Source organism: Miscanthus floridulus, chromosome 7, assembly GCF_019320115.1.
Source record: "Miscanthus floridulus cultivar M001 chromosome 7, ASM1932011v1, whole genome shotgun sequence".
Lineage (NCBI taxonomy): Eukaryota > Viridiplantae > Streptophyta > Magnoliopsida > Poales > Poaceae > Miscanthus > Miscanthus floridulus.
The window spans coordinates 101,568,505-101,638,903 of NC_089586.1; the positions used below are offsets into that span (position 1 = coordinate 101,568,505).

The 70,399-nt window shown below is 45.5% G+C and overlaps 5 protein-coding genes and 2 pseudogenes across 9 annotated transcripts; 6 read left to right on the top strand and 1 right to left on the bottom strand.

Moving 5' to 3' along the window:
- The first annotated feature begins 4,106 nt into the window (after positions 1-4,106).
- On the top strand, positions 4,107-6,682 carry LOC136464000 (FT-interacting protein 3-like). The gene is made up of 2 exons (XM_066462963.1): positions 4,107-5,073; positions 5,166-6,682. The coding sequence occupies exons 1-2, from the start codon at positions 4,157-4,159 to the stop codon at positions 6,580-6,582; spliced, it is 2,334 nt and encodes a 777-aa protein (XP_066319060.1). The 5' UTR covers positions 4,107-4,156; the 3' UTR covers positions 6,583-6,682.
- A 382-nt stretch (positions 6,683-7,064) lies between these two features.
- Positions 7,065-9,203, top strand: LOC136464001 (pentatricopeptide repeat-containing protein At5g39350-like). Its single transcript, XM_066462965.1, has one exon. The coding sequence runs from the start codon at positions 7,065-7,067 to the stop codon at positions 9,048-9,050; it is 1,986 nt and encodes a 661-aa protein (XP_066319062.1). The 3' UTR covers positions 9,051-9,203.
- Positions 9,204-9,689: 486 nt separating this feature from the next.
- Positions 9,690-11,752, top strand: LOC136464003 (actin-depolymerizing factor 1). Its single transcript, XM_066462966.1, has 3 exons — positions 9,690-9,847; positions 9,949-10,214; positions 11,338-11,752. Exons 1-3 carry the CDS (start codon positions 9,845-9,847, stop codon positions 11,486-11,488), a joined length of 420 nt encoding a protein of 139 aa, XP_066319063.1. The 5' UTR covers positions 9,690-9,844; the 3' UTR covers positions 11,489-11,752.
- Positions 11,753-18,836: 7,084 nt separating this feature from the next.
- LOC136467445 (BEACH domain-containing protein C2-like) lies at positions 18,837-37,760 on the top strand. 4 transcript variants are annotated; one of them, XM_066466155.1, is made up of 32 exons: positions 18,837-20,820; positions 21,221-22,008; positions 22,528-23,034; positions 23,134-23,202; positions 23,465-23,602; positions 24,163-24,267; positions 24,411-24,524; positions 24,697-24,773; positions 25,041-25,122; positions 26,048-26,380; positions 27,050-27,669; positions 28,293-28,377; positions 29,373-29,567; positions 30,134-30,682; positions 30,766-30,909; positions 31,120-31,575; positions 31,921-32,069; positions 32,273-32,342; positions 32,438-32,521; positions 32,599-32,655; positions 32,741-32,809; positions 32,895-32,981; positions 33,088-33,204; positions 33,416-33,565; positions 33,694-33,754; positions 33,833-33,953; positions 34,369-34,465; positions 34,542-34,655; positions 35,372-35,738; positions 36,031-36,836; positions 36,932-37,157; positions 37,241-37,760. In XM_066466155.1, the coding sequence occupies exons 1-31, from the start codon at positions 19,131-19,133 to the stop codon at positions 37,076-37,078; spliced, it is 8,448 nt and encodes a 2,815-aa protein (XP_066322252.1). In that variant the 5' UTR covers positions 18,837-19,130; the 3' UTR covers positions 37,079-37,157; positions 37,241-37,760. The 4 variants fall into 4 exon arrangements, with proteins under 4 accessions (XP_066322252.1, XP_066322250.1, XP_066322251.1 ...); XM_066466153.1 differs by having other exon boundaries at positions 22,528-23,202; XM_066466154.1 differs by having other exon boundaries at positions 22,528-23,202; positions 34,551-34,655.
- Positions 37,117-40,572, top strand: LOC136465964 (serine/threonine-protein kinase Aurora-2-like; annotated as a pseudogene).
- On the top strand, positions 38,140-43,644 carry LOC136464004 (putative glycerol-3-phosphate transporter 1). 2 transcript variants are annotated; one of them, XM_066462967.1, is made up of 3 exons: positions 38,140-38,368; positions 40,861-41,937; positions 42,516-43,644. In XM_066462967.1, exons 2-3 carry the CDS (start codon positions 40,980-40,982, stop codon positions 43,079-43,081), a joined length of 1,524 nt encoding a protein of 507 aa, XP_066319064.1. In that variant the 5' UTR covers positions 38,140-38,368; positions 40,861-40,979; the 3' UTR covers positions 43,082-43,644. The 2 variants fall into 2 exon arrangements, with proteins under 2 accessions (XP_066319064.1, XP_066319065.1); XM_066462968.1 differs by lacking the exon at positions 38,140-38,368 and adding an exon at positions 40,457-40,568.
- Positions 43,645-62,689: 19,045 nt separating this feature from the next.
- Positions 62,690-64,483, bottom strand: LOC136465965 (uncharacterized; annotated as a pseudogene).
- Between the last annotated feature and the right edge of the window lie 5,916 nt (positions 64,484-70,399).

Here is a 70,399-nt window from a genome sequence, read left to right on the forward strand (position 1 = left end):
TCCATAGGAGGGTCATCTTTGTTGTATGCAACTTGAGGCATGTTAGATGGCAATCTATCATTAACAATCTCATCTACCTCATCATCCATATCGAAGTCAGACATAGAATCAGATTTAGAGTTTGAACCTGAATCATAATCTTCACCCTTTTTGTCAGTTGTGTCAACATTTGCATGAGAAGCAGGTACTATGTCAAGGTATACACCCTCCTCATCAACCCCCACATGTTCATTCTCTGGTTCAGGATTCTTAAGATAAGTATCCTCAGCATCTACCATGTCATCATCTGGTTCTGTAGCAGTCCCAGTTTGGGTTGCTTTGCTAGGTTCTACATAGCTAGGGGCTGGCATTGATGGGGTGCATGGGATGTCAACATTGTCCCATAGTGGGATTTCTGGTGGATCAACATCAGGTTTATGATATGCAATTGACATGCAACAACACTTGGAGCTCATATGTTTCACGAACATATGCATTAACTCTTGGTCTGAATGAATTTGTATGTTGGACTTGCTATCAGCACAGAAATAGAACAGCTTCACTACATCACCATACCCGCAAGGAAACTGATCCAGAATTTCATCAACAAGGTCTTTAAAATTTGTGGTGTCTGAATCAACAACTTTATTAATGCCATACCATGGTCCTCGCATAGTTGGACTAATTATCCTGATTTCTAGATTGAAACTGGTCTCGATGTCATTCCTACACATGAACAAATACGATTTACTAACATCTATGCAGTTCAATTTAGTCCAAACAACACCAAAACATGGAACTAATGTATGCATTTGAGGAAGAAAAGGGACACTCACCCATCTGGAAGCCAAGCTGATCGTCCGTCCACCATCTTTTATGAATCCACAACAATTCCTCCCTCCTCTGCTCCTTTGGTCCTCAGGATGCGCCTCCACTGGTCCTCAGCTCCTCAGGGCCCGTGAGCCTGCCTGCCTGTGCACCTGAAGCAATGTGCAGTGGTTGCCACATAGTACCTTGAGTTGCTAATACAAGTCTATTAGGCAGTGGTTGCGATACATATGGTACACTAGAACATCACATCCAACAATCTTACGAGGTAGATCAGCGTACAACAAGAAGAAACTTGAAATAAGTACATGCACACATTATTCTACTTCAGCTCCCTCCAAATCTGCAGATCACTACGGCAATTCAACTACCCAAATTTTCAGATAATAAAATATTCCAACCTCCACATCACGGATACATACATCCATAATTCAACTTCACAGATGCAGATCGAAAGGCCCAAAATCAAAATTACGTCGTTTCCGTGTACCAGGCCGAAAAAACATGAACTTACGCCTTGTGGAAAAAAATTGTGTGAAACTTGTATCCCTGCATACATGGTTTTCTTACCTAACTGACAGCACGGCCGGGCCGGGCTGGAAGCACAGCTGGCCCAAATTAAAAGATGTCTCCAGCGGGGGCTGCTACGGTCCGGGTGTTCGGACCGTATAATCGCGCTGGCCAGCAAATTATTATTTTCGCATGCGCGGGATAGAAGCCGGCAGCAATCTCTCGTTCCTAAGCATTGGGCGCGTGAGAAAGGGGAGGCTTCACCTTCTTCGCGACGGGCGGCGTCGAACCGGCGGGGCTGGCGACGAGGACGAGGCCGAGGATTGCGATGATGGCGAGCGCCACCAAGTGCTTCCACTGGTCCTTTGCTCCTCAGGGCCCGTGAGCCTGCCTGCCTAGGCACCGTGCTCGCGCCTTGGGGCCGCGAGTGCCCCCGCTCGCGCCCGCCTGTCTCCGCTCTGCCGCTACGCCATCTCGCCCGCCCGCGCGAAGCCCTGCAGAAGCGCACCGCGCCGCGACTCGCTTCCCCGCGCGCAAGCCCGCGCCCGCACGGATCCTCCCCACACGCGCGAACCACCTGCAGCGGTCGCGCCTCACCCGTGAGCTCCCTCCCCTCCGACCTGAGTGGCTAGCCTGCTTAGGGTTTGGATAGGAGTGGGGAATGAACCAGAGAGTCCAACGAGAAGCCCATGGACGATGGGGAATTGACCGGACACAGTAATGGGCAAAGGAGTCATTTCGTGTCTAGTTGCCTGCCAGCTCTGTTAAAAACAAACGGTAAGGTGACGAGAGTGGCATTCAGGCGTAAGAAACTTTAGACAAGGGTGGTGAGGAACTTTTCAAAAATTCGATGGTACATATATTATTTGGATTTTTTTATAATGGCACACGGGTAAAAAGCCCATCTATATATGACCACACCCTACAGGTTACATTGACTAGCTTTGTCAAAGGTCATCACAGGTGCTCCTCTGGACTGTTTCATCATCATAAAGCCTAGCGGAGTTCAAGATGGTTGCATGTATTGCGTCTAATTTCTCTGTCCGCCAGTCATTTTCTTCTTATTACTCTTAGCTTGCTTTAGTGCACTTGGATTGATATTCTATAGAGCACTTGTTGGTTTGGATAGTTTCTCATGCCAGAAGTATATTTATTATATATCTAAACTATGATTCACAATTAAGCAATAGTCTTCTTTATTGATTTCTATTCTCATGTAAAAACCGACAAGTAATTCTTAACAAATTATCACAACAACGCGCAAGATATCACCTAGTTCTTCCTATGGGCGCGGCCAGTGGCGGGGCCAGGATTTTACGGCCGGGTATTCCAAGTACAAAAAATTTCTGATGCATATGCAATAGTAATAAGGAACAAAACCAGTACAAAATTGATTCTGGTGCACAGCTCAAGTAGTATATATATAATTTTCTTAAAATATATGCTAAGTAAATTATTTTTTTTACCCTGGTAACAAGGCACCAGGCAAAGTGAATCTGGTGTCACCCCTGGTAATAATCAAAGTATAAGTTCTTTATCTACGTTACAAGAAAAACAATGCAACATTTCTTAAAAAAAACACAATGCAACAAAAAAAAATAGAAAATGAAACCTTCAATCCGTATTATGAAGAATCAAGAATGGATATGGGGTCTTTTGTGTTTGTCGTGCTGTTGCTTCAAGCAGCAGATGAGAGAGGTGCCGAGGGGGAGGGTCGGACACCTGGACGCCGGAGCTGAGGGGGAGTCTGCAAAGACTACTGACCGTCGCCGCCGCCACCAGAGGAGTGCCAGGCACAAGGCGCTGCCGCGTTCCCGACTGCCAGAGGGCCGATGGGCGAGGGCTGAAGGGCCGAGGGGGAGAGCCGACCTGCCGTGCCGCTGCCCGCTGGTGCAGCCGCCGTCCTTCCGATCGATGCGAGTGACGGACGGGAGCAGGAGACAGGGACGGGAGTATGGTCGATGGGTTTCTGCCTTTCTAAGTTCGTGGGCTGCTGCTACTAGTTTTTCTACTGGGCTTATGGGCTACATATTTGCAACATTCAACAAACTAACATGCTGTATCATTATACATGTATACATATATTTGTGTTTGTCACAAAAATCATGGGTATTCCATGGAATACAGGGGCATACCCCTTGCGCCGCCCATGGGCGCGGCTGTAGCTGTTTTTGTGTATCATCTTTTGCTAGTTTGTTCTATATTACTCTCTTTGTCTCAGAATAAGTATCACCGTAGGATACGTGTTAGTCAAATTTAGAAAATATTAGTAACATTTGTATCTTCAAATAGGTTTGTTATGAAAATACATTTCATGATTCATCTAATAATATTAATTATGTATCATAAATATTAATATTTTATATTTGGTTAAAGTTAAAAATGTTTGGGACACATATTTGGGATGGAGGGAGTATTTTGCAGCAACATCAAAGAGCGCAACCGAGCCTACTCCTAACTGATCGACCAAGGTTTAGACATCCTAATAGGCCAAACGCTAGCTAACAAGGTAGGTCATCTTAGTTGATCTTCCCACTCACCCACCTTCAACTCTACGTTGCTGAAGACAAGTCCATGACATTGACATTAACATTATGACATATGCCTGTTTACGCAGAACACAGAACGTCACTCCAACTAAAGCCGGCAGATCACCAACGTCCCCCAGCAGACACACCAACTGTGTCGATTACCAACCCAAAAAGCCCGCCCATGCGTATCTCGGTGGCCAGAACGCAGAAGTGCGGAATGCACATAAGAGCACCTTCCTCACTTACGGAGACCAGGCTCGCTCTTCCAACCGGAGTTATCGTTTGCTGCAGCCTGCAGCTGCAGGGCGATGATGGCCGGCGTCCTGCCGAGGTTTGGCCCCTTCGGCCCTCTGCCGCCACGGGATGAGTTCGGGATCAAGGAGACGAGGCCCCGTCTCGCCGGCGGGCGGGCCGGCGGGTACGACCTCGTGGAGCGGATGGAGTACCTGTACGTGCGCATTGTCAAGGCACGGGACCTCAAGTGGAGTGGCGGCTTCGACCCGCTCGCCGAGGTGAAGCTCGGGAGCTACTCCTGCGCCACGCGGCACATCGAGAAGACGACGAGCCCAGAGTGGAACGACGTGTTCGCGTTCTCGCGGGAGAGGCTCCAGGCGTCGTTCCTGGACGTGGTGGTCAAGGGCAAGGGCTTCGCCAAGGACGACTTCGTCGGTCGCCTGCGCTTCGACCTGGCCGATGCCCCCTTCCGCGTGCCGCCTGACAGCGCGCTCGCGCCGCAGTGGTACCACGTCTTCGACAAGAAGGCGGAGCGCGGGGGCGAGGTGATGATGGCCATGTGGTTCGGCACGCAGGCCGACGAGTGCTTCCCGCTGGCGGTGCACGCGGACGCCGCATTCGCCGTGGACGCCAAGCTAGCCGCGCACATCCGCTGCAAGCAGTACACCGTGCCGCGGCTCTGGTACGTGCGCGTCAACGTCATCGAGGCCCGCGACATCGCCTTCGTGGACAAGGCCCGCGTCGGCGAGGTCTTCGTGCGCTCCAGGATCGCCGCGCAGGTGTACAAGACCAAGACGTGCGTCGCCCGGCTGCCGACGTGCGGCTGGAACGAGGACCACCTGTTCGTCGCCGCCGAGCCGTTCGAGGACCACCTCATCCTCTCCGTCGAGGACCGCGTCAAGGTCGACAAGGAGGAGGTCATTGGCCATGTCCACATTCCGTTCAAAGAATTCGAACGACGGTGGGACGCGCGCCCGATTCGCCCGAGATGGTACGTAGGTGCATTTATCTCAAGAAGAAAGAAAATTCGAAGATTCATATACTATATTTCACCAAAAATGCATCTTCATTGCGAATCGACAGGTTTAATTTGGTGCGGCCAGAAGGAGCCGCCAAAATCGACAAGTTCTCTGCCAAGATATGCGTCCGGCTCTGCCTGGAAGGCGGATACAGAGTGCTGACAGAGCCGGTCCACTACCTGAGCGACGTCCGGCCGGCGGCGAGGGAGCTGTGGCACCACCGGCCGCCCATTGGCCTCATCGAGCTCGGCATCCACAACGCGTTCGGCCTGAGCTCCATGCGCACGCGCGACGGGCGAGGCTCCTGCGACGCCTACTGCGTCGCCAAGTACGGCGTGAAGTGGTTCCGCACGCAGACCGTCATCCACAGCCTCGCGCCGCGGTTCCACCAGCAGTGCTTCTGGGACGTGCACGACCACTGCACCGTGCTCACCGTCGCCGTCTTCCACAACTGCCAGATTGGCGAGAAGGGTGGCCTCGTGTCCGGCGACCCCGTCAAGGACATCCTCCTCGGCAAGGTGCGCATCCGGCTCTCGACGCTCGAGACCGGCCGCATCTACACGCACGCGTACCCTCTCATCTCCCTCCACGGCGGCGGCATCAAGAAGATGGGCGAGCTCCAGCTCGCCGTGCGGTTCTCGAGCACGTCGACGCTGGGCCTGCTCCAGACGTACGCGCAGCCGCACCTGCCGCCGATGCACTACCACTGCCCGCTGTCCATCGTGCATCAGGAGACGCTGCGGCGGGAGGCGGTCGCGCTCATCGCGCACCGGCTGGGCCGGATGGACCCGCCGCTGCGGCGGGAGTGCATCGAGCACCTCTGCGAGGCGCACTCGCACCGGTGGAGCATGCGCCGTAGCAAGGCCCACTTCTTCCGCCTCATGGCGGCGCTGGCGCCCCTGTTCAAGGCGCTCAGGTGGTTCGTCGACGTCTGCCACTGGAAGAACCCGGCGACCACCGTCGCGATCCACATCATCTACGCCATGCTGGTGTGCTGCCCCAACCTCATCCTGCCTACCTTCTTCGTGTACAAGTTCGTGCTCGGTGTGTGGAACTACCGGTGCCGGGCGAGGCACCCGTGGCACGTCGACACCAAGGTGTCGCACGCCGAGATGGCGCACCTGGACGAGCTGGCCGAGGAGTTCGACGAGTTCCCGACGAAGTGTCCCCCCGAGGTGGTCCGCATGCGGTACGACAGGCTGAGGAGCCTCGGGGCGCGGATACAGGAGATGGCCGGCGACGTCGCGTCCCACGCCGAGCGAGCGCGGTGCGCGATGACGTGGCGCGACCCCCGCGCCACGGCCATGTACCTGCTGGCGTGCCTGTTCCTTGCGGTGACCACCTTCCTGGCGCCGTTCCAGGCGGTGGCGCTGCTGACGGGGTTCTACCTGATGCGGCACCCGACGCTCCGGCAGAGGCTGCCCGACGTGCCGGCGAACTTCTTCCGGCGACTGCCCTGCAAGGTCGATTGCCTGCTTTGATTGCGGATCAAACTTTGCCCTAGTTTGATATTTTAGTGCTGTTCCTGTTTGCCTCTTCAAATCTAATGGTTGATCTAGTACTACTACAATTTATAGAGGTTGCGACTTGCACAGCACACGATTTGCCGCTCGTGTAATACTATAAGTCAATACTACTAGTCATTAGTCAAACATCCCTTACCAGATTTTCAGTTTGCAACCCTTCGCGGGAAAAAAATGGCGTGCGGACCATCCTCACCCAGCAGCGTGCGGATGTCGAATGAAAATGCGCCACGTGGGAACAGAGCCAGGAGCCAACGCATGGTGCAGGTCAGATAAACAGGCCCACCAGTCGGAATTGGCTGGATGTCCGTACTGTGCCGCATGCGGACGGTCCACATGCCCCCATTTGCACTCCGAATTACTGCTCCCCCGAGGCCCCGACCGAAACACAAAACCGTCAGATCTCATCTAAATAAGCATCCTGTGTCCCTGACTTCAGAATGACAACCAGCACCCTTGTCCGGCAATGCCTCGCGCTCCTCCTCCGATCCAAAAGCTCCGCAACCCCGCTCGCTCCCACCACTGCCGCCCAGCTCCACGCGCTCCTCCTCACGTCCGGTCACCTCCACTGCGACAGCCTTCATGTCCTCTTATATTCTTACTGCGCGTGTGGACGTCCCTTCAACGCCCACAACCTGCTCGCTCAAATGCCCCAACCGCCCCCGGTTTCCGTCTCCAACACCCTCCTCCGCTCCTACACCGGCCTCAGCTTCCACCGACAGGCCCTCGCTCTCTACTCACAGATGCACACCTTCGACCACCTCACCTTCACCTTCGCCGCCAAGGCCTGTGCGGGCCTCCGCCTCAGGCGCCATGGGCGCGCCGTGCACGGCCGCGCCCTCGCCGCTGGCTTCGGCGGCGACGCCTACGTGCAGAACGCGCTCGTGTCCATGTATATGCGCTGCAGAGACGTGGTCGCGGCGGAGGCAGTGTTCGGTGCGCTGCGGAGCCGGACAACTGTGTCGTGGAACACGGTCATCAACGGGTGTGTCAAGGACGGCCGCGCGGAGAGGGCGTTGGAGGTGTTCGAGACCATGGTTGGCCGTGGCGTGTGCATTGACCGTGCCACGGTTGTGTCAGTGCTGCCAGCCTGTGCACAAGCCAGGGACTTGCACACGGGGAGAGCTGTGCACCGGTTGGCTGAGGTGAGAGGCTTTGCAAACTATGTTGCGGTGAAGAACGCTCTGATTGACATGTATGGGAAGTGCGGGAGCCTGGAGGATGCGAGAAGGGTGTTCGATGAAGACAGCTATGATAAGGATGTCATTTCTTGGACGGCGATGATTGGTGCATACGTGCTGAATGACCATGCAAGCAAGGCCTTCGCCCTTGGTTCTAAGATGCTGGTGACCAGTGAAGCACGGCCTAATGCTGTGACCATGGCGCATCTGCTCTCAGCTTGCGCCAGCTTGCTGTCAGGGAAGCATGCCAAGTGCACTCACGCATTGTGCATTGGACTTGGGCTTGGGTCAGATACTGTCGTTGAGACTGCACTTGTTGACTGTTACGCAAAATGTGGCTATATGAGGATGATAGACATGGTGGTTGAGAAAGGATCACGACGGACTGAAACATGGAATGCAGCAATCTCTGGCTATACTCACAGGGAACGGGGAAAGAAAGCTCTAGCAGTGTTTAAGCAAATGCTTGCAGAATCAGTGCGTCCAGATTCTGCAACAATGGCAAGTGTCATACCAGCTTACGCAGAATCGGCGGACCTGGTACAGGCGAAGAACATCCACTGCTGCTTACTGATTCGTGGATGTCTTGGGAGTACAGATATTGCCACGGGTCTGATCGATGTGTATGCCAAGGCTGGTGCCTTGGCCGTCGCGTGGGAGCTCTTCCAGTGTTTGCCTGAAAAGGACGTTGTTGCCTGGACAACTGTCATCGCCGGATACGGAATGCACGGGCATGCCCAAACTGCCATCCTGCTATATTCCAGGATGGTGGAGCTGGGGGTGATGCCGAACACCGTTACCATGGCCTCCTTGTTGTACTCTTGCAGCCACGCCGGCATGGTAGACGAAGGCCTCCGGCTGTTCAACGACATGCGCAGCGTCCATGGCCTGATGCCAAATGCAGAGCACTACTTGTGCCTGGTTGACATGCTTGGGCGTGCTGGGAGGATCGAGGAAGCCTACCGCCTCATCCAAGACATGCCATTCGAGCCGAGTGTGTTGGTGTGGAGCGCTCTGCTGGGTGCCTGTGTCCTCCACGAGAATGTTGAATTCGGAGAGGTTGCTGCTAAACATCTGTTTGAGCTTGAACCGGATAACGTTGGGAATTATGTGCTCCTTGGGAAGGTATATGCTGCTGCTGACAGATGGAGCGATGTTCAGGATCTGCGGAGATTGATGGAGGGAAGGGGTATTCCCAAAGATCCAGGATCTAGTGTAGTTGATGCAAAGTCTGAAGTGTGCTGAAGCTGAAGCACGATACAGAGTCGTGTGACAGATGGGAAGCAATGATTCTTAGATGTGTCAGTTCAAGAAAAAAAAATCGTATAACAAAGATGTAGTATGAGTTGCTCTACAGGCCTGCAGCTAGCAAGTACTCCCTCCATTCCAATTGCTCTACAGGCCTACAGCTAACGAGTACTCCCTCCATTCCAATTTCCAAATTATAAGATGTTTTGACTTTTTTAGATACATTTCTTTTGTTATACATCTAGATATGATGTATATGTAAGTGCATAGAAAAAACTATAGATTAAAGAAGTCAAAATGTCTTATAATTTGAAATGGATGGAGTACTGTCTCGTAACACAGGAGAAGCGAGTACCATTTTCTCTTGGAGGACTTTTAAACCAATGCAGAAGAAAAAGATCGAATGCAGGCCGTGTCGTTTTGATGCCACTAGAAAGTAGACACGATTCTGCCGAGGGGGGAGGGAGGAGAGGCTGCCAACGAATTATAGGGACGGGTGGTGGCGCGCATGTTGATTGCGCACAAACGCTTCTGGTTCTCACACACCAAGGAGGGGACGTGCTTGGTCAAACGCCCCTCCCCGGACGACGGACGTCGTGGCATATCGTGCAAGCCTCCATCCTGGTTGCCCACCCCCTCCCTCTCTATATCTGGCCTTCTCCTCCCCCTCTTTCAGGGCCTTGAAATCTCGCCCCTCGTTGCAGCCGCCCACATCCCTTTCTCTCCTCCTCGCCGGCCGAACCGCTGATTGTTTCTCAACCAGAGGAAGGGAGAGATCGAAAGCATCAGCCATGGTGAGTACATCTGATCCGTTTAATTTTTCTCTCTCAATCAATGTAGTTCAAGACATGTTCTCTGATGTGGTGGGTTGGGTTCTGTCCTCGTACGTTGTAAGTCGAACTCGGCGTCGGGAATGGCCGTGTGTGACGAATGCAAACTCAAGTTCCTGGAACTCAAGGCGAAGAGGAGCTTCCGTTTCATCGTGTTCAAGATCAACGAGAACGTGCAGCAGGTGGTGGTGGACAGGCTTGGGGAACCAGGTGAAAGCTACGATGCCTTCACCGCCTGCTTGCCCGCCGACGAGTGCCGCTACGCGGTGTTTGATTTTGACTTCGTCACTGATGAGAACTGCCAGAAGAGCAAGATCTTCTTCATCTCTTGGTAACTCTACAGCCTACGCATCTCTTTTGGTTTGATTTTGTTCTTCCTTGAAAACGTTCTATTTCCATTTTATCTGACTCAGTTTTGATAAGCGTTACTACGGTACAACTTTGATCGGTGATGATTGCTGCCCCGGATCCTGAGTTTACATGTGATTTTCCCCCCTAAGAGGATCATCTATAAATAGCTTATTGCAGTTTGGTCATTGGTATTTCTTTTTGCAGCATTATTTCAACCTTTGCGACTTGTTCTTGAACAAATTATCACATTAAGCACCAAAAACATTATAGAATGAAACTAAAGGCATCAATCAATATGTTTTCTGATGGACCATTATTGGATCTGTGGTTGCATAGACTAGCAATTTACTACAAGGAAAAAAACAGAAGCAAAAACCTGAGTTCCGCAACACAACTCTATTTGTCAAGACAAATATAACTATAATTTCTGTAACTACTAAAATTGTCCATGTTTTTCTAAATTGTCCATGTTCATGTGAATATGTAGTTTTTAATGGTAAAATATCATGTCCAAACACTAATTTTAATTATCCTTAATCCTTCACCAGTTAAGTGATTGCAGGAAATAAATTGATAGGAAATATTAATGCATGCAATAGAGATGTATCATAGACGATTGCCCAATTGCCCAATTGCCGTGTTCGAAACGCCGTGCATCTTAAGAAACTGAAACTTAGCATCTCAAGGAACTCATATGAAATGTTTTTTGAACATAAGAACTCATATGAAATCTCTAATGCACCTTTATGTGTTACAGATGCTAACATCCAGGCAGATGCTGCCATGACATTTTCCCCTCTGCTGAATTTTGTGGAGCCAGACAATTTAGCAGCGTGGATTCAGAACAAATATTTACAGGCTACAGGCAGTTCCATATATATCTTTATTTTCCATAAAGATAAACATAAATCTTTGATCGAATGCATTGCCCAACGGTCATTAGATTCTTAAGCATGATTAAGAAAAAAATTTAGACACGATACCTTTGTTGCTAATATGTAGTATGTTTCTGTGTGACACATGCACAGAAACGAGATTGAGTCTGCTAAAAACGAAACTTGAACACTGAATCGGTGTGCTTTTGCATGCAAACTCTCATGCAGGGCCCCAGATACATCGAGGGTGAGAAGCAAGATGCTGTACGCAAGCTCCAAGGACCGGTTCAAGAGGGAGCTCGACGGCATTCAGGTGGAGCTCCAAGCAACTGACCCGAGTGAAATGAGCATGGACATCATCAAGTCGCGAGCCCTCTGAAACAGCCCGGTCACTGCACGCTGCAGGGCCGGGGCGCATCAGCTCCTGCATGCCCGTCGATTCCTTCTGTGTTGGATCCGTTTTCGTGTCCTTGTTTTCTTGGAAGCAAAAGCCTTGCATTCTGTATGAGACTGTATGCCATTTTCCCTCTTTTTTCCCTATCTCTGCCGTAGTTCTGCTACTGCTGTAAACTAGAACTTATTTGGTGTTTTATCTCGTGGCATTGTTGAGTCTTTCATGTGTCTATGCAATGCTAGTTGTGAAGCCTAATGTACCCTAGTTTAATCACCGAATTGCTAACGTTTGATGTCTTATTTGTTGGTCTTACGCATGTGTATTGCTGCAAATAGTCCTTAATTAATTGTTGGTCTTAATCAACTAAAATATAATAATTAATTTTAATATTCATGAATGCAACATATATTAAAATAATCCTCACCGAATTGCTCGAGGAGTTCGCCGCCTCGCGCGTCGTCAGCCGGCCACCAGAAGCACCAGCGCCTGGGTGTCCGCCTACCATGACGACTGCTCCTCGGGATGAGGAAGCATCGCTGGTGGACACCAGTTCTCCGGTGAAGGCTTGGACGACGGGCTCGCCTCTGCTATCGTCGAAGCAGGGGCAGCCACCAGCCACGCCACAGCGGGCGGGACACGCCGTGGAGGCCGAGGCGTGCTCCGACAAACCCTCAGGTGGGGACGTGGCCATCCCCACCCGGCCATCGCGAGGGGTACAGCCCGCCGTCATGGATGACGAGGCGCGCCCACAAAGTCCCAGTGCCATCCCCCAGACACGAACACGACCACACCTACTGAGAAACGCGGGAGCTCCGCCACCAACGAGGTTAAAGCAGTTCACCGCAAAGATCCTGCGTAAGGTGTCGTCGCCGCTGCTGCCTCAGCCAGATGTGGAGGCACAACCAAAGTTGCCGACTCGCAGCAGGAGGATTGCCGCTCAGGCGCTTTCACGCGTCCCGGCTTTGAAGCGAGGAGAGGTGCTAGTGATAAAGCGGATGTGTTACCTCGACGGGCAGACGAGGCCTTCCACGGCGTCAAGGACGCCTACGACACTATCTTCGTCGACAAGCACAACCCCTCGCATGCTGAGGCAATACGACAGCTCTTCCCAGACCCACAAGGAGAGCGACCGAGGCGCCGCACGCGCCAGCGTGTCTAATCGCCGATCATGGCTACATAGTATGATTAGCGAGTAATAGCTCATGATCTTCTTACGCTAGGGAGGACAGAGCCGATTGCATAACATTAACACTCCCCACCCTAATGTGCCATATTCGTGGCGCGTCGTTGTAACTTTCACTAGTTCTCGATCTTAATATAAAGATACGCAAACCTTTTGCGTAATCGAGAAAAAAATATATATTAAAATGATTATTACATATATAGCATATCTCAAAGTGCAGTTTTCACGCTGGAAAATAAATATTAAAATTAAACGAATCAAGGTTAGTGCAAGTTCCATTGAGTTTCATTTGTTCCCTCTGTGTTCATAAATACCTTGCCAATAAGATTGACATTCTATTATTCACCCCCAATCCTCACGAAATGCTGAAAAAATACATATAAATTTGAACATGCTGCCTTAAATGATTTTCTAAAAGAATTAGACAACTACACAAAGTAAAGCCTTGCTAATTTGAACAATTTCATCACTCAAAAGCAAAAAAAAACACCAGGTTTAATTTGCTGGAGAATTTGTGCGGTATTCTTCTAGTTGTAGGGCCTCTTTGGCAGATCTGCGGAGGAGATAGAGGAGCCCTCTAAACACTTTAGGAGGACGAGTCCTACCCAAACATGCTCGTAGTCTTTCTATTTCCCACTTGTTTAGAAAGAAGACTCACACGTGCAGGCAAATGCGACAGCTATCACAGACACAAGTACTATTGTGTTTTTGCGTAACTTGATATCAATGCATGTGTGCAAATGGGTCAGCAGAATGGTGTCTTAACATGCAAGACTGAGTAGAATTTTGCATCACTCTTTGTTTTGCCGCATCGTGATTCATTAAAATTTGTAAATGTACAACACATTAAAATTTGACAAGCTTGAATTGCAAATACCTATACTGAAATTATTTCAAAAGGATCCATCAAATAACACCATATACATTTTCAAGTGCTTGTGTCTTTTTTGCCAAAATCTGTGATCAAATTTGAAACCTATTTGAGAAGTATCTTATTTTCACAATTATCTTCAACTTAAACCCAGCTTCCCTTCTCTTTCGCCCAGCCCAAATATCTCTCCCATTTTCCTTCATTTTTCTTCTCCTAAGCCTCCTTTTGGCCCACTCTGCTCATCCAACCTCTCTTCTCGATAACTTTTAAGAGTTTAAACTATAATCGAGGCATTGTTGACTCTCTTCGCCGAGCATCCAAGATTGTGGAGTGCCGCAGAACTAAAAGGATCTAGATGGTCAGAGGAGGGGGGGGGGTGAGTAGCCTATAAAAAATTCTCTATAAACTTACAAACACTAGAGCAAGGTAGTTAGTAAAATAACAAATGATAATAGTCACTACTTGCACTAGCTCTATCTCACCCAAGCAAGCCCCTACACAATCTTAGTAGCAATTGAATTCTATACTAATTCACTTCACCACACAAGAGCTACTAGCTCTAAACAAGGCTACTCTAACTAGCTAACTAAGTGAGCAACTAAACGAGCTACTCTCCTACTAAAGCTACAACTAACTAGAGGACTACTAAGCAAAGAAAGAATGTAAATACAAGTGGAGACCAATACCGAACCGGGCAAGAGATGAACACAATCAATTTATCCCCGTGGTCCGATTGCTTGCCGGCACCGGCAACCTACATCCATGTTGTGGCAAGTCTTAATGTGATGATTCAAGTGCTAATAACTAGCTGCTCAAGTTAGACCCACATCTTGGGTGCCTCAAGAATCAAGCACAAGAAACACTCCAACTAGCCATGAACATTCCACTAAAGTATCCCTTAGAAACTCCATGAAGTAGGATCAAAACCTCTCACAAATCACTTATCAGAGGTGGAGAACAATCACCAACACTCCCCTCAAGAATCACCGCTACTCCAAGCCGTCTAGTTGGAGGCAACCACCATGAGTAGCAAGAAAACCGCAGCCCCAAATGATGAAGTGTCACTAGATGCAAATCAACTAAGCAAATGCCTCTTCCAATCTCAATTTGGATCAATCAACAAACAAGAGATGAGTGGTAGGTGTTCTTGAAAGCTCGCACAAGCGTTGGAATGTTTAGAATGCCAAGAGAGCTCACTAGGAGCCGGGCAACTAATAGGATCTAGATGACTAAAGGGGGTGAATAGCATATAAAAAATTCTCTACGAAGAGCACAAGACTAGAGCAAGTTGTTAGTACAAAATATGATCCTAATAGCACTACTTGCACTAGCTCTAGTTCACCCAAGCAAGCTCCTACACAAATTCTAGTAGCAATTGAGTTCTACTCTTATGTCGCAACACCAACCAAGAGTTACTAGCTACACTAGAGAGCTAAACAAGCGAAACAACTAAAGCTATCTACTCAACTACAACTACTCTAGTGGACTACAACTACAAACAACTACTACACAACCACAAGATTTGAAAGTGATGCGAGTGAGTAGTAGCAAACCACCAAGGGCAAGAGATGTACACAAGATTTATCCCCATGGTTCGGTTGCTTGCCGGCAACCTACGTCCACGTTATGGCGAGTCTCAATGTGACGACCTGCGCGCAAACTAGCCACTCAAGCTAAACCCACAACTTGGCTACCACTAGGATTAATCAACAAGGAGCGCTTGAACTAGCCACAAGCATTACCCTAGAGTTGCTCTTCGTGATCTCCCACGGAGACGAGCACAAGAGCCCCTTATAATTGCTCGGTTGGAAGAGGAAACAATCACCAACAACACCTCAACGATCTCCACTCCACTGAGCCATCTAGATGACGGTAACCACCAAGAGTAACAAGAAAACCGAGGCTCAATCTATGAAATAGTGCCACTAGATGCAAATCAACAGAGCAAATGCACTAGATCTCCCTTAATCTCAATTTGGATAAATCACTAGCAAAGAGATGAGTGTGAGGTGTTCTTGGAGGCTCACACAAGTGTTGGAATGCTTAGAATGCCAAGAGGGCTCACCAAGACCTGACCAACAAATATATAGAAGCCCCAAGAAACTAGCCGTTGGGAGCATTCTAGTGGGTTTGTCTGCATAGGCACCAGATTAGTGTAGTGCCCACTGGACCAGCACCACCAAAAGATGCATTATGTGATCGAACAACCATGATTTAATCTTAGATTTAAACCGGGGACCGCACGCTTTGGTGCTTCATAAAGTACTATAGCATCAGATCAATCCGATAGCTCCCTCGCGTGTTACCTTAGGACCAAACTAGCCGTTGGAGCCCTCAACGGCTAGTAGAGCGCATGCTCCGGTGTGCACTGAACAGTGGACCACCGAACTAATTTGGTGTCCACCAGAGAGGTTCTAGAACCGATTTTTTCCATTGGATTAGTTCGGTGCCTAGCACCGGGATATCGAGTGAACCTATTGTGAAAACCCCCTCTATGAATAGTGTTTGGTATTATTCCGGTGTTGGTAGTGGCTGAGCACTGAACTTATAACCATAGCCTCAGTTAAGTTCAAACACAGCACTGCATACTCCGGTGACTTCCCCCATGGGCACTGGATTAATCTGGTGAGTGCGAAAACCCTGCACTCAGTCACAAACTTTGCAAGTGTTTCAAATTTGCTAACTCTAATATGTTCCAACATAAACGTCCCTTAAGCGTTGAATTGGCGTTTCCAAAAACATTTTTCACTTGCATTTCATAGCGTCACTAGGTCCAGTGCATATGCAAAGTTAGTTCACACCTAGTGACACTTAGATAACCGAATATGCATTAGAGTTCCCATCTTACTAGTGCAACTATCTATCCCTCAACGCGACCACGCACTCTATTCCATCCCGATCGGCGAAAACAAAACCCCAAACATATACCTTTGCCCTCGGCCTTATTTCCACCTCCTCATCTTCTCCACCCAGTGTGAGCTTCATCCATTTGGATTGATCATCCTTCATCCAACTCCTAGCTTAGCTTATCATCTTGGTGTGGACTTCCCCTAGCTTAATCAACACTTAGCAAACGGTTAACAGACTAGTTATCTCAATTACCGAAACCAAACATGAGGCTTTCACCAACACAAATATATAGAGCGCCACCAAAACTAGCCGTTGGAAAGCTTCCTGGTGGGCTGTCTGCGTAGGCACTGGATAAGTCCAGTGCTCGTCAGACAGGCACCATCGTAAACAAGCGATACGAACGACTCAGATTTTTATTCGGGTTTTAAACCTCGCAGCGCTTTCTCCGATGTTTTAATAATGCCCTTCACTGGATAATTCTGGTCACATCACTCGCGCTACACTCAAGTCAAACTAGTCGTTGGCCTGCAACGGCTAGTGGAGTGCATGCTTCGGTGACGGGCACCGGATCATTATGGTGACCCCCAAAACTTCTCGGGTGGTTACACTAAGAGCTCCTAGCCATCATCGGAAAAGTCCAGTGATGAGCATCAGGAGATCCGGTGGTCGTGTTTAAATCTCCGTCTGAGTGAACAATTCACCATATTAATTCGATGCTTTCAAATGGTAAACACCGGATAAATCATGTACTTAACCTTAGTCACAGTGAACTCCCAACATCGTAGTGCATTCTCTGGTAACCCTCCTTTAGGGGCACTCGAATTTTCGGTGAGTGTAGAAAATCTGCACGAAGTCCCAAACTTTGTAAGCATCTCAAATTTGCTAACTCCAATATGTTATAACATGATGAACATCTTCACCTTAGGCACTGAGTTAGCTTTTCAAAAAACATTTTTTTACTTGCATCTCACCGCGTCACTAGATCCAATGCATATGCAAAATTAGTTTGCACCTAGTGGCACTTAGATAATCGCTTAAGCATTAGAGTTCCCCTCTTAGTATGACTATATATATTAAACTCGATCGCGCACTCTATTGCATCTTGGCCAGTAAAAACAAAACCCTTAACATATTCCTTTGCCTTTAGGCTTGTTTTCACCTCTTCATCTTCTCTCCGAGTGTGAGCTTGCTCCATTTGGATTGATCACCCTTCATCCATCTTCTAGCCTTGCTCACCACCTTGGTGTGGACTTTACCTAGCTTAAACAACACTTAGGCAAAAGGTTAATCCACTAGTTGTCACTCAATTACTAAAACATCTTCAATATGTTTCTCCTCGCTTGATCGTGCCTTGACCATCTCATCTCCATCAACCCTTCATTAGTTGAGCATTTTCAACACATGTCATCTTTGCTCCATGGTCGCCACGTCATGTTCAACCTAACTTGTGGAGTAATCGCCTGATCATCTCACACGAAATCACTCAATTACTAAAACTAAATCGAGACTTTTAATAGACCTAACGGTATTGACTCATCATTTTTTAATGTGCATCAATTATCAAGGACAACATCAGAATTTTTTTTCTTCAAACACCACGCAATGCGAAAATTCTTCCTATCTTGGTTCATGAAAGCAGGGAGTCGGCTCATGCGGGTTCACTTGTGTTCTTCCACAAATCTAGCAGAATAATTGAATTATGTCTTTAAGTTAAGTTCTTTAGAAAAGAATTAAAATATATCAGTTTTGTTTTGTGCTAAAGTGAATGTGCCTTTTTACAGCTATACTTCAACTTAAAATTTCTTCTGAAGTCACCCGGCAAGGTTTAGGGAATTTTACTAGCTACTAACTAATCAAGAAAATATAGGCAAGCAACAGCATGCAAAGCAAGTTCAAGTCTTCTTATGGTGATAATTGGAGAGAATGTCATTTTTATATTACTATAGCATCTCCTAGTCTTTCTAAAATCTAGTCTCTAAATTATTTTTGTGAGAATCATTTGAGTAAAAAAATCATTTTTTATTCTCCAACAATTTTTTTTTATATCTTGTACAGAGTATAGAGAGTTATCCTCGCTCTCTGTTTTTGGCCAGCGAGGAATCTACTATATTCAAATATTCAATTGAAGAGGCAGTTGGAGGGTATTTTTTTTATCAAAATTTCTATTCTTATAAATTAGAAAAGATATAAAGAGTCTCCCAACATGGTTCTGATTTGTTTCGAAAAGGGAAAAAAAAGAGTACTTATCAGTCCGGTAGCACGGCCAATGCATTGTGGGCGGGGAGACAAACAACACAGAGGGGCGCAGTCCAAAATGCTCGCTAATCCTGCCACGTCAAGATTCAAGAAGCCACTGACAGGCAGGCCTAGCTAAAAAGCAGCCGCGACCAGTGAACCCGCACCCGCAGCGATGCCATTTCTTCGCCTTCCCCGCTCGGCCGCTTCCTCTTTCTCTCTTCCTCCGCCACTCCCACGCCATGCACCGCGCCACCACCATTATTCTCGGACGAGCATTTCCCCAAAACACCGACCGTTTCTCCCCTGCCTCATACCCGAATCGCAAATTTTTCGACCAAAAGAATCGCATAATTTCCCCCCAATTTCGTCGTCGTCTCCAGAACCCCAATTTTTTTTTGCCATTTTTTTTTTATCCTTCCTCATTTCTCCAGTGACTCTCCAATTCCTCACATTTTTTCTCAAACATTATGGAGTAAGCTTTTGAGATGGGGGAGGAGGACACCGGCGAGATGTCCGATGCCTCGCCGCCGGCGCCGTGGGAGCACGGCGTCGACGAGCGGTTCGCCGACGAATCGCTCGGCTCTTTCGACGACGAGGCGTACACCGTCGAAGAGGAGGAGGTGTCGGACACGGAGATGAGCGCCGGTTCCCCGGCAGCCCCCTCGGATCCCTCCCCGCCGCTGCGGAGGCGCCTGGCACCGGTAGTGCCGTCGGACGTGCCCGAGGAGGTGGTGCGCGCCGTGGACGCGGTGATCATGGGCGGCGGGGTCGACCGCCTCCGTGAGATGGTCTCTGAGGAGAATGGCGAGGTCTCGCATTTCATCGTGGACGTGCTGATGGTCACCATGGGCGGCGTGGATGGACTTGACGAGGGCGCTGGTGACGGCATCGGCGCGGCCACCGGATTTCCACCCAGCATCATGTCCAGTTCGCGAGCTGCAGCGATAGCGGCCGAGCTGGTGCCATACCTCCCCTTCGGCGTCGAGCCGTCGCCGCGCACCCGCATGACCCGTGGCCTCCTTGCCACTCTCAGTGCCTGCACCCGCAACCGAACCATGTGCGCCGCTTCGGGCCTCCTCGCAGTCCTCCTGGACGTCGCAGAGAAGCTGTTCGTCGGAATGGATCAGGGCAGCAAGTGGGACGGGACGCCGCTTGTGCAGTGCATTCAGGTGTTGGGTGGGCACTCTGTCAGTGTCAGGGACTTGCATTCCTGGCTCCTTTTGATCAAGAAGGCGCTCGGCACGCGGTGGGCCACGCCGCTGACTATTGCGTTGGAAAACGCCGTGGCTAGCAGTGAGGCTAAAGGGCCAGCGGTGACCTTCGAGTTTGACGGGGAGAGCTCCGGCTTGCTCGCCCCGGGGGAGAACCGGTGGCCATTCTCGAATGGTTTTGGGTTTGCCACATGGATATACGTAGAGTCCTTCTCAGCCTCACTTGACACAGCTACGGCCACTGCAGCCGTTGCAGCCGCTGCAGCATCTGCATCTGGGAAGTCATCACCTTCAGCAGCAGCGGCTGCTGCCTGCACGCTTGCAGGAGAAGGGACAAAGCACATGCCCAGGATTTTCAGTTTCCTTACTTCGGATAACCATGGTATTGAGGCCTATTTCAATGACCAGTTTCTAGTTGTGGAGAGTGGGGCTGGGAAGGGGAAGAAGGCTTCTCTCCATTTCACTTATGAATTCAAACCACGGTGCTGGTACTTTGTTGGTCTGGAGCACTCTAGCAAACAAGCTTTGCTTGGTAAGGCTGACAGTGAATTGCGGTTGTATGTGGATGGGGACCTTCATGAAAGCTGTCCATTTGAGCCCCCACGCATCGTGAAACCACTGGCTTTTTGTTGCATTGGGACCAATCCATCACCAACTATCGCCGGCCTTCAGCGGCGGCGGCGGCAGTGTCCATTGTTTGCAGAGATGGGACCTATTTATATATTTACAGAACCTATTGGGCCAGAGAGAATGAGTCGACTGGCTTCCAGGGGAGGAGATGCACTTCCCAGCTTCGGCAACGGCGCTGGTTTTCCTTGGAAAGCTACAAGTAACCACATTAGGGAAACTGCAGAGGATGGTTATACACTTGATATTGAGATCGGTGGAAGCTTACATCTTCTTTATCATCCCATCCTGCTCAATGGCCGGTTTTGTTCTGATGCTTCACCTTCTGGCTCAACAGGTCTGTGTTCAAGATGTTCCTTTTTTCTTTTCTTATGTTCACGTTGCTTTCATTGCCCATCCTGATAAATGATAATTGAGACTCATGAACTCTTTGATTTTTGGGGAGCTTCATTATTACTTGGTCATCCTGATGCAATGTTTCTGAAATTCTGAGCTTACCATAATATTTTTCTTGGGCTATTACCTATCACACTGTAAATAAAATTCTCTTCCACAGTCCTGCATTAATCATGCCCATGTTAATTAAAAGAAAAGGTGTTTTAATAACATGGTGTTAGCCCCCTTATGACCAGGGTATTCTAATGGGTGCCAAAACATATGTTGTGCAATGATAACAAACAAGTGCTTGGGCTGGTTTAGAAGTATTACTGCTGATGGTACCTTACGTTGAATCTTAGGTACTCACCGAAGACCTGCAGAAGTTCTTGGCATGGTTCATATTTCTAATCGTGAGCGACCAGCTGAATCTTTATGGGCATTGGCTTATGGGGGTCCAATGGCATTATTACCACTGATTGTGAGCAATGTCGAGATGGATAACCTGGAACCTATACTTGGTGATTTGTCATCGTCTCTTGCTACTGCGTCTCTTTCTGTTCCTATTTTCAGGATCATTTCTGTGGCCGTTCAACATCCTGGAAATAAAGAAGAGTTATGCCGTACTCATGGACCAGAGCTTCTATCTCAAGTTTTACATTACGTATTGGACACACTGTCCAAACTTGAAAGTGGGAAGAAAGAGATACTGAGTGATGAAGAGCTTGTTACTGCAATTGTATCTTTGTGTCAGTCTCAAAGAAACGATCATGGTCAAAAGGTGCAGCTCTTTAGCACTTTGCTGTTGGACCTGAAGATGTGGAGTTCATGCAACTATATTTTGCAGAAAAAGCTTCTCTCTTCACTTGCAGACATGGTTTTTGCAGAATCTACTTGCATGCGTGATGCAAATGCACTGCAAATGCTTCTTGATGGATGCAGAAGTTGTTACTGGGTAATTCATGAAGCAGATTCAATTGATACCTTCACACTTACTGGAAACGAGAGACCTTTAGGAAATGTGAATGCTCTGGTCGATGAGCTTTTGGTTGTTATTGAACTGTTGATAGGAGCAGCACCTTCTACATTGGCTTCTGATGATGTTCGTTGTTTGGTTGGATTTGTTGTTGACTGCCCACAACCTAACCAGGTAACTGCACTTGGAACTGACAGTCTAGCACAATATTACTTGCCACATGTAAGGTAGAAATTACTCTTACCCGAGAAAAAGGCAGAAACTACTCTTGTGAAAGTTTTGCCAACACCTTTTCATGTTCGTCTTGATGTTTACGCATGGAAATACTTTGTTCTCCCATACCCAAGTTTTGTATCTTCATAGTTTCATACACACATTTCATGTCTCAGACATTTGGAGTACGTCACACTCAGACGTGCTGTCTTAGTAAATAGTATAAAGTTCTAAGGAGGAATTTGTGGTGCCTTAATTGAACCTTTGCCTGATTTTGATCTACAATATGCCCTTCAGATGCAAAAATAATTTGTTTCTAAAGCCTTTTGATATTTATGGTTTGACAATATACAATGTGTTATCATTTAGTTTTTGAGATGTGCGCTGAGCCCATGCTCTTAATCACATTGTGTACATTCTTTAAGTATAAGTTAAGTAAGATATGGTTCTTATGATTTTAGTAATGTTCTACATTGGCAGGTTGCTAGGGTATTGCTTCTCATCTACAGATTGATTGTGCACCCGAACACTTCTAGAGCCAACACGTTTGCTCAGTCCTTCATTTCTCGTGGAGTAGTAGAAGCATTACTTGTTCTTTTGCAGAGGGAAGCTAAATCTGGTGATAACAATATTGTCCATAGCTGTAATGTGTCACATGATTCTGCTTCGTGGAATGAATCTTCTAAGCTTACCAATAAGGATTCAAAATTTAAAAATGCTAGTGGTGAAACAAACTGCCAGGATCATCAGATTCAATCAGTGCAGCATCATGAACCCACCTCTCATGGAACTGGAGTTGGACTTGAATCTACTAGCAAATGGTGCCTATTAAAGGGTCAGTTTCTAAAGAATTTGGGTGGCATAGATGTCCCAAATATCTCTGACAATGTGCAAAATATTGATAATGGTGATGGAGTTCTTGTTGGGATAGTCCATGTTTTGGGTGCTTTAGTTGCTTCAGGCCACCTGACTTCTACCTCGCTTGCTGTAAGACCGAAGTTACCAAGTGGTTTTCTGACTACCTCTAATGGAGAAGGAAATACCATGTTTGAAGACAGAGTATCTCTACTGCTCTTTGCATTGCAGAAAGCTTTCCAAGCAGCCCCAAGGAGGCTTATGACCAGAAATGTCTACAGGGCGTTAATTTCTTCAGTGGTATGGGTGTTTTTCAGGTGCATTATGTAGTTATGTGTAAAGGATATGTACGAGCACTGTAGTAGTGGGTCTGTATGATTGCCTTTTTTCCGTATCTTGGAAATATTTGAATAAGTAAAACATCCTAGAACCTTTTTTAAAAAGCATGACTTCCATATAAAAGTTATTCGAGTTTATTTAACTCCGATTCACGCTATGAATTTTAAGTGCAACTGCTTTTGCTCCGGACTTCCTAAATTTATGTTTGTGTTCTTGAATGCAGATCAATGTTTCTCCATCAAAAGATAACCTAAAAAATTTGCATGATTCTGGATACCATTTTAAGCACACTCCACTTTTGGTAGTCCTACTTCGTTCTCTTCCATATGCATCAAGGTCATTCCAAGCTCGTGTTATTCAGGTATATTTATTGATTTGTTAAGACTGTATTCTGTCTTAATATTTTTTCTCCATGTTTTTTTTTTGTGAATTTAATGTTTTATTGACATTAATAACTTGACTTTATTACATGTAATATGCTTGTATAGCTTTGTTTCTTTATTGCATTATAAACCAGATATCTTTATTTGGGTCACACTACACTAGACTAAGATCAATATCACAGCTACTCCGAACACATATGCCCCTTGATGAGAGTTATGCACAAAGTGCAACAGAAAAACCACGCATATGTTATTTCGCCTTCTGTTAATTAAAACTTCAACAACAACAACAACAACAACAACAACAACAACAAAGCCTATGGTGGGGCGCCTTTGGTGTCCCAGCATAGCAGGTCCCAAGCCCTGGTAAAGGAGGAGGGTTGTGTTAGGCGTGGTGAGCCAATGTAAAAACTTAGCCACTTTAATGGAGATGTTAATTAAAACTTGATGGAACTTTTTTTACATCAATATGTTTTTATGGCATCCCTTATTCCTCCTCCTGTTTGATCACTCATGGTGCCCTTCTACCTTATTTCAGGATCTTCTATATTTGGTTTGCAGTCACGCCAAGAACAGAAGTACAATGACTTCCATCAGCGAGTGGCCAGAATGTATGTTGGAAGTTTTGATTTCTAATCATGAGGTAATATTTTTCTTTGATGAAAAATTAAAGTTTTTTTTTTTTTTTGTAATGGTCATACTTTAAGAGCTCACAGATGTACTCTCTACTTTCTCCATTTTTGTCTGTTCACTTCTGTAGATTCTGATGTATAAACTGGTGTGCAGATGGGGGACAACAAGGATTCAGATGCTATAAGCATATGTGAGGTTGAAGATCTAGTACACAATTTTCTACTTGTTGTGTTGCAGCATTCAATGCGAAAAAAAGATGGGTGGAAGGTGAGATATTTTGATATCTTGTTTCTATTCAGAAGTAACATATTTTATAGATCCAAACTTCCTTTTTTGCGGTAGTCTTCTGCTTGGGATTGCTCATTCATTCGCCAGACTCTTATTTGAGATGGATACTTTGTTGTAGCCTTATACCTTTTGTAATGTGGCAATATTTCAGGATGTAGAGGCAACAATACATTGTGCAGAATGGCTTTCAATGGTTGGAGGAACTAGCACCGGTGACCAAAGAATTAGGTAAACAATAAGATGCTTACCAAGTTTTCCAGTTAATTATGTAGTTTCTGCATCCTGCGCTTTTTCTTTAATCTTCTAGGCATGTAGTTTTTGTGGTTCATTGGTTATCACATTCTTTTTGCTCCCCCAAGAGTACACATGTACTTTTCCCTGAGATCAAATTCAAGCTGATATCTTTTTTATTGATTTTCATATTCCTGTTCTGTTAAGAAATATGTAATGCTAATACCACCTTAGTGATATCTTGTGCTATTTGTTCTTTTTAAGGCGCGAAGAATCATTACCAATTTTCAAAAGGAGATTACTGGGTAGTCTGCTTAATTTTTCTGCCCAGGAGCTTCAAGTTAAGGTGTTACTTCTTTTGCGAATGTTATTGAATATTCATACATGCAATTGAAATTTATTATATTTTATATGTAGTGTTCCACCAAGGAATTTGTGTGGTTGTGGTGGTATATTTTGCTGTTGCTGGATCCTACCTTTTTGACTCTTCTTTTTTTTCATCTAATGAATCTGTATAGACTTATTGTTCCTTTTTTGGTAGGATCCTGTTAAAATTGGGAAATAATAAAGCATAGTCCTAGCCTCCTAGGTTTTATCTTGTTGGTGTATCTCATCCAGTTTGCTGTGCACATATGTGAAACAAGCTAACTCTTGAAGTTAGTACAAGAGGTTACACATTAGTTGAGCCTTGTAAGCCCTTGCAACCTTGTAGGCTGGCCCTTTTTTGTTATAAAATGGAAGGATCACTGCTTATGCAATTAAGATAAAAAGGTTAATTGTACCGGCTAGGATCAAGCAGCAGTTGCAGATGACACAACCTCTTAGACATTCTAAATCATCCTTCACTGGAGTAAGCTTCTGTTCACGATGGAGCCTGGGATTACCAAATTAGGCTGGACATAAGCATGGGCTTGTTACTAAATTGATATCATAAGACTAGCCTGAATTTTTCAGTTAACATGGACACTCTATTGAACATAGTAACAGCTGTATTGTTAACTCCTTTCAGCGCATGATTGTGTGTCAGCGCAGTAGTAATATATTGTTGTGGCATTTCCATCATCAACGATATTACTAGAGATTCCGCTAAAAAAAATGATATTACTATAGATCATGTTTGTTATATACTCCTAATGCAGTGGCCTACACTCTTCTTGATGTCTCACAGTTCAGTAGTATGACATAACAAATGGTGTATCATAAGTTAATTAAAATTATGAAATTAATAACTCAGTTCATCAATGATGTTTTTTTACTATTTGTCTTTACAGCAAACTGAAGGGATTGCTGCTGCTGCAGCTGGTGTTGCAGTGGAGGGTTTAGTGCCTAAAGAAACAAAAGTACATGCAGAGAAAGCTGCCAATGTCTCAGTAATTTTGGCTGAGAATGCAATTGTTCTGCTGATGCTTGTGGAAGATCATTTGAGGTCACGTAGTCAACAATTTTTCATGACCTGTTTAGTTGATAGTGCTGCCTCACCTGCTTCAATGGCTTCATCAGCTGTCAGTAGGTCAAATTCATTGAGTAGAACTGGCAGTGAGCATTTGGAAGCTGGGGGCTCAAGACAGTCTTTGTCCAGTGATGCTGGTGGTCTTCCAGTTGATGTATGTATATCTAGAATGGCTTTCCAATGTTTCAGCATGTTAAATCATTACATGTCAAACTTATTTCTATTTTCTGAGTATTGGTGAATTTGCAAGAAGAGATGGTGTCATTCTAAATATTTTTAGTTTGTAAGAAGCACTATGGTATTGGTTAGGGAATATATAATAGATGATTGAAGTCCAACTTCAAGGAACAACCTATCATGAAGCAATAAACAATACTATTTGTTTAACCTTGTAATCAGTAAGGCCCTTAGCCATTACGGGAACCAAACATGAATTTCTGAAGAGGCTGCATTATAATCGAAAACCCTGTTTGCAGCTTGTAGGTTCTTGATTAACATGAATGTCTGTAGCTAGTAGGTTATCTTATGATATGTTTATGGTAGTATACTGTTCTTAGTATCATTGATTTTTTTTGTTGTCTATATTTTTTTCTGTGTTGCCCATTGACTGCTCTGTTTCACTGAGTTTTGGAACTCAACAAGCATAAATGTAATCCAAAAGAATACTGTGTTTACTGCAGCAATGACTTTAATTAATAGATGGTAGCCATTCGCTCACTTTTGGTTACTCTTCGTATTCTCTCTTTTTTTTGAAATAATCTTCGTATTCTCTTTTGAAGGTTATCTTACTATATTGCTACTGTCTTTGTCAAAAAATATCCAGGTTCTTGCTTCTACGGTAGATACAAATGGGCAACTTTCTGCTGAAGTGATGGAACGTGTAACAGCAGCAGCAGCAGCTGAGCCTTATGGATCGGTCAGGCATGCATTTGTATCTTATGGGAGCTGTATTTCGGATCTTTCAGAAGGGTGGAAGTACAGAACCCGATTGTGGTATGGTGTATGCATCCCTCCCAAATCTAGTGTGTTTGGTGGTGGGGGGAGTGGTTGGGTGTCATGGAAGTCCGTTCTTGAGAAGGACTCCGATGGAAACTGGATTGAACTTCCATTAGTAAAGAAATCAGTTGCGATGCTGCAGGCACTTCTATTAGATTCTGGACTTGGTGGTTGCCTTGATAGTGGAGTTGGATTTGGGCCTGGCATGGGTGTTATGGGTGCCTTTAATCAGTTGTTAGATAGTGATCAGCCATTTTTTTGCATGCTCCGGTTGATCCTTGTTTCAATGAGGGAGGATGACAGTGGGGAAGATGACATTTTCATGAGAAACATTAGCATGAAGAATGTGATTTCAGAAGGATTAGGCTGTCAAACTAGAAGCATGCTGGGACTTGATGGTAACTCCAGTGCGTCTATGAGAAAACGTCCAGCTGCACTTTTGTGGAGGTACAATCTATTCGCTATCTTGTTGCCACAATAATCAATGTACATGAAAAGAGATATGATGTAGAGGTCGTAATTTGCTGCTGTTCATTCAAATTATCGAAATCCCTACTTCACAGGGTACTCTTATGAAAAAAAAACAATAAAGAGAGTTCAGTAACACCTCATAAAAATTGGAAAACAGAGTCCAGTGTGAAGCTGACAAGTGGTCCATGGGGACCTGTCTCCAATGCCATTTTCTATGTTGCATGATGTTTACGAATATTTAGGAAAAACGAGTTTTGGCAGTGGCGGAGCCTGGGCCAGGGCTAGTGGGCTACACTGGCTGCAGTGCTGGTCCAAGGCCAAAAACTCAATCGAATCCACTAAAAATTGTGCAAAAATCAAAGGTTAAAAAGGACTTGATCAGTTGAACATGTATCAATGCTGGATCAGCCCGGGGCCTAATCTATTCCTGGCCTCGCTCCTGAGCTTCGGTGCTAGTGCTGATACTTCTGTATACATCACAACCCACTCATTCTCAGTGTTTAGTCATATTCTGGAGTTACCTTTTATTAAATATTTTTTCTTTTTTCTGTAGCCATATATATATTCACTTATGTTTGGAGTACTTGCTCTTTTAACAGAGTGCTCGGCCCTATTCTTAATATGCCAGTTTCTGAATCTAAGAGACAACGAGTTCTGGTTGCTTCTTCTATTCTTTATTCAGAGGTAAGTTTATTTATCATTGTCGTAGAATAATAGATCTCCATCTGATGAGATATCAGTTTCCAGTGCTCTCATTCCATCTTGAATAATTTATTGAAGTCAGCACATGATGTCACATTTTTTTCTAATCATAATTATTTTCTTAAAGTGCCATGAATCATACTCCCTCCGTCCCGGAATGATAATCATATTTTATACAGGGAAAATTCAAATTTTACAAACTTTGACCAATTATTCAAATTATATACAAGTTTAGGCCATGAAACTTGTATCAATGGATTTCTATTCAAAGTGCCTCTGAGATGATATTGGTTCTTTAGCAAGTGTCAACATATAGTAAGACAAATTAATGGTCAAAATTTATGTTGTTTGACTTTTCTCTAATCAAAATACGTTTATCACTCCGGGATTGAGGGAGTATGTTATTAAGCTACTTTTCTGTTTTGGACGAATCTATAAAAGTGTTTTAATGCTTCAATGTGACCTGCATAAAAGCTGTTTGTTCATCTTTTTCTGTTAACCTTAGAATTATTTTCGTCTTGTATGAAACATAGAATATAAGGAACATCACTATCACTCGTAATCTCTCTTGTATTTTTTTTATTCTTGTTTGTTCTCTTTTGAATGAATCAAATTGTCCTGATACACAGCATGTACCATGGACTGTGTTTCTAAACTCTAAAAACATATGTTGTATATCTGAAATTGATGTTTAATGCTACTCTCTGTCACTATAGCTTCCTTTGATTTTAAGGAAGAATGTTTGTCTATGCTTATTCAGCGCCTCTATGATCTATGATAATCATATAGTGCACTGTAGGATATCAAAACATAGCTTGCATTTTAGAATGTCTAAGTAAGGTTCTCTGTGTTAGGCCTTTTAAACTCATGGAATTCTATTCTGCTACTATCTGTTTGTTGATATTGGTTGTTTATAGCAGTAATCGAACAAGTTTTCTTTAGCCCACATTGCTCATGAAATTTATGTATCATAACAGTTATGGCATGCTGTAAGCAGTGATAGAAAACCAGTGAGGAAAAAGTATGTTGGATTGATCATGCCACCATTTGTAGCTGTCCTGAAAAGATACCGTTCTGTTTTGGCTGGTATACATGAGCTTACATCTCCAGATGTGCAAAATCCACTAGTTGTTGATGATTGGGCTTCGGCAGCAGACACTTCACCTGTTGAGGTAAAAGTTAATACTTTATATTTCATGCAAGGGTGACAACTGAGCATTAGCGGAGCCAAGATGAGCACCTCGGGGGGGGGGGGGGGGGGGGGGCTAATCAATAGATATTTAGAACAAATGTCGAAGATTAATGGTGAAATCACGTTTTTTCTACAGTAAAAACAAAGGAAAATCACTCTCACGGGGGGGGGGGAGAATCGTTATTTTTGGATCATATAATTTTCTGAAAAAACTTAAAAAAGCTAATTTTGCAAAGGAAACTCTGAATCTGGTCAACTTGTTTATCTTGTATTTTCATGTTCTTGAAACTGTGTGTTTTATGGACTTATTACTTATCAGTTCTCACAGTATTGCTATTTGTATTTTATTTCTGAAATATTTCACAGGATGCTTGCCTAAGTCTTCATAAACATTTAAGTGGTGATACTATTACATGCTACTTTTAATAAAAACATTGGTTTTTATGTATAGTTTGTTTTTCTATTGGATAAAGATCTCACCACTGTTTTTCTTCAAAAGCCCATCTGTTCATGGTGATATTTTTGTTTCATGTTTTTTGATCTCAGGTTGGTGTTGCAATGATATCACCTGCCTGGGCTGCTGCTTTTGCCTCTCCACCAGTTGCAATGGCATTGGCCATGATTGCTGCTGGTGCCTCTGGGACAGAAACAATAGCACCACCAACCAATAAATTGCGCAGGCGTGACACCTCATTGCTTGAGCGTAGAGCAGCTAAATTGCACACTTTCTCAAGTTTTCAGATGCCTATAGATACTACACCAAGCTTGCCTACATCAGCACCAAAGGACAAAGCAGCGGCAAAAGCTGCAGCCTTGGCTGCTGCTCGTGACCTTGAGCGTACTTCGAAGATTGGTTCAAGAAGGGGTCTTAGTGCTGTAGCGATGGCTACTTCAGGACAGAGGAGGTCTGCTGGTGATATTGAGAGAGCTCAAAGGTGGAACATATCTGAAGCTATGGGTGCTGCGTGGATGGAGTGTCTGCAGTCTACTGACTCAAAGTCTGTTTCAGGAAGAGATTTTTCTGCCCTTTCATACAAATATGTTGCACTTCTTGTTTCCAGTTTCGCGTTAGCACGTAATTTGCAGCGAGTTGAGGTACGTTGTTATGGAATGGAACGCATCCACTCTTGATATTTAGAAATTGCTATGCATCATTGAGGCAACTTTTGGGCATGCAGATGGAGAGGCGAACACAAGTCGAAATATTAAACCGCAGTTGCATGTCTATTGGACTTCGGGCATGGCGACATCTTCTTCATTGCTTGATAGAGACAAGTAGACTCTACGGACCTTTTGGAGAACTCCTCTGTAGCCCTGATAGTGTATGGTCACAGTTCTGTGTTTCCTTTACACTTCCCTGTTATACTACATTATTATGAAAAACAATTCTCCTTGCTGACCGCTTTATGATGATGTTGAGCCAATTTTTTTCATTCAGGAAAAAATTGCATCATAGAGCTAAATGACATGCATGAATTCTGTTTTCTTATCTCTGACTTTTGTGCCTTTCCTTATTTTTTTCTGTCACACAGATTTTCTGGAAGTTAGACTTAACGGAAAGTTCGTTAAGAATGAGAAGATTTATGAAAAGGAACTACAATTGCTTGAATCACTTGGGTGCTTCTGTTAATTATGGGGAGCAGAGGTTTCTTTGTGATGGTGCAGATGCATGCCACTCAGAAGATGGAGACTCTTTACTTAGTGTTCTTCGAATAAGTTCTTTGATTACAGTAGATGAAGGACATGAACAACAGAGAGAAAGTGAGAATATCTGCAGCAGTGTGGATGATCAACTGACAGATTCATCAACACCTGATCAGGTTTTTACAGGATCAATAGATTCAAGAAGTTCTGACTTTTCTGGTGTTCGCAACTTGGTTCGATCCACAGTAGTTACACCTGGTTACAAGACTAATAATGAGCGAATTATTATTGAACTTCCTTCAACGATGATTCGGCCATTGAAGGTTGTACGAGGAACCTTCCAAGTAAGTGTGTTCTAATGTACGTGCTTTCACTGTATAGTTTACATGTATGTCAGTACTAAAACAAACTTCTGGTTGGTGTCATTACTACTCATCATTAATGATAATGACATCTAAATCTAATTAAAACTGAAGTTTAAATAAACACGAGCATATGACAACCAATCTCTTATGCATATATACAATTATTTTTATTTACCTTGACAGCATGATAATCAAATCTCACTAATGAGCTTAGCTACTATCACAAGTCTTTCTCTTGTGCTCTCTGTCCTACTAATCCATTTCATCTCCTAATTCAATATGCTAATGGATATCTTAAACCCTAGTTTGTAATCTTTTTCTCAGGTCACATCAAAGAGGATTAACTTCATAGTTGATGAGCATATGAGTGACAGTTACATGGATGATATTGTATCCACTAGTGGCCAATATGATCAGCAAGATAGAGATCGGAGCTGGTTCCTATCTTCACTTCATCAGATTTATAGTAGAAGGTAAATGGTTCTTTTTACCGTCTGGTACATATTGGAACTTGTTAGGTTATGATTTTCTAAGGAAAAGATTTAGTTAATGGAAATGTTTTTAGTTTTTAAATCATCTGTTACCTGCTCATATATTTCTACATTATAGAGTTAAGTAGTTAACACTAACTGCTTAGCTCTCTTTGTGCCACACTGATTTAAATGAATTACTGCAGATATCTACTACGTCAAAGCGCTTTGGAATTATTTATGGTAGACAGGTCAAACTTTTTATTTGATTTCGAGGTACATCCTTTATGAGACTCTAATCCAACTTGTTTGAACCTCATGCATGTTATAGGTGAATAACCTTTTTGGAATTGTATCTGAACTTTATCTAGGATATAGGATCACGTACACATGCTTATCGGGCCATTGTTCACACCAAACCTCCTTATTTGAACGACATTTTCCTTGCTACCCAAGTAAGTGCTCAGTGGAGTTCTGAAACCAGGAGGTTTCTTGTCCTTTCAAAGCCACTAATCTGATATGTTCTTTTTAGAGACCTGAGCAAATCTTCAAGCAGACACCTTTGATGGAGCGCTGGGCTAAATGGGAGGTACATGAACACAATAATTTCATTTCTGCAGCAGCACATCCCTTTGTGTTAGATATCAAGATCTGAGTATATTTTACTAGTGCAGATTAGCAATTTTGAATATTTGATGGAACTGAACACTCTCGCTGGCCGCACTTACAACGACATTACTCAGGCATCTTTTTTTTACTACATGATTCTCAGTCCAAAATGTAATAATTTTTGCTACTATTCTTTATGTTCAATACCTTTTTCTGCAGTATCCTGTTTTTCCATGGGTAATAGCAGATTACAAGTCCAAAACCTTGGATTTGGAAAGTCCGTCCACATACCGAGATCTTTCAAAGGTAAATCTTGTACCCCTTTCCTTGATAGTCTGGGTTCTCCATGTAATAATAGCATGTCCTGTGTTTCCATTTGCTTCACTGGTATACTTGATAATTTCCTATGCAGCCAATTGGTGCACTAAATCCTGCACGGTTGAAGAAATTCCAAGACCATTACTCTAGTCTCAAGGATCCAATCATCCCAAAATTTCACTACGGTTCACATTATTCCAATCCTGACACGGTACATCTTTCTTATATGTCTATGCTTTCGTGTTTGATTGTGGTTTGTTTGTGCCTTTTGTTCGGAGTTGGGACTAAGATATTGTTTAGCCTTTCACTGCTCTTCAGTAACAAACCATTCTTTAGTTGATTGGCATATCTTGTGTATATGATTCTTTTGAAGTATTGCTTCATTGTAAAGATATTGAAAATTAGTATTATAACTATTGCAGGTATTGTATTATCTTGCCAGGATAGAACCTTTTAGTATCCTCTATGCTCAGCTGCAAGGTGCCAAGTTTGATCATGATGATTGTGCATTCTCTGATATCGCTGGAACATGGAACAGTGTTCTTGAGGGCATGAATGATGTAAAAGAGCTAGTAAGTTTTGGTGAAACATGTGCTTCTTGGATGTATTTTCCACTGGTTACTGTGCATTCTGCATTGTTTGGTTCAGAAGTCTATTTGGAATCTTCTACAGGAATCTGATTATGTGGGTATCTTTCTAGGTTCCAGAGATGTTTTACCTTCCTGAGGTATTTACTAATGTAAACTCAAGTGGAAGACTAGGTGAGTCTCATTTCAGTCTGTATAGATACAGATAAGGCAGTGAAACTGAAACCCTTAATGTTTTGAGTATTATTGCAGGCTCTGTAGCACTGCCTCCTTGGGCTGAAAATGCTGTTGATTTTATACATATGCATCGGAAAGCTCTCGAGAGTGATCATGTCTCCACACGTTTGCATGAATGGATCGATCTAATATTTGGGTATGTTAGTTATTTATGAGTTATTATGTTTCCACATGTAATTATGCCTTCTACTCACTCATTTATCTAAATTTTAATTTTTGCAATATCATTCATATCCACTACCAGCCTGCCTTCTTTAAATCACTAATTCAATCATCGTGCCTGATGCTTTTTTACTAGGATTGGTCTAGATAATTTTACCATGTTTAAGGATAGTTTCCAAATTACCACTTAAGCTGCTTTAATGTCTGTCCTTTTACTTTCTATTATGATAAATAGATCCTTGGAATATGATTTCTATGTTTAGACTGTTCGCTTTATAAGAACTAACAGGAAGAACATATTCATTGACTGTCCTTTAAGAGGCTTGTGTTGATGTCATCTTTCTTCGCATCTATATGACACACCACTTTGTCATTGAGTACTTGTTCAGATATAAACAAAGAGGTAAAGAAGCAGTGGTAGCCAACAATATCTTCCCACATGTTACATATGATGGGATGGTGGACATTGATAAAATCACCGATCCAGTAAGTATTATGCATTTCGCCTTTTCAGATTTGGTGAAACTATACAAAATTTTCATCTTTTTTGAAAATGCTGAAGGTGCAACAGCGAGGTGTACAAAATCAAATATGTTATTTTGGACAGACACCATCTCAACTGCTGACAGTTCCACACATAAGAAGAAGGCCGTTAACAGAAATATTACAATTGCAGGTAAAAATTTCAAGTATCATTTCCATGTTTCGCAAGAAAAGAAGTCCATTATTTGGTAGACATACTTATGCATATACTATTACTATACCAGATAGATATGAAAAAATGGATCGTTTAGACTCATATTTGCTGATTTATTATTATTCCCTCCGTTTCAAATTATAGTTCACCTTAGATTTGTCCTAAGTCAAACTTCTCTGACTTTGACCAATTTTTAGAAAAATGTATTGACATCTACAAGTTCAAATAACTACTGTACCATGATATATTTCATGCAAAATTTAATGTAATTATTTTGCTAATGTATATTTTGATGCATTTTCCTATAGACTTGGTCAAAGTTAGAGAAGTTTGACTTTAGGACAAAGCCAAAGTGAATTGTAATTTGGAACAGAGGTAGTAATTTCTTATTCAAGGGACAGAATAGCACATTCAGAGTTCACTTTCATAGTAGGTTACATCCATCTCCATTTTTGCCTCCAGGGCATATGATAGGTTGACAGAACTTATTAGATGTTCTTTAGAATTCTAATTAAATGTGACTACTCCTAGTCCTTCATGCAATCTCAATAATAATGATGGTTGAATGACAAGGGTGACCTCTTAGCTCACAGGCACCATTGTATTTTTGCATTAAACAGCAACCAATTACTTTTTAGCACCATGGTATTTCATGGTGAACTTACTGCCTCTCCGTTTTTTCTTATTCTGTGTAGACAATATTCCGGAACCCAAGTGAAGTTAGACCTTATGTGCTTCCAAGTCCAGAGCACTGCAATGTTCCTGCTAGCACGATGCTTGTATCCAATGATTGTCTTGTAGTCATAGATTCTAATGTTCCCATAGCACATGTGGCATTGCACCATTGGCAGCCAAATACACCAGATGGCCTAGGGGCGCCTTTCCTCTTTCATCACGGAAAAAATGCCATAAATTCTAGTGGTGGTGCTATATTTCGCATATTTAAAGGATCTTCAGGTTCTGCAGAAGACTATCAGTTTCCACGAGCTGTAGCATTTGCTGCATCTGCAGTACAAAATTCATCAGCTGTTGCTGTTACATGTGACAAAGAAGTTATAACTGGTAATTATTTCATTGCACGTCAACTTTTTCCTTCAATGCTACTTGCTGAAAAACTGGCTTTTGTCATTCTCTTTGGTACATATTTTACTCTTTTTTTGTTTCCTATGGAACCCTCATAATTCTCTCAAGCTGAAACCTAATGTTATGGTTTCAAACAATTAGTTTTCTAATTGGTTCCTAAATAGGATGCTACATGATTTTGTCTTATTATATCGTTTTAGCTGTCTGTCCTACAATTCTAAGAACTATTGTGGTAAGCTGTTCCTGGTATCCTTATTTTCTTTTACTATAGGCAGGCATGCAGATAACTCTGTAAAGATGATCTCTCCGGATGGAGCAAGGACTATCGAAACTGCATTTGGGCATCTTGCTCCTGTGACCTGCCTTGCACTATCTGCAGACAGTAATTATCTTGTTACAGGGTCTCGTGACACAACAGTTATACTTTGGAGGATACGTCAGGTGGGTTCTGCACATAAGAAAAATGCCCCAGAACCTCCACCATCTACACCGACAACACCTACTAGTCCTCTAGCCACTGGTAGTAGCAGTGATAGTAGTCCAAGCAAAACTCTAGAAACCTACAGAAGGCGACGAATTGAAGGTCCTATGCATGTACTAAGAGGACATCTTGGAGAAGTAACCTGCTGTTCTGTTAGTTCTGATTTGGGGCTTGTTGGTTCATCTTCGAGTGTGTCTGGTGTCCTATTACATTCCTTGAGGACAGGTCGGCTAATAAAGAAGCTCGATGTGCCAGAAGCCAATTCCATATGCTTGTCTTCTCAAGGAATTGTATTGATTTGGAATGAATCTGAGAAAAGATTGTCCACCTTCACTGTTAACGGAATCCCTATTGCTACCGCGGCTGTGTCACCTTTATCTGCACGTGTCAGTTGCATTGAGATTTCTACAGATGGACAGTTTGCTGCAATGGGAACTTGTTCAGCTAGCACTGACGATCATGACTGCAGTAATGCTCTAGAAGATGATTGTGATCTTGACAAGCCCAATAGTGATGAGGATGTACAAGAATCAAATGAGACCAGGCTATCTGTTGACCCTCCCTCTATCTGCTTTCTTGATCTATACAAACTTGAGGTGAACACCGAGCACAACTTTTTTGCTTTTGCTATGTATTGTTACCTCTGATTTTACCAATGCAAAATTCTAAGCAGTTAGGTATATACTGCCAGGTAATCCATACGCTGAAGCTGGAAGGAGGACAGGACGTCACAGCACTCGCTCTAGACCAAGAAAACACCACCCTTCTGGTTTCGACAGCTGATAAGCAGCTAATAGTCTACACGGGTCCGGCTCCAAGTACCCCAAGTGCACTATAGGTTATCACTAGCTACCGGGTACCTGGTTGGAAAATGTAATGGAGATCAGCTCTAACTACCTTCATGGCCCAACTGACAGGTTTGGCACTGGCACTCAGGGTGACCATATATTTATTGTAATCTCTAACGTACGTTACCTGATTAGTCTCCTTGATGTTGCAGTGAGCTCGAAGACGACAGTTCATATGATGCACTTAGGCGACGGGCTTCTCTTGCCGTGAGCATGGCGCTGCTGTAAGTAGAGTCTCCAATGGATTCTGCTGTAATACGGACTGGAACCTGAAATGGGCAACATGTAGAAGAAAGGAGAAGAGCTGCAACGTTAACCCTGCTTTGCGTTGTGCTGCTGGTACAGAAGGAACTTAACTCTCCTGTACAGGGACATCCTTGACATCCTCCATGTAGTCGTAGTGAAACCTGCCACGCTGCGAACAGGATACGACCCGTCTGTGGAGCGGCCAAAAGATTTGTTAGATAGAAGCAGCAATCCGAATGTAATTATTGCTAGTGTCTCGTACAAGTCTCGTTAATTAGCTTGTTGTTAGCTGTGTGCAACAGCGAGCCGGCACGCAAAGGTTTGTTAGCTTGTTGTCACTGCATCTGTGTACAGAGTCTCGTCCAAGAAATTGTTTCGCTTTCGCATGCACACAACGTAAACACACAATCCATTGTTCAAATGTGGATTAGCCATGGGGTCATCAGCCAGAAAGGGCGCAGATAAAGCGCGCATGAATGCATGATTGCCCCTCGTCGCATACATCAATGATCATTTGTAAAGTGTCGCTCTATGAAGACCTTTGGCCGTGACTTCTCAATTCTGAGAAGGAACAATTCTCCCCAAAACCGAAAGTGCAAAAGGTGAGGCAGGTTTTTGCCATGATTCAGAGAGTACCCGTGTATAGAAGGGAGTACTATTCGAGTATTCGTGAATCTTTTCACACCGAAGCTTCCCTGTCAATCAGATCTACTCATGAGCCCATGACTGTGTTTTAGTGAAATTTGTCACTAAAACTGAAATTTTATCATGAGCTGCTAGAACAAACCGGTTGCCTCTAGAAAGGTGAAGGCGATGGCAGGGGCCCAGCAAGCAAAACCCTCGGAGGCCCAAGAAGGCGAGGAGAGAGTGAGACTGTGAGAGTACGGGCTTCAGGCTTCAGACCTCCTCGCCCAAATCTACTGGCCGCAGGAGGCCAGCAGCAGCCGCGGCGTTACGAAAAGCTGCGCCATTGCTGCCCGGTCTTCCCCTTTCGACCGGAGGCCTTCTCATCAATAGAATCGCATCTCGTCGAGGTAATTGATCGGGGTTATTCTCCTTCTCCCGTTGTAAGTGGTAGGTTTTGTTTACCTGTGTAGAGGTGGTGGTAGTTCTGATGAGATAATGAGACTAGTCCTGTCATTGGGTTTCAAGTACAGGGAAATTTGCCTTCTAAAAGGGCGATTCAAATTAATTGATTGATCTGCAATTCAAAACCACTTCGGGGTTCAACGTCCAAAAGTTTCCTCCCCACTAGGCTTTGCCCAGTGTCTATTCCATTCCAACTGCATACAGGCATAAGGCTGAACTGTACTGTACAAGGAGTTTTTTTAATCCTCAGAACTGGTAGTACAAGGAGTTGACAAGGTGCAAGCATTTCTCCGAGAGGTGCTCAGCAACTTACATTTCATCACACATCACTGGCTAGAGCTCTGATCTACCTTCATGGGAAACATGTTATCCATCGGGACACTAAACCAGAAAATCTTTTGGTTAGAGCCCAGGGCGAGATCCAAATTGCTGACTTTGGCTGGTCCGTGCACACCTTCAACAGAAGATGAGTTAGATGACTATGTGCTGAACTCTAGATTACCTGCCACCTGAAATGGTTGAAGACAGAACATTATCACCATGTTGACATATGGAGCTGGAGCATGGGTATTCTGTGTTATGAATTCCTTTATGAGGTCCCACCTTTTGAAGCTAGAGAATTTTGTCCACAGGACACTCATAAAGAGTGTATTTGTGTGTAGCACACTGTACTCATTGAATTAGTCACAAACACACTGCAAAAGCATTGTTTTTGTCCACAACACACCACACCCAGTTAAAGGACCATCTTGCCCTTGACTCTTTCCCCGTTCCTCCCCTTCCACTCATTTCTCAAGAATAGATTTCTTTTGATCCATCTACAACTGTGCTAGGTATTAAGTTAGTGGGCTGAGAAGTTTTGTTGATTAAACTTTATCAAAATTTTCTGTCACTTTCCTCTTTTTTTTTTTGTTAATCACGAATTGGTGTTATGTAGGAAACAAGCGCCTCAGGAAAATGATCACCTATGCACACCAATAGAACAGGCCACATCAAATCTTTAGATTGATAAATCTCTTTCATCCAAGTTGAGCTGTTGTCTTTATTTTTTAAGTGTAAATTAGACTATTATTTTCAAAGGTGACAAGCATTCCAGTCAAGAACAACTCGAAGCCTTGTAAAATTTGTGTGCTGCTCATACGTTTTATACTCTCCTTCTCCACTTATAAATACAAGCCGATGACGGATCTTTTGATGAAAAAAATAGAACAGTGACTTCTTGTTAATTCGGACTGCAGTAGCAACAGCATGCCGCCCTCAATTTTTTTTTTTTTTGATGCCTCAACTCTTCGAGTACAAGTCGTAGTATCCGAACTTACACACTAACACACACCACCACACACACAAACTCACACACACCCACACCTACACTAATGTGTAAGCTAGACCTACACCTACACGAAGAGGCTGCACGTGGCTGAGAGATATCCGAAGTCAACCTGGCTTCGCACGTGACGGGCACGTCACACTAACCATTATGGCATATCCACGCGTGAGGCTGCACAGCACCTGCAAATTTATTACCGGGGAAAAACCCCATGAGGCACGCTGCCGATCCCAGGGATCGAACACACGCCCGGCCGCTGGCACAACTAGCGAGCAACCAACCGAGCTACGCTCGGTCCTCTGCCGCCCTCAATTGGAATCAAGAGTTCTTGCTGACGTACTGTACTACTCAACAGTGAAAGAGAGATCACATGCCTGGTCGAAGTCAACACAATTGTTGGCTGCAGGAGGAGAAAAGAAGATTAGTAGAGGGAGAAATGCGAAGGAGATGGATAGTGGGCCCGTGGGCTAGCTGGTCATTTTATTTGCTTTGGTGTGTTGGAGGCAAAATGCACAAAATCACGATGTCCAGCGGACAAAATTGACGAATTGAGTGTGCTGCACATAAATCCACTCTTTATGAGTATCCCGTGGACAAAATTCTCTTGAAGCTAAGGAGTACTCAGAAACATACAGAAGGATAGAAAAGTCGACCTTGAAGTTCCCATTGAAATCGTTCGTTTTGCCTGCCGCAAAGGATTTGATTTCTCAGGTGCTCATAATTCGTAAAGAACTCGGCGCACCGGCTTCCTCTCCATAAAAAGTTCTTGAGCACCCGTGGATTGTTCAGAATGCCGACCCTTCCGGCGTGTACCGAGGGTAGAACCTTCCACCGGCTAAAGCCTGCTTTGCCTCCACTCTCCCCAATTCGAGGGGAGTGTGATTCTTTCCACTGTTATTCATGGCTTCGGCCCTACCAACTAAGCTTCTGTCGCCCGAAACGTCTGATTCATGTCACCATACAATTTACCTTGGCAAACTGTCTTCTTTTGCTGTATTATAAATTTGTAAATACGAAAGTTGCCTTTTGAATTGCTTCATGCACTTTCCTTACAAAATAGTACCAAATTACTACAGGAATTCTGATGTTTTGTGTCCTTGTTCTTTATAGATGGCATGTACTCAAGTATGGCAGTAGGATGTTACTGGCCAGGTCTCTTCCAGGCTATATCATTGCAGAGAAGCTGAGTTCTGCATCGCACATGCGTTCCAACTAAACAAAGTGGTACAATGCATAGAGCAAAGCCTCCTGGCATTCATCTTTTTGAGTGTGCCCAGGGGAGTTCTCTGTCCCTCAGGTCATGCCAGGCCCTTGTCTTGATATTGACATTCTTTTCTTACGCTAGCTACCATGCAGCAAGGAAAACCATGAGTGTTGCTAAGGGTGTTCTTGATCCTAAGCCATCAAATCTAGGCTTTTTGCACTGCCCTAGGTGCTTGGATGTTGATAAATTGTATACGCCTGAGAATTACATGGTGCTCTATGGTGGCTGGGCACCTTTTGATTCTAGAGATGGCACTGCATTGCTTGGGGATATTGATTTGGCATTTCTAGCAATTTATGCAATTGGGATGTTCTTTGTTGGCCATATTGGTGATCGAGTGGATCTGAGGGTTCTCCTGACCATTGGAATGATAGGAACTGGTTTTTTCACAGCTGCTTTTGGAGCTGGATACTGGCTCAATGTACACAGCTTCTACTATTTCTTGGGTATTCAGTTAATTGCTGGCCTTTTTCAGTCAACTGGGTGGCCCTCAGTGGTAGCAGTTGTTGGTAATTGGTTTGGCAAGAGAAAGAGAGGGCTAATCATGGGAATTTGGAATGCTCATACTTCTGTAGGGAACATATCAGGATCTCTGATAGCAGCTGCTTTCCTGAAGTTTGGGTGGGGCTGGTCATTTGTTATTCCTGGTGCTATTATTGCATTAGTTGGGCTTATAGTGTTTCTGTTCTTGCCTGCTAGCTCTGAGTCAATTGGAGCTGAGGATGATAATATCAAGGATTCAGGTAAGAATGAAATAGGGACCCCTTTATTGGAAGGACACACAGAAGTGGCAGAAAAGGCAGTGAGATTCATTGAGGCATTCAGAATTCCTGGAGTTGTGCCATTTGCTCTCTGTCTGTTTTTCTGCAAGCTAGTCGCCTACACATTTCTATACTGGCTTCCTTTCTATATTAGCCACACAGGTTCGCTAAACTAATCATGTATTTGTCTTTCATTTTCTTGTAACAAAGATCATGTGTGATATGATTAGTGATGCAGTAGGATTTTAGGGAACATTGGTCTTGATGTTTGAAGAGAGAGAATGGGACATGACATAGCACATAGCAGTGACCAAACTGATAGTAGGCATTATACAACATACATTTCATCACTCGTCTAGTGCTTGTTGACTGAAGCATTGATGTGGTACATTTTAGGCTTGGATCTGGCCAAAATCTAAACGACCCATTCCCATATTTATGTTTACAAATTGTTGTTCACTATGTAATTTTATTAATTGCATTGTCTCACTGGCACCATGACTGGTAGCGGTAGAAGTCCAAGGTTACTATGTTGCTCCTGGCAGAGTAAGGTGTCTGCGGAGTTTGTGGTTAGAAAGCTGTTAAAAGAAAAGGCAGTGTTACATGATCATCTTAGTATCCTAATCTGTGGTGATTGTGATTATTACTACCAGCACATTACAAGCGTTCAAATTCAACAACCAGATTCAATTTTGTTGATATATTAACTGACTGCTTACCATCCTTTTTCTTCCTCCCAGCTGTTGGTGGAGAATATTTGTCAGACTCAACTGCTGGAGTTCTATCAACGCTGTTTGATTTAGGCGGTGTTATAGGCGGCATTCTTGCTGGCCACATCTCAGACCGTCTGGATGCTCGGGCACTGACAGCAGCAAGTTTCACATTTTCTGGGATACCAGCGCTCTTCTTATACCGTGTATATGGGAGCATCTCGCTTTACTGGAACGTCACCCTAATGTTCATCACCGGCATGCTTGTGAATGGCCCTTACGCACTCATAACCACCGCGGTCTCTGCAGACCTCGGAACACATAGCTCCCTGAGAGGCAACTCCCGGGCCTTGGCCACTGTGACAGCGATCATAGATGGGACAGGCTCAGCTGGCGCGGCAATTGGCCCTCTTCTGACAGGCTACATCTCTGCTAAGAGCTGGACTGCAGTCTTCACAATGCTGATGGTTGCTGCGCTCATTGCAGGCCTGCTGTTGTCAAGGCTAGTCATGGCTGAGGTCTCTGCAAAACTAGAATCCTGGAGGTCAGCGGCAGTGCCAAATGTTCTGCCAGTGTCCTCCGTGGAGGGAGCTTAAGATGGAGTGGGTATAACAAATCTGCTTGTGCCTTTCTGGAGATTATTGTGTGAGGTGATGACACTGAAGAAATTGGTTAAGCCCTCAAATATCTGGTCCATGATTGTTCTGTATGAGACTCTTTTTTCAAGGTTTTCTGTGACAGGATTTGTGACTTTGCAAGCAACTGGCAGTTGTATCATTGTATGGATGATTGTTTGAAGAAAAAAGAAAACAAGATTGAAGTTGTACATGACAATATGGACGCAACAGTGATTGAAGCGGAATCTGGATGTTGGTAAATGTATCATAGTAGAGTTTTAAAACGTGGCTTTGGTTTTTGTTTTTCCATTTTTATTATACGGTTAAATGCGCAGAATTTGGTTACTATTTCGGAGCTGGTCACCGGTCACCGCACAGTACAGGAGACAGGAGGCGGTTCACCGGCAGATTTGCCATCTATCATGTTCTTTTTTCCCTTTTTTTTTTGGAAACTATGTGTAGTATTCATTTGCTACCGCGAGCGGCATCAGTCACAGGAACTCGCTGAAGCTCGCTCCCTTGAGCTGGTATCCGTATAATGTATGCTCGGATTTGGGTTTTTTTTGTTTCTATATTTTTAAATTTTGTTTTGCATAAATATTTATCAAAATAAAAAAATTGCAAAACTATACTACTACAGCCGATTGAACAAGTGGGAAGTACTTACCGCTGGCTGAATTGGCGGAATCTTCTTCTCTCTTTTAGCTCATCTAAAAAATCATAAATTTTACATATGAAATGGGATCAAGATAAATTTAATATGAAAGAGTTGTAGAAAAAAAAATAGATCTATAGCTTTATAGTCTATATAACCTCTTCATTTGAGATCATTTTAATACAAAATAATTGTTGTAGATCTAAACATTGTATCAATTTTGGTACCAAGATGGCTTCAAACGAAACGAGATTGATGTGAACTATACTTATAACTTCGTACATGGTATATAACTAAGAGATTTACAATTTTGTAGTTTACAATACTTTCATTTAAGGCCATCTTGATACGTAAACAATCAATTTAATGTTTCGTAGATCTACAAATAGACATCTGAGTATTATATTATTCTTTCATGTATCAAAATGATTTCAAAGAAAAAGGTTATAAGCTTCAGAGTTATAGATCTCTTTTGGCTCTATAACTTTCGTATAAAATTTATCTTCACCCGACTTATATGACTTTTTACGATAAATTTACAGACTTATATGACTTTTTACGATAAATTTACAGAAAAAGGTAAGTGACCCTACGGTAAGTCCTTCCTGCGGGACAAATATTTTTAAAAATAACGATTTTTCAACATAAAAAACAAAAAAAAACTCGGATTCGGACATGAAGATTCGGGCCCGTCAGACGGCTCATGGAGAAAAGGGAATTGGAGTTGTTGGACTTGCAGACCGTCTTCGCTAGTGGAACAGTAGATGGGCCGAAATGAATGGACAAAATTCTCCGGAATTAGACGGATTTCTCCTTCTCAGTGTGCATACTATGTTTGGTTCTCCTAATTTTTCAATTTCAAAAAGTTTCAAGAGAAGGGTGACATTATCCTCTCTTCTCGACAGAAAAAAAAGAAAGGTGAAAAGTAACGTGACTATCCATCGCGTATGTACTGACAACACATCTGTCGCTGACATGTTTTTGTTCCCATTTCTACAAGAACATTTAGCTGTTCCTGGCTAGGAAAAATGTCCCGGGCAAGTGAAAAAGAACAATCTACGTGAAGAAAAAAGTCGTTGTACCTTCAGAAAACACTGTTCGGCGACTCAAATCATCTCCGGCCGCTCAAATAAAGCGACGATGACTTGTTGGTCTATTGGCTCGATCAGTCTACACAAGCCTAGCTAACACCAGACTAAACTTTGAACCATGCACGAGCATTAAAGTAGAGTTCCAGAAGTATGCAAGGCATAGTCAAGTTCGGCGCAGCAATGTGTGTGGTGTAGAGCCTTGTTTAGTTACTATCTCATTAGGTGTTCGGACATATATATATATAGAATATTAAATATAGAATAAAAAAATAACTAATTGCATAGATTTTAACTAATTTGTGAGATGATTTTTTTAATCCTAATTAGTCTATAATTTGATAATATGGTGCTACAATAAAACTACAGTAATATATGTTAATAACGGATTAATTAGGCTTAATAAATTTATCTCGCGGAGTAGTGAGGACTTCTGTAATTTGTTTTATTATTACTATCCAAACACTCCCATATGATATCCCGATATGACATCTTAGCTTTATCTCTGATTAGCCGTCTTCCTACCAAAAGAAACGAAGAATATATTCCCTGCCTGCTGTATCGATCGCGTATACAGTCTGCGCTTTTAGAAAAGCAGTATAGTACAGTACATTATTCCAGGTAGATAGAGGCGGCCCCCAAAAAAAATCTTGAACTTTCCTGCGTGACAGTTCCCGATCGAAATTCCTCATCGCTGTCTTTTTAATGGAAGATAGCATATATACACAGAAGTGACATCCTGCTAGCTAGCTGCACGCGCGTTCCATCCTAAAAGGAACGAGACCGCGCGCGTCAACGAACCAGTGACATCTCCGGCCGGCCAGCCCCCCATCGTCCATGATCGATACACCTCACACTCACAGTCACAGCTCACAGCACAGTTCCACACACAGACAGACAGACAAGCGGCGGCTGCCTGCCTGAAGGTGCACGTCAGTTTCACCACCTCTCCTCTCGCCGTAACGACCAGAGGTAGAGGCGGGACTTGGACCGTGCCGGTACGCCCCTCTCGTGTTTCGTGCCGCTTCGGTCATGCCCTAGACACAAGAGGCACGTCTACCGTACCGATATAGCCCATTGAATCTTTTCTTCGGTCCAAGCACGGCCCGTAACACGTCGGCACGTCTTCGGATCGTGCCGGCCCAAGCACGGTCCTCAAAATATCATTGTTAGTTTTCTTTTTTCACTCATGATATGAAATATATATATCTTGTATGTACTATTTTGATGGAAGTTTAATGATTTTCATAATTTATTTAAAAATTAGATAAGAGTTAGTATAGTAAATGCTAGAAAATTGAATTTTATAGTTGTAGAAATATCTACGTGTCATTTTCGTGCCGTGCCGGTCCAAGCACGGTCCAAGATGCGGGCTAGGTCATGTAGCCTGCTGTGCCAAAATTTTAAGCACGACACGCCCTAAAATATTTCGTGCCGTGCCATGCTTTGGGTCGTGCCATAACCCGGCTTCAAATGGTAGGCTACCAGCTCTACTAACGACCATGCGATCCGCCGGCCAGGTGCATGCTGCTGGAGGCCTCGGTCCATGGACACATCGATCGGCCGACGCCGACCCCGTGTCCGCCCTTATCCGAAGCCCATGTATACCGCACATCGAGAAGGCTAGAACATGATGGATGGATGGATGGATGGATGGTGAGAGTCTGAGAACGAAATGGAGAGCGATGCGCGGCGAAACACGAATCACACTCGAGCAGCAATCTTTTCTGTTCTGCCGGAGACGATGAGAAGAGAATGAGCGAAAGGTCTCTCGTGCGTGTGCCCGGGTCCGCTGGAGGAGGTAGACTACGTAGCTAGCCAGGTTGCCACAAAAACCAATGACCAATCGATGTTTACTGATGTGGATGAGCTCGCATTGGAGGCGTGCGTGTGCGTACGTAGGAGTAGAGGAAACCCACTGGGCAGTGTGGCCTATCGCCTCCTGCTTTGAAGTTTGACCTGAGAAAGAAATGCACAGAGCAGATGACAGGAACATGCAGTGCAGGTAGAGAGGGAGAGGGAGATTGCGAGGGTGAGGGACGAGGACAGGCACTCGCCCACCGATCTCTGGTTTTGTTTGTTGCTGCCGTTCCGTTTCGGAAAACATCCGGTCCGGACGGCCGGACCGGAGCCAGAATCCGTCGCTGCCGACCAGTCGACCTCCCGCTCCGCGCGTGTATCAATTAGCATCCAGCTTGCCGATTCATTTTGTGGGCCGTTTCTTCTATTATTTCTTTTTTCCTGGCCCAGGTGGTGGTTGGCCCGTGCGCTCAGTTCACCACTGCTCAGGCCTGCCTTCATTTATTCTCCGGTTAACACGTGACTTTCTTTTATTTCCTTTCTCTATTTCTTTTTCATTTCTCGTTTTACTTTTTATTTATTCCTTTGTTACTTAGAATGAGTCGCTCTTTTTCCAGGATGAGTTGCTTTTTTTTCTTTCCGCGCCCGAGCAACTCATTTCACACCGTCAGTTTTTCTTTTTTTTCTATTTCTTAATTCCTCTTTCTTTTTCTTTTCTTTCTACTATTTATTTTCCCTTTTTCTTTTCACTTTTATTTTTTGTTTTCTTCTATCATTCTTTTCATATTTTATTCTTTTTTATTTTTCTTCTTTTCATCTTTTATTCTTTTTATTTTTCTTTCTTCTATTTCTTTTTTCCTTTTCTTTTTTCATTTCTTCTTCTTCGGTGGTCTTCTGTTATTCTTTTTCTCCTTTTTCTATTTTCATTTTTTATTATATATTTTTGTTTTCTTTTTTTCTTTCCTTTCATTCATTTATTTTTTTTTCTTTTTTCTATTTATAATTTTATGTTTTCCTTTTTTCATTTACAGATACACACGATGTTTATGTAGTATACATGTAATGTTCTATAATGTATTTTTTGATGTCCGCGAGTAGAAATGTGATGTTCTACGATGTATTTTATGATGTTCAGTAAGCATACATTCATGTTCTAGGACATATTTTGTGATATTGGTAGCATATTTTTTTTCTTTTTTATTTCACTCTAATTAATTACTTCACTAATTTCATTATTTTTATTTTACATTATGATGTTTACGTAGTATATATATGATGTTCTATGCTATATTTAGCGATGTTCATGTAGTATACATGTAATGTTCCATGATGTCTTTTTTAATGTCCGCGAGTACAAGTGTGATGTTATACGATATTTTTTTTTTGTTCAGTAAACATACATTGATGTTCTATGATATATTTTGTGATGTTCGGTAGCATTTTTTTTTCTTTTTATTTCACTCTAATTTATTACTTCACTAATTTCATTATTTCTATTTTATATTTTTAAGATATTTGTGATGTTCACGTAGTATACATATGATGTTCTATGCTATATTTAGTGATGTTCGTGTAGTGTTAATTTGATGTTCTATGATATATTTGTGATGTTCGGTAGTATTTTTTCTATTTATTTGACTATAATTAATTACTTCACTAATTTTATTTTTATTTTTTATATTTTATAATATACATGATGTTCGCGTAGTATATATATATGATGTTCTGTATAATTTTTCTACGATGTTGATGTAGTGTTAATGTGATGTTCGACGATTATCTTCAAATACAGGTTTATCATGAGATAAATGTTCGAATTATCAAAATATATTCATGTTGGATCTTATTTTGAAGAGTTTATTGCAAGGAACACGATGATGCAATTGGATTTTAGTTTGAATACTTCATTTACAAGATATGACTTTTTTACTCAAAAAGCATGGGACATGTGCTGATGTTAGTAATTTTGGCTTTACTTGCATGTTGTTGTGGTTGGCTTGCGTGTGTGGTGCGGGAGAACAGGGCCTAGACAGTTGAATTCAGCCCATTTTCTAAAGCTCACACGGCGTAGCGAATTATTTTTCCGCAGGAGGGAGGAGGGTTGATGGGTGGTTTCCTGCCACCCAGGTCGGCTCCTAGGGCCCCTCGGACCGGAGTCGTCCGTCGAATGATGCGCACGGGAACACAGCGCGCAGGCGCGGGAGGCAGTCCACGGACAAAGGTACGGAATGTTTCCTTTTCCTTTTCTTATTTTTTTCTTATATGCTATTTCTTTCCTTCTTTTTCTTTTCTTTTGTTTTTATTGTTTTTATTTCTTTGCTTCTATTTATTCTTCTTTTTCCTTTTCTTTTTAGTTTTCTATTTTATTTCCTTTCCTTTTCTTATTTATTTTTACCTTTTATTTTTTTTTCTTTTGATTTCTTTTTATTGTTTTCTAATTCTTTTTATTGTTTTTTTCTTGCTTCTATTTATTCTCATCGATGCGTTCATTATGGCCATGTTTTATTTTATTTTCCTTTTCTTTTCTTTTTTTCTTTTCTTTCCTTTCCTTTCCTTTTCTTTTTTCTCTCTTTTTTTCTTTTTAGGCTTCATTTTTTATTTATATTAATTTTGTTTGTCTAAATGCTCAGACAGGAACTTTTCGTCGATGACTTTTTTCGCACAACGGTTGTGCGGATGAGAGCCGCCGCGACCCACATGCACACGCGATGGTTTTGATTTCCTTAGCGTAGGTAAGTACGTATATTTTCTTTTTATTTTATTTTCCTTTCTTTTCTTTTTTCTTTTTGTGCTTTATTTTTTATTTATATTCATTTTTTGGTTTATGTTATTTTTATTTTTCTTCTAATTTTTCATTTTTATGTTTCTTTTTTTTTATTTTTTTTATTTTTTTTCTTTTCTTTCCTTTTCTTATTTTTTTTATTTCCTTTCTTCAATGCATTTTTTATTTTATTTTTATTTCATGTGATTTTCATTATTCTGTTCATTTTATAGTATTATTGCTTTTACTATAATTAATTATTTGTTTGTTTTGTTTTATTTTATTTTTATATTGTATTATTTTTTGCATTTCTTTCTTTTTCCTTTTCTCTTTTGTCTTTGTGTTTTCTATAGATTTTTTATTTTCTATTTTACATTACTTTATTGTTTTTTATGTTTTTTATTTTTTGTATTTCATGGAATGCTAGTTCATATAGTATAGATGTGATGTTATAAGATTTTTTTCTCTGATGTTTATGTGATATATAATGTCATGTTTGTGATGTTTTTTATAATGTTCATGTTGTATACAGGCGATGTTCTATGATTTTTTTATGTTTACGTGTTATACATGTAATGTTCTATGAATGTTTTCTGTGATGTTATATTATGTATTTTGTAATGTTCGTGTAGTATATAATGATGTTTTATGGTGTATTTTATGATGTTCGTACAGTATACATATGATGTTTTGTGATTTATTTTGTGAGTTCATGTAGTATACATGTGATGCTCTATGATGTATATTTTGATGTTTATGTAGTATACATGTGATTTTCTGTTATGTTTTCTATGATGTTCACGTGGTATATATGTGATGTTCTGTGATATATTTATGTGATGTTCACGTAATATACATGTGGTGTTTACGTAGTATACATACGATGTTCTATGATATTGTCGGTGTAGAAAGTGATCAACACATAAATATTTATAGTTTTGTTGTACGTTGTGATTAGATGTGGCCTAGCACTTAATGACACATGATTTATACTGGTTCAGGCAACGCGTTCTACGTCTAGTTTAAGTCAGTCGGTGACTTTATTCCTGAGCCCAGGTACTCAAAGTTTGCTGTGGGGTTACAAATGGAAGGGAGAAAGATGAGGGTACAAAAGGTCTAGTCAGACTCTAGTCTGAAGGGCCGAGAATGACGGGAGCTCTGCTATGTGCTAAGTATTTGAGCGTATGCTCGAGGTTTGAACCTAGTGGTTCTCCTATTGTGTGTGTTGTTTGAGTTGTTGTGGACTAATTTTCTTCTTTGGGAGAGAGTGTATCCCCTTTTATAGATGAAGAAGATTGCCTTACAAGTAAGTGAGAGAGAGTATATGTATGCTAAGTCTTGTTGCCCATGTCGTCGGGTATAAGATGATTGTTGGCGCCCATAACACTATTAATGTTAGATGCATATGGGAGATTGTGTCGTCTTCTTTTGGTATAACAAACGTTGGTGCCTACCATACTGTCGATGCCAAGAGGCATATAAGGGGTTTTACCGTGTTCATCTGGTATGGGAGTTTGAGGGCGCCCACAACACTATAGGGTAAATATCGACGCCCATAATACTGTTTAGGTTCTGACACACCTAGTAGGTTGTAGGGTACTCTTCTGACATGCATGTTTGCAACATCGTCTGCTGGGCCGAGCCTTTGCTAGTGAAGCCGGTCTATGAGGGATCCTAGGTTTATGAACCCGACAGGAGCCCCTGAGCCCCCAGGCAATTTAGGTAGAATCGTCTGGGGGATTTTTATCTTGACAGCGGGTGTGCATGAGCGCACCCACGGGTGTAGCCCCTGAGCCCCCAGGCGATTTGGGTAGAATCATCTCGGAGATTTTTTGTGTTGCCAGCAGGGGAGATTTTGTTTCGATAGTGGGTGCGCGCGAGCGCACCCGCAAGTGTAGCACCCGAGACCTAGGCGATTCGAGCAGAATTGCATGGGGGGTTTTGACAGCGGGCGTGAGTGTGCGCAATTTGGTGAGCGTAGCCTCCCTTTTCTAGTTTCTGGCCCATCGTTTAAAAGAGCGTGGTCCCAGGCGTTTGGTCATGGCCGAGGGACTAACGGAGTTTCGTCTACTTGGGCGTCGGGCGTGCCGAGGGTTCAGGTGAATTAGAGTCGTGGATATGGGGATCAGGCGAGTCAGAGCCGCTAACCAAGGCGTCGGGCATGCTAAGGGATTGGACGAGATGGACTCATGGACCTAGGCGTTAGGCGCACCGGGGGATCAGGCGAGTCGGAGTCGTGGACCCAGGCACAGCCGAGGCGTTTAGTGTAGCCGATGGATAGTCAAGGGATCGGGTGAGATGAACTCATGAACCCAGACATCAGGCGTGACGAGGGATCGGGTGAATCGGAGTCGCAGATTCAGGCGTCGGGCGTGCTGAGGGATCGGGCGAGTTAGAGTCATGGACCCAGGCGCAGCCGAGGCGTTGGGTGTCTTGAGCCCCTGAGCCCTATTAGGCTTTGGTAGGGGTTGGTTGAGTTTTGTGCGTTACCCTATCCATGGTTTCTCACATCCAGAGGGACTGAGCTAACGTCGCTTGCCTCGATGGCTCGAGTGACGCGCTCGGTGAGCTTGCTAAAGGGCACATCCGAGTGAAATCTGGGTCCATCTTTCGTGGTAGGGTCGGCATAGCCCTCATGTGACATTCCACTGCTCCTTAACCTGCAACCCGGTAGATGCCTGGGTCATTCTAAAGACTGACTCGGGTGGCCCACTAGCCTCCCCTCGATGGAGATTCTATGGGTTTAGCTAAGGTTAGGATCGAACAAGAAGGTTGAGATGACCCTATCTACGTCAGGGCAGACTAGGCAAGGGCCACTCGGGGCTCATCTGTATTTTCTTCCCTGGCTCTATTTGACACGAGGTGGCCTCAAGCCCTTTGTGGGCCAGCCTTCGAACCCCAGTCGGTCGTTGCTCATGTTGAAGAGGCAACTGCCACTTTATGACGCAACACGGAGCGTTGTGATACATTTAACTACATATGCGATGCTTTTGAATGTATGAAATGAATGAATGCGTGCAGAGATGAATGAATGTTCATATAAAGAAATAGAGGGGGTTTGGTAATATTACCTTGATGACTCAAGTGACGGGGTTTGAGGAGCTCCTATCGGATATGTTCACTAGGATCCACGCTCGTCGTTCGTGACGGAGTCGGTATGGCCCACATGGGGCATCCCTCTACTCCTTACCTGTCTCTTGATGTTCACTTGAGCCGTTCAATTGACTTAGGAAGCCCGTTGGTCTCTCCGAGCGGAGATCCTATCATTTGGGCCTTTCCAAGTCCCGCCTAGGATGGCGGAGGGACGCCTGAGCGCAGTGGCGCCTTGTTTCTTATGCCCAACGTGCGGTAGTGGTGGGCCATACCCAGGCCATGTCCTGTCTGACCATGCACCATTCCATCGGGTAGGGCGCATCCCATCGGTCAGGGTGCGTCCCATCGTATCCCGTCCGCATTGAATGGGGGAAGGGAGAGGGTTTTTTTCCCTCATCATTTTGCTCCCCCAATCACTGTGCCTTTCCCAATTGATGTGGTTCTTTTTAAGTAGGGGAAGGGAGAGGACTTCCGCTCTGTTCCTTCGCCTATTCCTCATCTGCCACCTCTTCATATTCTTCCTTCTCGCCAAGAGCGTTTGAGTGTCATGGCGGTTCCTAGGAAAGAAAAGGGGAGAGCGAGGGAGATGAGAAAACTCATAGATCCATTCGCGAACCCAGAGCATAATGTCAAGCTAGAGGTCATCTGTCGTGAGGGAATCAGTGCTGGCTATCTTCGCCGAGAAGGGGTTTCTGTCACCGAAGGAGGTGGCGCACTGGAGGGCTCTTGTGGGGGAGGATTTCCCATAACCTCGGGGCGACGAGGTTGTTTCCGTCCTCGCCTTTCATGAGCACGGGTTAGGACACCCTACGCACTAGTTCTTGCGTGGGCTCCTCAATGAGTGGGGCCTAGAGCTGCAGCACCTCAATCCGACTGGGGTGTTGCATATCACCAGCTTTATCACCATGTGCGAGGCCTTCCTTGGGATGGAGCCACATGTGGACTTCTTCCGATGGATGTTCTCTGGGCGAGCTTTGTTGGAGGGGAAGCCACGCATGATCGCATCGGTGGGGTGCTTCACGCTGTAGAAGAAACCGAGTGCATCAAGATCATACCCCATGTACACCCCCTACAATTCCAATCGAGGGTGGCATAGGGAATGGTTCTACATCAGGAACCTGGCGGAGGCGCCGTTCCTGCCTTTCACCGGTAGGAGTCTAGAGAAGTAGGAGAGCTGGTCATAGGGCCTCGCCAGCCAGTAGAAGAAGAAGGTGGAGTTTATCGAGGTGGAGCTCTAGAAGCTCATGCGGCGTGGCCTCGATGGGGTGCGGGTGTTCCACTCCCTCTTCCACCGTCTGGTTTCTCCGTTGGCGGAGATGACACGACCGATGTGGAAGTACAACGGCCCGATGGACCCCGACCATGCGTCGCTAAAGGAGCTATCGAACGATGAGGTCTGGAGTCGTGTTGACTGGGTGCTACAGCTGAGGCCTAAAGTGACCCTTGATGGGAAGCTGGACCCCTTAACACCGTGACGGTGTCCAAACTGGTATGCTTCCCTCACTTTACTCCGTGTTCTTTTCCCCTTTGCTCTCTTGTTTTTTGATTTTGAGTCGCCTATTTCATAGGGAGTTGGAGTTTACAAGTCCCGACCACACCTTTCAAAGGGGCCAGAGGGCGTGGCCCGACAAGTCGCCTAGAAGGAGGTGATGGTTGAGAGGAAGAAGAAGAAAGCTAAGGAGGCTCGGCGGAAGCATGAGAAGGAGATGGAGATTGCCCGACGTGTGTGTGCCGAGAAAAATAGGAGCGACATCGAGTCGGAGGACCCCACAAAGGTGGGCAATGACATGATCTTCTCTAAGGAGGAGGAAGGCCAGGAGGTCGTTGCGACCTTGGCAGAGCGTTGCGATCCTACAACCGTGTCCGCTAGCGGTGAGTAGGAGGTAGAGAGGCACGGTGATGTTCCCGCACCTAGGAAGCGTGCCACGAGCGCGGACACCGTTGATGAATGGGAGGTGAAGCGGATGCGGTCACCGTGCCCTTCTGAGGCATCGTCGGCCTTGTCCCCACTAGCTCCGGGCACGATGGAGCAAGCTAGGCGGTCAGAGGAGCGGGTTCACACCCACGCGTCGTCGGGGCTAGCGCTAGCGCATGATCCGCAACGGGAGGATGTCCTGCCAGCTGCTTCGGTTGGCGTGCCCTAAGGAGAAGGTCATGGTGATTCATGGGCTGAGCAAGAGCTAGTTAGGTCACTCCCCCCGGTTGAAGTGAGGGGGCGTGGGTCATGGCCCGGGAGCAGTCCCCACCCGGCGGGTCCGTTGATGTTGGATCGGGGCTTCAGAGCCCTACCGCTTTCGTTCCGATATGCCTTCATTATTTTTTCGATCTTGCTATTGAGTTTTTTGGAGTGTGACTAACTCATACTTTTTCGACAGCGGCTAGATGCTGAGGGGGCTGAGCATCACCCCAATTGCTATGTAGGAGGATTGGAGGCCCACCTTGCAGCGCACCGTGGCGAGCGACGGGGAGAGCAGGGTGGTGGCGGTGGGTCCTTCCCTTCCGGGGGTGGTGCCCCTTGGGTCAATCGCCAGTATGGTAGTAGTGACGGCGACGGTGTTGGCGGCGATCCTGATGGTGATGGTGAAGGTTGTGTTGGAGGTAACCCTTGCGGCCCCTCCTCTACCGGCTATGGTGGAAGATGAGAGGGAAACCAGGCTTCCTGCCACGCCAAGCGGAGGGCCACATGGCTCACCCTCCTGGTCAGAGCTAGAGGTGCCGGGGGGTGATGTGACCGAGCCAGAGCCAGAACACCTACCGGTGGCCCATGAAATCGAGATGGTGGAGATCCCTTCTAACGGCAAAGTAGAAGACGAGGTGGAGCCACCGGCACCGTTGTAGGAGTTGGCGGTGGTTGGATCGTCAGCTAGGCCTTCCAGTGGGCTAGGAGCCATCGACCTGGTGTGGCCCTACCCTAAGGATCCAAGAAAGGTTGGGTTCATCCTTTGGGATGAGCAGAAGGATCAGCTTTGGGACGTGCTTGGAGGAAGAGGATTTGCCATGGAGTTCGATCTCACCCAACTGTCGATGAAGCTTGCAGAGGCCCAGGAGCGGGTTAAGTCCATCCAGTGGGCGGTCATGATCGACCTACCCAGGTGAGTTTTTTGTGTTCGTCCTTGACCCCTTGGTCTTTCATTGGTTGCCTTAGAATCCTTGCTTCTTGATCCTACAGGGTCTAGAGGAGATGTCGAGCCGTAAGTCCTGTTTCCTCTAGATGGAGCACGCCTGGGTCAGCAAGCTCGATCATGAGCTGGAGTCTACCCACTGTGAGTCCTAAGACCAAGCATCGGAGGTGACCAGGGCACGGGCGGTGGAGTTGCTCACAGCGGAGCGAGCGACCGCCACCGAGCGAGGGCTTGAGGCGGCGAAGGTCCACCAGGCAGAGATTGAGGCTGCATTACATAAGTCCCTGGTAGACACCGAGGTGGCACTCCAAAGTTCCCTATAGACCCTGTAGATGGAGCGGAAGGCCCTAGAGTCAGAGCGGAAGGCCCGGTCAGAGGCCGACCAGGAAGTGCTCGCGCTTCGGAACCAGGTGATGGGGACAAAGGAGACAAACACCCAGCTGTACGAGCAGGTGACTCAGCAGAAGGAGGGACTCTCCATCCTTGAGAACACCCACCTTAGTATGTACCTTTTCTATTTTTGACGTGTTGGTTTCTTCCTTTAGCTTGCTGCTGAACTTGTCGCCCTTCTTCCAAAGCTAGGTGGAAAGGTGGAGTCATTGGAGCAGGACCTGGAGACAGCCCAGGCGACAATTGGCCAGAATGCAGAGGCGCTGGTCATCTCCCTTGAAGAGTGACGTGCTCTCAAGGGGGAACTTGACCAGATACACAATGTTGCCTTGCTCATCATCTCGGAGGTCTTCGAGTTGGCGCCAATTACCAGCACGCTCGCCATCTGGCTGGTGAAGGTTCCAGATGAGGTTCAGACCCTCATCACCGACGGGTTGTTCTACAGAACATCGGGGGTATTAACTTCGGTGGTGATGTACCACCAGGACGTAGACTTCGCCGCCATCTACAGCGGGTATGCCGACGGCGGGAGCGTGGAGGACATCCGCTTGCTCAGGAAGAGCTTGCTACCACACACAAAGTTGGTGGCCGAGCAAGTCTCCGCGCAGTGGGTGATGGATGCTCGCCGTGCGAACATGGTCGAAGGTGCACGTTAGGAGGACATCGCCCAGCCTATGGATGGCATGGAGCCTAGGTTGGAAGCGGATGTCGCCCCGCCTCCAATTGAGTCGAACATTGCTTAGTCAGAGGACGAGCAGCCCCTACCCTCACCGGTCGAGCCGGTAGCCGATGCCATCGGGGAGCTGCAGTAGAGTTTTTAGAGTAGAAATACTTTAGCATATGTAAAAGATAATGTAGTGGGGGAGCCCCCTGTGTAAAGTGCTTTTCTGTATTCATGAATACAATAAATTTGTTTTTGTGATGGAACTACTTCGTTTGGGGAAGCTGGTCCCATCCGTTCCTTATTTTTATCTTAGCATAACTTTGTTTTTTATTCTTTCCTTTTTTGCACCTGCCTGTTTGTACCATAGGCTACAACCTTAAGAGCCCGGGTGTGGCCCACGAGGCTTAGCTGCTCGTAACCGTAGGTAGAGGAAGGGTGCGATCGGTTGGAATATTTAAAGCAAAGTTACGTAAGGTAATTAAAGGAACAGACTACCCTTTCGTTCGGGAAAAAATGTATTTATCATATGATAGTAAAAAGAGAGGTGACATTGCACCCTCATGGAGCCCCCGAGCGACCCAGGCCGAAAGTGTTCGGGTCGAGGCACTTTATAGGAGCAAACGTTAAGTAAAAAATAGTAAGACTAAATTTTAGGGGAAGAAATGACATAGTTGTTCGCTGTTCCAAGTGTTGGTGAGAAAGTCATTGTTGTCGTCCTTTAGTCGGTAGGCGCCCGGTCGAATCACCTTAGTCGACATATAGGGACCTTCAGTCATCCAGATCCTTGCCCACCATGCCCCCTTTCTTGGTTGCTGCCGCCTTGCCTTTTCCTTCCTTCGGCACGTCGGTCTGTCACAAAAAGTGCTTGAGGAGCTCGTAGTCCTTGTAGAGGTGTTTGACGAGGTAGGCATGGTTGGTGCATGTGCTCTCCATGAGCTCATTGAAGTGGTCTGAGAGGCCCTGCTAGGGCTGCTTGCCCGTGTGATCAGCGGCGGCGACCAATGTAGAGTTGGCCGGTCGGTGACGATCTTTCTTGTTCTTTTTGCCCCTCTACATGGAGGGGCCCTCATCATGATCTTCATGCTTGGCCTTACCTTTGTCCTGGCCTCTATTGAAGGCCGCTCCGACCGCCTCCTCGCCAGAGGTGTGGTTTGTGGCAACATCGAGCGGGTCGCAGGTGGTACGGGACTTCAGGAAGCTGAGCTTGTGGATTAGGGACTCACAGGTTGTCCCAAAGAGGAATGCACTAATGATGTTCACGTCGACGACATCAGGGAGGGAGCTGCATCTTTTGGAGAACCTGCGGATGTAATCTCGTAGGGGCTCGCTGGACTCTTGCTGGTAGCTCTTGAGGTCCTAGGAGTTCCCAGGGTGGACATACGTCCCCTAGAAGTTCCCAACGAAGACCCCCTTGAGGTTCGCCCAGTTGCGGATGCTGTCGTGCGGGAGGAATTCAAGCCAAGCTCGAACATGTTCCCCTACATAGATAGGGAGGTACTGAATGATGAAGTGGTCATCATCCACTCCACTGGCTTGGCAGGTGAGCCAAAAGTCTTCAAGCCATATACCGAGGTTCATCTCCCATGTATACTTGGTGATGTTGGTAGGCGGTTGGAAGCGCTGTGGGAACGATGCTCTCTGGATGCATTGGCCAAAGGGCCGTGGTGCCAGGCCATCTGGGCTGGGACTCTGGTCGTGCGACCAGCGACCATGCCTAGGGCACGTTTCACCACTCCCCGTGATGGTCCAGCCAGGGTCTATGTTGCCTGCCCTAACTACCGCTCGATGGACATCATCATCATGCCGGAACCGATGCTAGTTGCTGATGATGATGTGAGCATCTTTTTTAGCCCGAGCTGCTCGCGCACAGGCGGTCGATGCGGAGCGGGCGCCAGGTCAGACCGTGGTGTGGCTATGGCCTCCTATGCCACGCTTGGTGGCCGTAGCGGTGAGCGGATTGAGCGATTCGTCTGGTGCGTCCCCACTCTCCTAGTGGGGAGAGATGCCACGAGTCGGTGTCACGATACGGAGCTCTCCGCCTGTTGAATGGCGATGGTTTTCACCAGTGCCCAGAGGTTTTAGTGGATTGCCTATTCCTAGGGGTCGTTCGGCTCAGGAAGGCCACGTAGAAGCATTGCCGTGGCGGCGATGTTCTGGCCAACCCGAGCGAACTATGGGGGATCATTCCCCTCGTCCATGATGTTGCACTAGACCTAACGGGCGTGACCCCGGGCGCTGTTCGTCGGGTTACGCGCACGGGGCGTGGCATGGTGCGCCGAGCACGCCGACGCAGGTGGCGGCTAGTTCTGCCACCGTTGTCGTAGCTCCTCACCGTGCCTTTGTGCAAGCGTGAGGGCCCCCGCATAAGGGTCCGAAGGGGTGTGAGTCTACAAGGACTCCGCTACCACCAGCGGCTGTCTCGGAGCGTCCGTCATAGCGCACTCTTGGGATGGACGCTGGCTAGGTGCCATATCACCGATGCTGGAGCCATCGCTCTCGACATCATCATCCATGAGGTTGAGAAAATAGCTAGGAGCATAGCTCGTCATCCCCACAAATTCGAACGTGAGAGAGGGTGGCGCTAGGATCCTTCGGAGGCCTCGGGCGTACGCGTTCGCAGGGGACGTGAGGTCGTAGGGGAACCGGTCGTATGGCGGTCACAACAGGGACAATGGGGTCCCTTTGGAGAATCGGGGAAAGATAGTAAAGACCGAGTAAATAACAATATGTATATTACTCACAGTAGGGTTTGAGTAGAGCGTTTGCTCGGAATGAAGCGCAGGCGCCTTGTCATTATAGTCGTTGTGTATCTCGAAGCCAATGGAGGGTGCCCCTCCGATAGGTGCCAGAACAAGTGCCTCCTCGCAGAGGTGTAGGACGCCGAGCCAGTCGGCGACGAAGTCCAGGCTTCTAAAGAGGAAAGCCTAGGACGACTCGAAGACGGGTAGAACCCATGTCCCAATAGGTGGGGGTGTGGGAAACTCCAACGAGCCGAAGCAAGTCATATCGCTTGAGCCCTCCATGGTGAAGGTGGCGGAAAAGTGGGTCATCCGATGACCAAAAGTGTGAACGTACAACGTCTTCTGTGGCAACAACGCCAACTGTCGGCGCAGAAAGTGATCAACACGTAAATATTTGTAGTTTTATTGTACGTTGTGATCGAATGTGACCTAGAGTGACCTAGTCGGACTCTAATCTGAAGGGCCAAAAGTGACAGGAGCTCCACTATGTGCTAAGTGTTTGAGCGTGTGCTCGAGGTTTGAACCTAGTGGTTCTCCTGTTGTGTGTGTTGTTCAAGTTGTTGTGGACTGGTTCTTTTCTTTGGGAGAGAGTGCATTCCTTTTTATAGATAAAGAGGATGGCCTTACAAGTGAGAGAGAGAGAGAGTGTATACGTATGCTAAGTCTTGTTGCCCACGCCGTCGGGTATAAGATGATTGTAGGCGCCCATAACACTATTAATGTCAGATGCATGTGAGAGATTGCGTCGTCTTCTTCTGGTATGGCAGACATCGGTGCCTACCATACTGTTGATGCCTAGAGACATGCAAGGGGTTTTACCGTGTTCGTCTGGTATGAGAGTTTGCGGGTTTTACCGTGTTCGTCTGGTCAGAGACGCGGGTCGAAGTTCAGAAGCGGTGTTTGGCCAGGCCTTCCGGTCGGAGAGGCGGGCCAGAGTCGGAAGCGAGCGTTGTTCCTCCTTGGCCAGGCCTTCCGGTCGGAGAGGTGGGTTGGAGTCGGAAGCGAGCGTTGTTCCTCCTTAGCGAGGCATTCTGGTCAGAGATTGGATCGTCCTTCTAGCCTGTCGTTTAGGTTTTTGGGCCGGTCCAGAATTTGTGCGTCGTTCGCAACGTCGTCTGTTGGGCCGAGCCTTTGCTGGTGAAGCCAGTCCATGAGGGACCCTGGGTTTATGAACCCGACAGATATATTCAGTGATGTTTACGTTGTATACATATGATATTCTGCGTTATTTTATGATATTCAATACACATGTAATGTTCCATAATGTCATTATCATGTTCGCGTAGTATACACGTGATGTTCTATGATGTATTTTGTGATTTTCATGTAATATAGGCCCCGTTCGTCTGGAGGAATTTGTTAGAGAAATTCAGCCATGAATAGTAACTTTCATTCATGAACAGTAGAATTTTTGCGCCAGCCGAACGACCCCATAAATATGATGTTCTATGAAATATTTTTTGTAATATTTTATTATTTATGTTTCTGATGTTCAGTTTATAATAGTATAAATATTTTATAACTAAATAAAGCATTTACGTTCCGTAGTTAAGAATTATTATCTTAATACTTTTGGTCTTCTGTTCAGCTTCTCACCCACACTAACTATTTTTGTTTCTGTTTTCTAATCTAGTATAATATTTTTTTCAGGACAGCTATATTACAACTGTGTTTCGGGAGCTGTTGGCATACGAATTTTTAGCCGTTGGATGGGCGTCGTGCGTGCTTGTCATTTTTGTGTGTTGTTTCTGTCCTACGTATAAGAATACTCGTGCTATTTATGTATATGATGAGTATACAGAAAAGAGTAGAAGCCAGCCGCTTCTATGCGGTACGGTGTCATGCATGCGCATGTTCACGTGAGCTAGAAGAAGCAAGCTAGCTGCTAGCAAGTACTTGTAAGATTCAGACAAGAACAAGGTCGAGTGCATGTATCTGTATGGGTCCGTATCTGTGCTTTAAATACGTATATATACAATCACATATATATAATGGCCCTATTTGGATACTCTAACTAAGTTAGAGGTTAGAGTTACTCTCTAGCTCATGAGTAGCCCTAAACTAACTCTAGCCAAAGAGGTGTTTGGATGCAAGGGTTAAATTGACAATAAATATACTTTCCCAATCATTTGGCTCCTTCCTAGCCGGATTTGGTGTGGCCGGTTGTTGTGTGCCCTCCTCCCGCTCACAAATGACACAAACAAATCATCTTTACAAATCATGCATCCATAACACGATAAATTTTAATTTGTCCATACAAATGAGATGTCTCACTCAAACATGTCCTCAATCAAGCTAAAAAAATTACACTCCATTAAACAAAGTATCAGCTAATTCATCATGGAAGGCATTCATGTTGATATCTTCAACAAAAGGTTCATCCTCTGGCCATGCTGATGCAGAAGAACTAGGCATTGTGTTATAATTTTCATCCGCATCACAGGCATCAAATTCCCTATCCGCAATTCTGCTCTCTCGAATAAAATTATGAAGAGCCATACAAGCAACAATAATTATAGTTTGCTTGTCCTCTGGAAATCTTGGCATGTTCAACAAAATCCTAAATTTCATCTTCAACACTCCAAAAGATCGCTCTATGACATTCCTAACTTTGGCATGTGCATGGTTGAAGGTTTCTTTCATACCTTGTGGCGGCGGGCCGTTTTGCCATTGCTCCACATGGTACCTTGTACATCTGTATGGTGAAAAGTAGCCCGACCGGTTTGGGTACCCCGCATCAACCACATAATACTTCCCTACATATTTTGAAAGACACACAATGAGACTTAGATGAACAAGTGTAATTGGATTAAAATTGTTGCAAGACAGTTCAAGTAGCATACCTGGTGGTGGATGTGGAAATTTGTGATGATGAGTAGTTATGGCATCTTTGAAATTCTGGGCCTCCACCAAATTATTACAGCACATGGATATAATCTCATCCTCACTTGTGCTGCCTCCATCATCTTCTTCTTCCTCAATCATGGGGCCCTGATCTTCTTCCTGCTTCAACACATGTAACAAATTGTCAACACATAGCCTAAAACTTGAAGCAGTGTAAGCAAATGAAATTAATTCAACAAATTAATACAACCCATGTATAAATAGGTTCAACACATAGCATTAAGTCAACACATCACACAAATAATAGTTCAAGACCTCACACACAGATGATAGGTTCAACACACATAATAGTTCAACACCTCACACACAGATAATAGTTCAACACATAGATAAAAGATCAGCATCTTAACACACACATTTCTTGAAGAACTACTCAACACCTCCTAAGCTCAGATTGTTGTCCCTGCACCATTTCTTGAAGTAACCCAACCTAAGCTGAGGAGTTAATTTGCCACAGAAGAACTGCCTTTGGTACTCTGTTTCGAACATCTTAGACATAGCATAGACAGAGTCAACGGTTTCCTCAACGCCACACTCAAATGCTAGCTCCTGACACCTCTCGACAGAACATGCTGCCTTGTCACTTGCATGTTTCTGTATTTGAGTAGTGTTGACTTTGACAGAGTCTTTGAAGGTACTGGCTATGTCCTTCACAATCTTCACCATTAGGCTCTTGCTCTTCTTCACTGGTCTGGGCAAAGTGCTTGAATTGCTGCTTAATGACCTCTTTCCCCTCTGACTCCTCTGGCTGCTTCTACTTGTAAGTGTTGTTTGAAACTCCTCCTCTTCCTCTTCTGCCCCTACATCTTGCTCCTGATTCTGACCATAATCATCTCCAGGCACAAAGGCTATGCTTCCATCGACAGTGAACCCTCTGAATAGTTCATCAAGCAACTCCTCGTTTCCTGGAGGACCCCACTGCAGCCTCTTTAGGTATTATTTTTTCTGCATCATAGGTTTACATCACAAGGTGATCAGAAACTAGTTAAGGTGAGCACACTACACAATTTGCTAGGGAACTCGGACTCATGCATAGCTTTACCTCTGTGTGTGTTGTCCAGAACTCAGACTCTGCATCAATTGTTCCATCTGGTTTCCTCCCCAACCCTGTGTGTGTTTGCAAGTAGCGCTAGAATGAGTGAGTGTTCTTGAGTACGCCTATTTGGTTCTTCACCTGTAGACGGGTATACAGCAACCCCCTTCGAGCAAGTAAGCCGTCGACAACGGCTTCATACCCTTCATCACTCATTTGTGCACCATTATACGTTCCTACTCTACGTTGCTCTATGCACAATTCTAACAAGCAAGCATTATTTGCATCACTCCATTGGGCTCGATTGGCATGGCTCGCTGGGGGACCGCCGGAGCTCGCTAACTGCTCCACGTCATCCTCTAATTCTTCATCGATGTCGAAGGGAGCGCTGGAGCCGGATGCTTGCCCACGGACGGCACTCCTCGGTGCCCTTGGTGCTCGGGGACGCGGTACGCGCTGGCCGCTGCCGCCACGGATCGCCGTGTTCGTGCGCTGGCCGCCGCCGCCACGTAACGCCGTGTTGGTGCGCTACCGGCCGGGTACTGCGCCGGACGATTTCGCGCGCTAACGAATGCCGCCTGCCCCCGACGACGACCCGCCGGGGAATACGCCACCGTTTCCTCCTCCGCGACCGGCTGCCGCCACCGACGACCCGCCAAAGTGGAGTTGCCGGGCGTAGGGTGAGGCCGGAGTCGCCCACGCGTCTCCTGCTCTGGCTCGCGGTGGGCGATAGGGAGGGAGGCCGGAGCCCCTGACGCGGCCAAGGAGGAGGTCGTCGACGTTGCCCTGGAGGACGGCTCCGTAGAGCCCAAGCCCTGGGAACACCTCTGCCACCGACGCTTGCGAGTTGAGGTCGAGATCCGCGAGGCCAGCGGGAGCGTGGCCAGGGCCGCTCGCCGACGGCTACGAGCCTCACGCGTCGAAGCCGTCTCCGTCCATCGATGGGAGGCGACGGCGTGGTTGGGGAGACGCGGCAGCGCGGATGCCGGGAGGCGGCGACGCGCGTGTGGCGAGATCCGCGGCGGCGCGCGTGTGGGGAACGGGAGGGAGACCAAGTGCGGGTGGGGAACGGGAGGGAGACGAGTGCGGGTGGGGAACGGGAGCGAGATCCTGTGCGGGAGGAAAAACATTTTTCCAGTGGGCCCCACCTCAAATAACCTCAATAAGCATCTCTTGTGGTGGATGGTTTTTTGGGTGGGTTAAATGCAAATAACTCCAATCTAACCCTCATATTTGGATACTTTAAGGCTATTTGAGTCATAAATAGCACTCTAACCCATGGATCGGGCCAATATAATATTCTGCAGCGGTTTCCGTATCTGGATGAGCATGCATGGAATGATGGGCCGAGCGACGCACGAGGCAAGGTGGGCCGAGCGACCAGCTGCTACCGCGTGGAGCTAAATTATTTGCGCGCTTTTCTGGCCAGCGTAGTGCTCCCCTTCCCTTCCTGCGCGCGCAAACTTCCCGCGGGGGCTGAGCGTGGGCGGGCGGGAAACAGGCGCGGGAAATCATCGGACGAAGTTTATGGTCCGAACGGACGGAGTGTAGCACACCCCCCCGTTCCGTTTGGTGCCGCCACACAATTAATTCTGCTGTCAAAGCCTCAAAGGCGCTCGATCGCACGTGGCCCCCTGGTTGAAAGCTACTCCGTACGAGCTTTTGCCCTCTTCCTAGGCTGACCGTTGACTGAATTGTTGTTAAAAAAAATATTATTCATTAGTTAAAAAAGTACGGTTTATAAGTCAAGTGAACATGACGTTTGTCGTTGGCTTGTGTTGCTCCGAGTTGACCTGCCTCTTTGGTCCTATTCGCTTTGCTGAAAAGCTAGAGCTAAAACTAATGTTCGCTGATTTATTGCGAGAAAAAAATATTATTCGTTCGCTGAATTACGACTCATAAGAGAAATGAATAGGGCCTTGGTCTCGTTGGTTAAAGAAAAGAAATGTGTGTGCACGACGCATCCATCCATCCGTGTGTTTCGTGACATCAGAACCCTCCAGGTCCTGGAGTTCCCAAGGAGCCTTCTTTCATGAGGCACTGCTTCACCAAATCCACAAGTATATATATATTATTTCTTATATATATCTATAAAGTAGAGACATCATTTTCTCCTATTGGTATTGAGTTCTATCTGTCGTTAATCAATATATAAATATATAACTGATGACTTTCAGTGCTCCCTTTCTGTTTAAATATACACACAAGCGATCGATCTAGCAGTCCGAAGCCGTCTCGTTGCACAGCACAGGTGTACTCCCGGACGACGAGACTGAGCGTGAGCACACAGGACGACTGGGCCTGGGCCCCCTTCCATCCCTTTCCGGGCCACACAGCCTTTCGACTCGCGAGGATGATGAGTGCGTTCTTTCTCCGGGGACGGACGACGGCAGTTGGTGAAAAAGATTTCGTGTAAAAGGTAGCGGGGGAAGGAGGCTAGCGTTCGGCCTACGCGCGCGCGCGTGCAGTCGCCGGAAGAGAAGATTGGCGACTGGGCATTGGCCGATCGATACAGGTGTGAGAGTGACCATACATGGTTGGTTATTATGTTTCTAACTTTGTTCACCAATGACCATGCATGCAAATCCCACAAGCCAAAAAAAGCCTCGTCTTTCCCGTTCTCACTGATTGATTGATTGATGGGTTGAACCAACACTTTACCCGCTCGTGGTTAGTGCGTTGTTGCACTGCCATGCTCAATACAAGCAACAAGTTAGTTCTAGTCCATGGTGGACTGGTGGTATTACTTTAGCCTTTATTAGGAGCTCTTTCTGTTCCTCTCCTTTTTTTGTTGACCTTATATAGTAAGTAGGAAATAAAGTTTGGCGAGAAAGCATCAGCCGTGAATTGCATACTGCATCGACCTTCCTTGGCGTCTTGACGAGCTCTCAAGTGAGTCTACGATGTCCACGGCGAGCCCCCCGTTACCTTACGCGCGAAGAGTAGTATCGTATCAGAGATAGACAAGCCTGACGGGGTCCTCATCCATCCAAGTTGTTGAACACGATCTGCGGCATGTTCGTTTCGGCTAAAACGATTGTGGATTATTACTGCTGACTGGTTTAGTGTGAGAGAAAAATACTGTTCTAACTTATAATCCATGATCGTTTACGACCAAACGAAGAGGGTCCCATCCTCCCTATTTTGCCGCCGCGGAAAAGGGCCTGCATTATTACAACGGCACTTTGGTGGACGGCTGGACGACGCAGTGGGTCGACAGCCAGAGAAGGCAGAGACTGACATGCATGGTCGATCCCTACACACGTAACGTACGTCCGTCCCCTCGCAGTCGCAGCCGATGGTCTTGCTCTCCCACAGACGCATCGTGGCGCAGTGCAATACAGACGCGCTGCCCTGCCCTGCCCTGTGAATGATGCAAAGGCCAGCCGCAGACGCCGCAGCATGCAGTTGGCCGGGGATCGATCGATCGATCCATCTCCTTTCTGCGGCGCGGCGAGCAAAAGCTCGAAGCCTTGGTTGATAAGGACATGGGAGCCCTTTCGCTCGCTGCTTTGCTTTGCCTTTGGTTCCGCTTGATCAGGACTCAGGAAGGGGCAAGGCCGGCCTGATCGCGTGTTCCTCTCTTCCCCGTCGCCTTTGCAGAGCCCAGCAGGATCGATCGATCCATCCATCTCCCTTTGACAATACTCGATCAGTAGGAAATCTTAATCGATGAGCTGGTGTTACTTTAATTAATCTTTAATAATAATATGACTTTGTTTATTTTATTATATAATCTGGCTCGCTTTCTACTCTTGTCTTGACAACATGCATGTGCCTCGCTGTGACGATGTAATGTCAGGCACAAGTTTTATTGGTGCCGCTGCACCGGGCCATCCATGTGAGATCGCCTTTGTCACGTCTAAACAGGCTGCAGGGACACGCTGCAACTGCTTTAAGCAGGTCGGGCCACAGGCACAGCGGTGCACCGTAGTCGTAGCTTTCCAGCAGGCAGAGCGAACACGAACACGAACACACAGCACTAGTTCAGTTCTGTTCAGGCAGGCTTGTCGGCGGCGGACCATCGCCATGTCCCTGTGGTGGTCGATGGAGCTGAGCTGAACCTGAACCTGAACCGTACCGCTGTGCTTTCAAACCTATCGCGTCTTTTCTTTTCTCCTAACGTAACAAGCCTTGCAGTTCTACGCTGTCCCCTCTCTCTCGGTCTCGGCAATGTGTAGCCGACCGCTGCCTACATCTCCTGATCTGTTTCCGCTTTTGTGCATGTAAACTGTAAAGCGAAGCGGGAGTAGTACAGTACAGTCGCCAAAAAAAAATGGCGTCGTCGTGAAGAAAAGCAGGCAGGCAGCCGTGTGCGTCCGCCTTTAACTGATCGAATTCAGTTTCTGCACTCACTGGCTGTCTGTTTGGTAGAACTAGAAACGCAGCAGTGCTGGCCTTTTTTTTTTCTTCCGTTTCTGGGCGCCCCCCGGCACGAGCCAGTGAGGTCTCGTCGCCGTCGACGCGATCCGGACGGAAAACCTCTCCTTTCGCGCGCGCTACCTGACGCCGGCGCAGCTGTGTGTGCAAGTAGCGCCATGTCCGGAGACTAAAATTTAGAAGGTATGTTGAGAGGATATTGTATGGAGTATTTGGATACTAATAAAAAAATAAATTACATAATCCGTCAATACTCCACGATACGAATTTTCTAAGTCTAATTAATCCATCGTTAGCACATGTTTACGGTAGCAAAACATTGTCAAGTCATAGACTAATTAGGTTTAAAAGATTCGTCTCGCAAATTAGTCGCAAACTATGTAATTAGTTTTGTAATTAGTCTATATTTAATACTCCATGCATATGTCCAAACATTCGATGGGACACCGACTAAAATTTAGGAGGTGCAACCAAACACCCCTTGAGTCGCTGTCGTGGGTGGTGCTGGAGCGCGTAGTCAGGTCAGATGGGCAGGCATGCTTGTTCGCTTGAACTTATCGGCCGCTTTATCAGCTAAAATCTACAGTATTTTTCTCGATTTTATTTGCTATTTGAAAATTTTCTTTTTTTATATGGTAATTATTTTTGTGTAATTCATAGGTAGGATTAGTGTAGCTTAAGATTATTGTGAATTTTTTGTTTTTTTCTCAATTTTATTTGCTTTTTGAAAAAAATTTATTGCTTTGTGAAGAAGTATTACTGGCTAATTTGTGTGAGAGAAAAATACTATTCTAACTCGCTTTTCGCTCCGCGCATTGTGTCACCCGCGCCCCGCGCCCGCTGGCCGCCCGCAGGCCAAGGCGGCTGGCACCGGCAGGCGCAGGGACCGACCGCGCCCGCGCCCACTGGGCTGCCCGCAGGCCAAGGTGGCTGTGGCACCGGCAGGCGCAGCGACCGACCGCACCCGCGCCCGCGCCCGCGCTGGGAGAGAAGAGCCGTCCGTCCCTCGCTCTCGCTGTTGCCGCGCGGTTTTGGCATCTGCCCGCCCGCCCGCCCGTTCCGTCCGATCCAACTGTTTCGCAGCGGCAGAGGACAAGCCGGGAGTCCGGGCGTGAGGGAGAGATCACATCGTGCCGGCCGGCCGGCCGGCCTGCCGCGCGCTGTTCTGGTGGCCGGCCAGCGGGGGCGCGCGACGCCGGGGCCGCCCACGCGCCCACGCCTTGCCGTCCGTCCGTGTCATCACTGTATTTACGTGTGCGTGTGCATCGATCTACTCGACTCCCTTGCCTGCTCTGTGCTCTCTGCCTCACTCCAGTACTCCACCGTACGTGGGGCTGGCCTGTCTGGGAGATCGGCGCGTATCTGTGGTCGTGGACCGCATGCCTCCATCTCTCTCTCTCTCTCTGCGATGGAGCCAGGCAGGGCCCCGGCCCCTGGACATGAGTATGGCGTACTGTATGGACATCAGGACATGGACCCCCTTCTCGCCTTGCCTTGCAAGTGGCCCCTTCCCTCTCGCTGCGCTGACGATGAGCTAGTCCTCGGTCCAATCGATGCCACGCATCACGAGGCCGTGTCCTGGAACCACAGCCACCTGCTCGGGGTTTTCTGCTGATTTTCTAGTACCACGCAGCAGACGGCTAGACGTAGCCTCCGTCCGTCTCCGGTACAAGAATGCGGCAAAAAAGAAAAAAGAAAAAAACAGAGCCGCTTGGTCCGGGATTACTTTGCAAAAAAATATAATAGCACAGTACTAGTATGTAACGTTCCTTGCCAATCATGTCTTAGAGCTGTCTGTCAAATACGTACATTAGGTGGAGCGTTTGCATCCGTGCGGACGTTGCAGTTGATCTGGACCTTGCACTAACTAGACTGTCCTAATGAAGTGCTTAAATCCAAGACTAAAGTTTAGGGGCACAGGGTGTCACATCGAGTATTTAGATAATAATAATAAAATAAATTACAGAAGTCCTCAGTAATCCACTAAATAAATTTATTAAGTCTAATTAACCTGTCATTAACACATATTTACTGTAGCATCACATTGTCAAATCATGAACTAATTAGACTTAAAAATTCGTCTCACAGAGTGGTCATAATCTATGCAATTAGTTATTTTTTAATCTATATTTAATACTCTATGTATATGTCAAACATCCGAGGGTATAGAGAGTAAACTTTACGAGAAAGGAACTCAAGAAGCCCAGGCGGCCTCTTTTCCTCAACCTGTACACTGCACTGTTCGAGAGCAATCGGACTGCGCGCGCGCGGATTGTTGTCTCTACAGCACCGGGACGACGACGAAACCTATGCCGGTTGCTGTGCGAAAGCGGCGACCCATAAAAGTACATTAGCTTGAAAAGAATGGATCGTCGCTGCTGCTAAGCTCCTTGGATTAGCAAAAAGGCGCTTCTCCAGGGTGGCAGCTAGCGTGTGCATGCATGCAACGCGGCGAGGGAGAGAGAGGACACATGCGGTGGTACTAGGGAGCAATCGGGGGCGCATGGCGACGTAAACAAATGTGGAGCCTGTCGTCGCCACGCTCCCGGGTTTTAAATTAAGAAATGGAGCTGTCTATCAGCTTCATGATCAGGAGCACGTTCTCAATCGCCTACTGTAGGAGTCACAAGATCCTCTACATTCGTGTTTCCCGTTGCTAAGGGCGT

Bases quoted from the DNA above. Each gene is read 5' to 3' on its own strand.
- LOC136464004 (XM_066462967.1), top strand. From the start codon at position 40,980: ATGCATAGAGCAAAGCCTCCTGGCATTCATCTTTTTGAGTGTGCCCAG. The intron at 41,938-42,515 runs GTTCGCTAAACT...TCTTCCTCCCAG, and splicing joins TTTCTATATTAGCCACACAG to CTGTTGGTGGAGAATATTTG.
- LOC136464000 (XM_066462963.1), top strand. From the start codon at position 4,157: ATGATGGCCGGCGTCCTGCCGAGGTTTGGCCCCTTCGGCCCTCTGCCG. The intron at 5,074-5,165 runs GTACGTAGGTGC...GCGAATCGACAG, and splicing joins CGCCCGATTCGCCCGAGATG to GTTTAATTTGGTGCGGCCAG.
- LOC136464003 (XM_066462966.1), top strand. The intron at 10,215-11,337 runs GTAACTCTACAG...ACTCTCATGCAG, and splicing joins AAGATCTTCTTCATCTCTTG to GGCCCCAGATACATCGAGGG.
- LOC136467445 (XM_066466153.1), top strand. From the start codon at position 19,131: ATGGGGGAGGAGGACACCGGCGAGATGTCCGATGCCTCGCCGCCGGCG. The intron at 28,378-29,372 runs GTAAGTTTATTT...GTATCATAACAG, and splicing joins CTTCTATTCTTTATTCAGAG to TTATGGCATGCTGTAAGCAG. The intron at 29,568-30,133 runs GTAAAAGTTAAT...TTTTGATCTCAG, and splicing joins CAGACACTTCACCTGTTGAG to GTTGGTGTTGCAATGATATC.
- LOC136464001 (XM_066462965.1), top strand. From the start codon at position 7,065: ATGACAACCAGCACCCTTGTCCGGCAATGCCTCGCGCTCCTCCTCCGA.